At 37.6% G+C, this 64,213-nt stretch overlaps 1 protein-coding gene across 1 annotated transcript; it reads right to left on the bottom strand.

Moving 5' to 3' along the window:
• Positions 1 to 35,380: 35,380 nt before the first annotated feature.
• Positions 35,381 to 63,019, bottom strand: LOC140228275 (beta-parvin-like). The gene is made up of 13 exons (XM_072308500.1): positions 62,901 to 63,019; positions 60,464 to 60,544; positions 59,646 to 59,716; positions 58,597 to 58,699; positions 57,148 to 57,291; positions 55,641 to 55,756; positions 54,366 to 54,424; positions 49,274 to 49,293; positions 48,709 to 48,770; positions 46,800 to 46,868; positions 44,737 to 44,838; positions 42,745 to 42,817; positions 35,381 to 36,344 (listed from the first exon to the last, which is right to left on the bottom strand). Exons 1-13 carry the CDS (start codon positions 63,004 to 63,006, stop codon positions 36,268 to 36,270), a joined length of 1,083 nt encoding a protein of 360 aa, XP_072164601.1. The 5' UTR covers positions 63,007 to 63,019; the 3' UTR covers positions 35,381 to 36,267.
• Positions 63,020 to 64,213: the final 1,194 nt, after the last annotated feature.

The raw sequence follows: 64,213 nt of genomic DNA, 5'->3' as shown, positions 1-64,213 counted from the left end.
TGCGTATAGGTAGGCCTGTAATTATCTTTTTGTGTTAATATGCAGCAGAAAACCGATAGTAAAGCAGTGATCCCCTAAAATCGTAAATTTTATCCTGAAAAAAAAAAAACAACAACAACAGACAAAACACGCGATCCTGCCACTGTCCAAAGAGATAAAGAGAGGGAGGGAGAGAGAGGGAGAGAGAGAGAATAAGAAAGACAGACACACAGACACACACAGACAAAACAGACAGACAGCTAGTCGAGACAACCAGAGAAAACAGAGAGGGGAGAGCGGGTTAGGGTCAGAGGGCATGTTGACAGGTCAACTAGTCTGTTCGCCGTATTCCACTGTGTTGACTTTTGGTTCTCATACATGTCTCACTTATTTCTACTATCAAATTTTGATACATAGTAATCCATTAATAAGGAATTAGATATTCTGGAAACTGTAGCAACTATAGTCAACAAGTGACAGCATGCTATAAGGTGTCAACAAAATTCTCGACCAAACCGTAATCTTTATCAATGAATTTTAATTCCGCTCATCGGTGCTCTTGTACAGAAAATGTCTGTTGTTGAAATATAATGTCAAAATATTGCTCATCCCTGTTGACGATTTGATCAACATAAATCACGTGTTGGGATTAAGACGATTCCATTTGTGTAAATCACTTACCACCACTCAATTTGCTGTGACAAAACAGCATGAAGCTGTCGTCGACCATGGATGTAATCTCATAATCCATGAAGACATTAAACGGTAAGTACACTTTCAGTAGGTTGCAAAAATCAAAATTTACTCTAAGATAAATGTATACCAGTGACTCTTGAATCGTGCATACGAGTGTTCAATTTTTTTTTTCGAAACCAAAATGCTGCATACAAAAATGAAACATCAAGACATTTTTTCTCTATCAAAACAATCCATTCCTTAAACACTATTCTTCTTCATGTTCTTCTACAGAAGAAGAATGCAATTTCTAATGAAAGAAAAAGAATACTATATTATAATAACAAATACATTTTTCCATATCTTAACAAAATTACAGCAGAGTTACATATAATAATGTACAAAATGCACATCTTGAGGTAAAGGCAGCACGGAACAGAAAGTATACACTGGGTTGCTACAAGAGGCTATCGGTTTCTCGAGCGTTTCAAGGGGGGGGGGATGGGGAGGATGGGGGTTAACTATATAGAGGGCGCTATCACGATATGGAGAAAATCAACTGAATGCGTCATCATTTCCATATTAGTTTTGGCTGAGATGAGTGTTAGCCTTCGTGCTATAATGTAACAACGCTACATTTTGTTGCCGAGAGCTTGGGAAGGGGGAATCTAGGGAACCTCGTTGTGCATGGGATCGTACACCTACAGCAATTAATTTCTTACGCTTTCTTTAATGTAGCTTCGCAGATTTTTATTGACTCTATCGACCCCCTCTCAGTGTATTATATCGGTACAAACATGAGGTACAAAGATAACGATATAACAAACTTGTGAATACAACATGCATGAATATCGAATAGCGACAGTATTAAAAAGTATAACACGTTAAATTTCAATATAGTATATTTGCCCATCAATACGAGATGGTTGTTGCACTATCCTTATTACAAGTGTAGATCTAGCCGTAGCAATTATAACCTACAGATGATATTTCTTCTTCCAGTGCCTCAGTGGGTATATGGCATCATAGGGAGCAGTTTGGCGCGCCTCTCAGCAACTAGAAACTGCAGTTTAGGCTAATGAGTGTGTTACACCGATCTATAGCAAAACTTTCTTATCTGTAGGTTGTTCACTAACCCCTTGAGCTGTGTAGCAAATATTTGATTGCTACCCGAAATTATGCATGTTGGCATAATCATGGGGTACTAGTATATTGGTAATGATGAAAATCAGCATTTAAAGTCACGCACTATGGTTACAGGTTTTTAAATCCAAATAAGTAGCGGCGCTAGCAAACTACAGTGATGAATTTGACTATTCAAGGACGAAACTTAGGCGTAACCAGGAATAAAATCTCGATAACCTTGATTTCGTTACACTGCTAATCTGATTAATGTTCTACTCTAAAAATGAACACTTTAATCTGTTTGATTAACTTCGTGCCTGTCAACACAGGAGGGACACACGAGGGATATGCCGTTGATGCGCCAGATTGAAAATCACTCGACTTTGGCACACGGAGCAAGACGTACATAATGCAGTATATGGCTGCAGAGACAAACGAGGGTGAAGATAACTTCTTAGCTGTCTGTCGCTTCTCTTTGTATTGGACTGGCGTCTCCACTTAATACACGATTGACTATTGACTCACTAGGTATAAGACATAGTGCTCCTGTAGCTTTTTATAAATTATTTGTCAGCATGTCCAGTCGAAAGACGCAAAATTTAAGTCCACCCCAAACCCCTGACACCACTAAGGAACGAAGTAGATTCTAAGACAATACAATGCTCCTCGTGGAAAGTGAAGACGTCGTCATAACCAGGTTTTCCGGTGAAAATTCGTTGAGTTTGAAAGTCGAGTTTAAAAGTGCCAAGCAGTCCTAGCTATAAAGAAGCGCAGCTTTCATGTCTCACTACAGGGGTCTAGCTGCGGCAACTGTGCGCAGTCAGAGGGAGGGACGTGCCAAGATGCTCCCGCCCTTTAAACTAGCAAGACAGAAAAAGAGATCACTTGACTTCATGGCTAACTCTTGTACTCCTGTCCTGACTCACCCAGAGTTAGTTTAGTCCTCTTCTCAAAGTCCCAGACAAAATTGGTATTATTTCTCTCTCATAATCGTTGGCCCTACACTAATTTTTATGTTATTGTCAGCACCGGTTATAGACAAGTGACTAAAAACGATGTGAGGAGAATGAAATATCTAAATGATATGAATGAAACAACATTGTCAGTTATCAAAATCAACAAGTAAACTGACTCTGCCCACAAATTAATGATGCTAGGAAAGGATATTAATTGACATTAACATCATTTTCTCTTTATTTAGACTTAAGATGCGCCATTCAGTGTCTAAAAAGAAGATGGTATCATATCTTGCTATAAGTTGATTATGTTGTCCTATTTTTTTTTTCCCCGATGATTTTATTTTTCAGCTGTAATGTGTAGTATTTTAGTATCATAGCTCTTTGCATACAGGTCGCAGCAGATTATTACAAAGTCACAACATGCCTATTAAAACGATGGTGGCTTTTTTTAATGGTTTCGATTATACGTGACAACACGCAGTGCTATACTAATTCTTTTTTTTTTAAATTCTGTAGATTGTGATAACTCCCTTTGATATTAGTGGCTGGAGATCTTAGTCATTTAACAGTAGACAAAACACTTTGCATGTCCTAAAGATCAGTAGAGAAGACTGCAAAACAACAACACTCTGAAGAAGCCTCAGTGAGGAGAGAAGTGTTCTGCCAGCAGAGCGGCGCTGAATGACTCGCTTGCGGGTCAGCTGCCGCCGAACTCCCGCCATCCTCGTTGTCGAACGAACTCGCTAGGCGCCCGTGCGCACAGTTGGAAGGACTGTACTGATGCATAATAACAAATACGAGAATCAAAGTTTCCCTCGTTAAAAACACTCATGCAAATTTACAGTTTAATATTTTTTGTCTTTTTTAATAGGTGTGACGCACATAACCATCTAACGACGCTTTACTCCAGCAAACGGACACTTCTTTCTTTTGTTAGGTGTGTGTGCATCAAAGACATATTCGTGGAGGTTTACTGAATAATGAAGATATAATGTTATAAAACTCATAGCTTTTGACAAATTAATTCAGATGCCCCCTAAATGACAAGCAGGATTTTTTTCTCGTGATCTCAATGAGTTTGCCAATATTCTGATATCCAGATGTTCTATTCTGTTCGGCAAATAAGTTTGAGCTGCCATTGTAAGCTCCGTTAGTGGTGGATTTGTCTTCTAACTCTTGTGATATTATAGGTGCGAAATTGTGATGGAAAATTGTTAAACCAAACAGCGTCCTAGTTTCTCAATGTCACCTTTAACAGAAAACAAAAAACCACCCAACATCGCCATGTAAGCAGATAGGTTTAGTCATCGATGCTCATTGATGTTCATAAAAAACATGGAAAATAAACCAAAGATATCATTGTTACTTTTTCTTGATTATATCAGTGACTTTGTATCGCGGAAGAGTCTGTTGCATACGTGGATTGGGTTTTCATTTTGTAAAGTGCGCCGACCTCTTTTGTGGCAGATACGTTCTAACATTCAAACTAGTCTATAAGAAAGAATGATAATGTGTAATAAGCTATTGTCTTTACATACAGTCAGATCGGATCACCAAATAAATAACCATTGTACTGAGTTGTCGTGTTTTGTTTTGTTTGTTTTTTTTAATCCTGAAAGTAACAAGAAATAACCACTTATTGTGTAGGCCCACACCACTTTTAAGATCGTTTTGATGAATACCCCGAACATATACAGGTTGACGATCATTATCAGTTAGGGTGTGTGCATAACCAATAATTTTCCTATGTTCTTGCACATTCTTATAGTTCTCGTCTCTTTATCAAACACAATTTATAAGTCGCACAGTGCATCTCGTTTGTGTCTTAAGCTGTTCAAAATACAGCAAAGTTATTATCGGCATACACAACAGTCATGTCTACTCCGGAATCACCCCGGTAGTGTCCCCCAGATGTATGATAATATCTTGGTATACGGCGATATTATAATACTTAAAAACATAAAGTATAAATGATACTGACAAACGGCAGTAACTGTTCTGACTTTAAAAGAACTATATGGTACAAAATCAATCATGATATTAACAATAACAATGATGCAAATATGTGAAGAGATTACAATAGCAACATGGGTAATAATGTTGACGCTTTGATTCTTAAGAATAAAACAGTAATCATAACAATAATATATTGTTATAGTGGGATACACATATCTACTACTATAACGCCGATATAACACTACGCTGTACTATCTGCTGCTGCGAACTGTTGATTATGATAATGATACTGGTGATAGGGAAGATAATTATTTAGATAAATTATACATTTGCAAGAATAACGAGTTACAGGGCTCTATATCACTTACTATCAATAGTATGAATTTTCTGACATCTGCAGCTATCATTTAGATATCATTCGAGAGGGGACTGAATCTACATTTTTTCATTTTTTTTTTCATGACAATGATATTGTCATTACACATTCCCGACACTCCGAAAAAATATCAGCAAATTAACAAGAACAAGAATAATAATAATAACAACAACAACAACAACAACAACAACAACAACAACGACGACGACGACGACGACGACGACGGCGACGACGACAAAGTAAACCCACAGGACGCCAATACCGTCTTTAACTTGTATCAAAATAATATGGTCCTGAGTGTTAGATTATCAGTGTAAATAAATGAGGGTCAAGGGCTCTCTGTTAAGCGGTATAATGAAGAAAGGCCTGTAATAGAACAGGATGTCAAGTTAAAACTGTCATTCACACGCGGTGGAAGCTTATACAAATCGTTGGCATTTTCTGTATTTTGTATACTGCGTTTGTGTCACCATTTTTGAAATACAACGTTGAGGGATTTTATCACTTGTAAATTACACGTTTGCCTTCAGCATTTGCACATTATCGAGTCGGACATGCAGAGAGGGAGGGATAGAGAGATGGAGAGAGAGAGAGGGAGAGAGAGAGTACGAGGAAGAAGAAGAGGAGGAGGAAGGAGAGAGGGAGAGAGAGAGGCAAAACTTAGCCACGCGTTGACAGTGAGAACACTCCCGTCGGTGTAAACGTAGCAAGATCCCCTGAATCACGGCTTGTTCAGGAAGTCGCGGAATGTGAATTAATTAAGATGACACCATCCACCATCCAGGGCCCATCCTGCTGCCCAGGTGCACTAGCCTAGCTTCCAGGCCATTCTGCAACGAACTGTTTGCTATATCAGAGGTATAGTTGGAACAACTCACACCCACAGTTCCTCTATGTTTTGTCGTTGCGTCCACCCACCAACTTAACATATCATTCAGTGCTTCAAACTGCAGTTGTGTTTTAAAGGGAGAAGCCTCTTCCCAAGCTGAAACATTAATTTGCTGGACTTTGACTACTCAAAACCCAAAGAGAAATGTGGATTGAGTGAAAGCAGCAACGTTAGTAGAGCACATCAGTGAAAGTTTGAGAAAACCACTGGATTAGGGGACTATTTGAGTTTCTGACATCATGTGTAGAAAACAATGTAAAGAAAATATAAAGAACATTCAACATGCTTTCACTTTTGCAGCGTATACATGAAAGAGCATTTCACCAACGATTTTCAGAAAGCAGGCGGAATGATTACTACTCTTAACATAATGTCACTATCAAGTTGATGGAAAGTGTAATTTTCATGAAAAATATACATTTTTGTGGAATTTTCTTTATGTTCTCTTTATATTGTTGTCCACACATGACGTCATGAACTCCAGTAGTCTCCTTATCCAGTCATTACAGCACCAAAACTTAAAAGAATAATAACTTTTGCATATAGATTGTCCGATTTTCCTCAAACTTTCACTGATGTGTTATACACTTATGTTGCTGCTTTCACTCAATCCACATTGCTCTTTGGGTTTTGGTTTCTTTTATGGCACGAATAATATGACAGCTACACAGGCCTGAAGGCAGGCTACACACACACAGCACTGTATTCCAGGGGAAACGGATAGTGGAAACAAACGGATACTTATCAGCACCAACAACAAGAGCGAACGAAGGGCAGCATTGACTAGAACTGGCACGTTACAGGCACTTAGCGCAGATCACTTCCCGTTACTGTCCGCTGTATGGAGAACGTCAGCCGGGTGCGTCAGATGACGTTTGGTTTCTGCTGCCAGTGCACAACGAAACACCATTTGTTCAATCTCTCTCTTGCGGGCAATATTATACTAGTAGTTTTGTCACCAATAAATGAATGATTCTGCATGCAACCAAGAAGTTAATAAAGAAGCTGAAATCTTAAGTACGACTGCTGTCCCGCGGCGAGCACATAATCATGCGAAATATGCTCACGTTGGAACGATTTCCCTTAAAGCAGATAAAGAGATTTCATATCAGAAAAGATCAAGGAGGTTGTCTGCATGAATATTATACTTCCTCTTTACAACGGACAAACAAAATAAACACAAAATTTGAAGAGAAACTCTTTAACGCACCCCAAACACACACAAACATAAATAAACAAACAAGCATATGAGATCATTTGGACTTAGCGGGATGAACAGCAAAACTAAATGCTTGGAGATTTCCTAATGAAGCAGCCCATCACCGAGCGAGCTAAGATAGGATAATAAAGATTGCTGTATCTAACCAAATTACCATTAACCCCTCCCCCGCTCCCCACCACCCCCCCCCCCTCAAAAAAAAAAAAAAAAAAAAACAGAAGGCAAAGTTGTGGAATTAAGATTCGAACCCAGCACCGTTTTATTATCAATCAAAGCGTGCAAACCTTTTACCGCGACTCGTCCTCCCAGCGTGGGCCCAAAGTCTATTGATCCCAGCATTGAGATTGTCATGTCTTCAAAAATGAATCATCAACCAGAATGTTGAGAGGTGTGCTTTAAGAGGCAAAGATTTTTATGAGGATAGTATTATAATCATACTTAAAAATATGTCCAACAAAATAGGTATAGCCCCCACCCCAATCAAAATGACATTGTTTCTTTTTTTCTAACGAAAACTTTAATTAGTATAGAAAGTAACATTTGGCGTGGGTGTTTTTTTACTCTTATTGACTACCTTAAGTGTGAAAATGAGAATGATTTGTTGTGTCATGCATGAGTGAGCACACATTGAACACAAGATGATCACTTTTCAAATGTCACAAAAGCCATTAAATTGGAGTCTGTGAAGCGAGTTACACGTTTAGTGCTAAAATCAACAAGTCGACAGTATATAAGGCAAATGATTTCATGCAATCTTGACAATAGGTCTACGGTTAGCATTTCTTGCTTCACATTTAAAAGAAACCAAAACTCAATTATAAATATTGGCATAGTGAAAGTAGCAGCATTAGTAGAACATAATCATTGAAAGATATAGGAAAATCGTACAAGCAATTCAAAAGTTTGTGGTTGCTGTTTTTTTTTTCGATGCCGTCATCGCTGGAAAAGGAGACGACTATACAGTTTATGACGTCATTATGGACAATAACACAAAGAAAACATAAGGAGAATTCCACAAAATTTAATTTTCACGAAAAGTACACATTTTATTGACTTGTTACTGACGTATGTTCAGGGTAATATTATTCCCCCTGCTTTCTGAAAGAGGGAAGTCAAGTGCTCTTTCATCATGCTAGAAAAGGGAAAATAATGTTGTTAATCTTTTTTACATTTTCCATAAATATTGTTGTCCACCCCCTTGACTTTTGAAAAATTATCGTTTTGTCTGTAATGTGTGTTCACTTATACATGTCTAAACATATCGTCCTCATTTCTACGAAGAAGTTTGTCAATAGCCACTGGCAAAACGCCGCGAATTTTACTTCGAGAACTCATCAAGAAGTTTCTAGGAGTTTCAGTCCTCCTTTAGTTCTCAAAGGTTGGGTCACTTGTGCGCATGCACAACAAAGAAGAAAGCCGCACGCGCGCCGTCCGAAAGCTAAGGATTGTGACGTAACAATGCGCACTCTTACATCCCAATTACTAGTAGCGCGCGCTTCGGAGGCGCCGCCCTCTAACAGGTGGTAGACTGGTCATGTGACAAACTTCGAGAAGATCGATTGTCGGGGGTTCGGGAAATTTTCCTTGTTTGAGTGGGGAATTTCGCGAAAAATTTTGCTAAAACTTTTTCGTGTTAAAAAGTTAGGCCTTTTAAATGAAGGTGGGGGTACTGTTTGTAACTATATATGATTATATATACGTATTCAGCGTATTTGTTCATTTTTTTTTTTTTGCATGAATACACTGTATATCAGAAAAACTGATATTTCACACAAAAGAGCTCCTAAATCGTGAGAAGTGTTAGTTTGCATTTCGTATGAAACATAGATTAAAACATAAGTCTGTGTGAATATACGTGTGTATGTTTTGTGTATATCCACGTTTATGGGACAGAAACCCATTTTCTGTCGGTTACAGTTCGTTACTTAGAAGGTTCGTTATTCCGAAATTTCGTTAGTTCCTAAATAGGGTTCGTTACTCCGAAGATTCGTTAATCCCAAAATGAAAAAAAAAAAAATGTAATTCTGAATGTTTCTCAGCAAGCACTTTTTTTTTTTCATTTTCGGATCAGCGAATCTTATTTCATTTTCGGATTTAAGATCTAGGTGTAGGGAATTTGTGTGTTTCGGAATAACGAACCTTCGGAATATAGAACCTTTGCCGTAATTAATTTCCTTTTTTGATCAACAAGTCTTCGATATAACGAACATCACCCATTGTCCGAGTGCTAAGGACGAATGTATCTTATTTTATTTTCGGATTAACGAAACATATTGCATTTTCGGATTAAGGAACACCTATAGGTATAGGGAATTCGTGTGTTTCGGAACATCGAACCTTTGCCGATATCAATTTCGTTTTCGTAGCAACGAGCCTTCGGAATAACAAACATCACCTATAGTTGACGTGCAAAGGAGGAGTAGCTTCAGAAGGGCCTATAGGTCTAGGCCTAAACACTATTCTGCCTCCACTCACCCTCGCCCCCACCTCCACCCCACCCCCCAAAAAAGCTTAAAAAACACAAAACACACACACACACACACACACACAAACAAAGCTCAGGATCGACGCTCCTGATTTGCACAAAATGTCTGTTACTTGCATCACAATTACTATAGCAAATTTTGTTTATGTCTTGTCCGATTAAAATGAAACATTAAAGTTTCGCTTGCTAAATTTTATTCCATTATGTTTACTTGAAAGTGAAGTGCTTAAGCATTGCGTTGACATTCCCTCCCCCCCCAAAAAAAAAAAAAAAATTTGAAAAAAAAAAGGTTATGAAGAGAAATTCATAGAGAGAAAGACAGGGGAGAGAGAGAGAGAGTGTGTGTGTGTGTGTGTGTGTGTGGGCTGGTGTTGGTCGATAAATAATGTGGTTCCATTATTTATTATTTTACAATTTTGCTGTATAATTCATTTGAATGATTATTAAGATTAATGTTAGAAGAGTTGAATCATCATTGTTAAATTTAAGAAATTTTTGAGAGCATAGGGGAAATAACTGTTTGTAAATTGATAATTGTCAATGACAATGTAATTTTTGTTATTTCATTATATACAGCAATAGCAAATTTGCTATTATGATCACAAATGTATATTTCAGTTATTTCATTTGTAGCAAATGAAATTGTCATTTTTTGTACTACTTTGAATGGAACAGAATAAATATTGTTGAAAAAAAGTGTGTGTGTGTGTGTGTGTGTGTGTGTGTGTAGGAGGGGGTGGGTGATCCTGACTTTTGATCTCTGACCTTTGATCTCATTATCAAGAATAATTTACGCGTTTTAGATTTAAAGGGCTTATACTGCGACATGAATATCTAATTGGGGGTATAGTTCGCGCCATTAAAGGGAAATGTTTACGCATGGGAGTATCGATGAATGAATATTTCGACGAAGGGAACGACAAACCTACTTATGACATGACTTCATGTGGCGGACCAATTAAAATCCACTCAAGCTGCCCTGCTAAGCAGATGTCAGTGAATCTCTATATAGGATGTAACTTGAGCTGGAGATACGTGGCGCCAGTATTGAGGCGCCAAGTGTTACATCGCTATCCCAACTGTTATGCAAACATGGCTGCCTACTTTCTCGCTATTACCTGGTGAGTATTTACTATATTGTCTTCATCAGTCAAGTCAGTCACGCAACGAGGGTGATAATATTAGCAACACGAGAGACCCAGTCGAGCGCTGGTCCGTTACTCTGTATAATAGTGCTGGAGAGTATGACGTTAGTCAAAACAGATTTTGTTTTTCTTGTTGTTGTTGTTTTTTCTGATGTAAAGATGCAACGTTTGTTTTTAAAATGTCGAACTTAACATTTTTCATGCGCAATCTCTGAGAATGTGCGTTAGTTATTCTTTGACAAGATGTGAATGCCGTCTATATCATCAACTCAAAATGATAAGATTTGTTCTGAAAGTCTGCATGTTTGCTTCTCTGGTTAATGCCATGTTATTATCCATTTCGTTTATTTAAATTAATACCATTGTAACGGACAGAAGTGGTAAGACTCTTGGGATCGCCATGGTCATAAACTTTGAGGATACGTATCTATTCCAAACGTTTATATACACTGATGTAATTTGCTTGTAATATTTATGTCGTGTCTACTTGAGAATGACCAAAAAAAAAAAAAGCTACAAAAAGCAAAGTTATTGAAGTGAGTATAGATCTAAAACCAGTATGTACGGATAGTTGCATAAACTCGTCAGAAAATGTACTGTTCAAGCTGTATAGTGAAATAAGAGAGTGTAGCAAAAACAGACGAACAGTCGGGAAGATTTATTAAAATAAACGATATCAACAAAATAATGACATTTTCCATGTTATCTCAGAGCAGTGAAAATGATATGATATTGTAAGATAAGATTAAGTAGAGTAAATATAAATCCAAAGATTCAGACAAGGCAAATGGATCTATAAACTCAGAAACATATAAACGATTAACATTACCAATACTGACTTTTATATACTATGATTTCCTCATCGCTGGTTAAACCTAACTTACTCAAAAATACTTGCCAAAGTTGTTGTCATTGTTTTTTGCGGCTTTCCTGACTAATACCGACTTTCCTGACTAAATACCGGAACAATCTACTTACATCTGATTCAAAATGCAGAAGTCAAAGAAGTCAAAGAAGTCAAACAAGTTCACAATGCAGTATGCAAGATGCTATAAATATAAAGCAAATAAGCTCATCATCAAAGCCATTCTTGAGTCTTGCTGTCAATCGAATTAGTTTCCATCTCTAACCCTGACCTTAACCCGGACTCTACTGGTTCACTCTGATATTCAATTTGGTTCAAGGTTAATCGCCCTCGATGCAAAAAAAGAATACGCCACCAATCGGCGTTTAGTTCCTAAAGCATTCGGATTTGGAGGGCGGCACGAGAAACCATGGCTGGCTGGTTGCGAGTGGATGAATAATTCAACAAGGTTTCGAGATGGGCAGGGCATTCCGTGGAACAAAACCAGTAATAAAACCAAATGCACGAGTCTACATGATTGAGCCTGTCATTGACATTCGTGATCCTGTTTATGATATTGTCACAGCCATAATGTAAGCTCCCGTATAGAGAAGAAGTTCCCTGTCCGTGAGTCTGTGAATATTGTGCCTTATAATAAACTCATGATCTTCTCGCTGAATCCTACCGGATTTAGGGAGGGATCATCAAGAAGCGAATATGGGGCATCTGTCCCCCTTTCAAGGTGGGTTTGTGATACCCCACTTAACAATGGTCTAATTATGGACGACTGATGTGACGCAAGTCGCTCACGTTCTCTTCCCCTTAGCATCGTGTTTATAAAATCAAAGATGAAAACAGAAAATAAAGAAGATGGAGGCTATAAATGTTGAAGGCATGATGCCAGAGATGTCTTCATCAGTTCGTCTGAGATCAGTGCAACTATTTCGACCTTTCTGACCTCTGTTTCTCTCAACCTCTCATTATACTTCTCTCTAATTTCCCTTTCTTATCCCTTCGCTGCTGATCTTCGCGTTACTAATTGTCCAGTAAAATGTGATTTTGCAACTCGGTCCATTAACACTTGAATTCCAAGCCTTTTCAAAACACTGTTGTGGGATATTACTGTTGTTGAAGTATCAGGCTGAAACTCATTTGTAGATTTGATAATGTCCAACATTATTTTAGTATACAGTACATGTATTTCCAGCACTATGGTGATGCAGTGAATAAGGCTGTATACTTTCAAACAGCAGGTCATCAGTAAGAATCCCGTTTGGTGCTTACATCCTTTGACCCGGTGTTTTACACGGGCGTTGTGATGCTCCTCTCCAACCAGGTGTATACCAAAGGGTAGCTACAACAACGCGGTTATAGGTCGTTATTCCAAAGGTTTGTTAATCCAAAATGAAATACTGTTTATTGCGAAGGGTTCGTTGAGGCGAAATGAGAAAAAAAGGGCTTGTTTTTTCCGGAGGTCTGTTCATCCCAAAAACGAAATTAAGTTTGTAATTCCGCATTTTTTTTTTTTCAGATAAACGAACATTATTTAAAGGTCCTGTGTACCTTTGGGAGCAGTGATTTAAAAAAAAAATGTTCAAGATATCACTTTTAATGCATTGTGTAGGTCAGTTGTATCACAAAACATCCTACCATATAAAATGTTTGCAATAAAGCCTAAAATAAAAGGAGAAATCGCAATTTTTCTCATTAAACCGTAAGTGTAGACGGTTTAGTCTGGAAACATGTTTATCATAACTATTGTTCACATTTTGTATATTTAACAATACTTAACATTGATTATACTGGTTCAATTTTTTACATTGGTTGTTTCTATCCCAACTCACTATTTTGAAGTACTAATCCTAGGTTTTTTTTTTTTCATGTGCAAATGGTAAACTATGATTTTAATTTTCAGGATACCGCTTTATTTCAGTTGGCAATATAGCACTGTCATTCACGAGAACATACCGTGGTATATTTCTGGTCCGACAGTACACTTTCCGAGGTAAGCACTACGCATGCGCATACTTATTATCTCGTATTATCCAAGGAGAAGAAATGAAGTGTGTAAGGTCATGTGCAAAATACACAGCAGTGCGATGGGTGTATTTTCGTGACACAAAACACACTCAAAGCTCGCATGCGTATTTCGCGCGAAGTTTGAATTACCACCGAAAATACCACGGCGGCGTTTCGCGAGGTGTATTTGCGTTCACACTACGAAATACCACGGTATTTATGCGTTCGTGTTAATTGGGCTTTGTATATGATAGCGAACTCAGTGCAATCAGTGATACCTTTTTCTCAGCGCCTATACGGTGGAGAGAAGACAATACAAACTTTTCACTTTTCATTTTTTGTTTTCACTGAGAATTCAATTCAATACTTACCTCCAATAATGACATTTTGGAAGGTATATTGAACGGTGGGTGGGGCCCCGGGGGGGGGGGGGGGAGAGCGGGTTTACTTCTTCAAGGCCCTCAAAATAACATCATGTATAAAAATAATGTAGAAATTGAACTTGGCCCCGAACTTGATCGCTGTGACTGGTACGTGACCCTGCGGAGTGCTGCTGGTGACTCATTGTACCGCCATGTGGTGATAGATTAGAAGAGAGAGAGAGAGAGAGAGGGGGGGGGGGGGGGGGGCAAGCGTTTTATACATATAGCCAATGCCGCAAATCTTGTTTGTAATATCAACGCTGGCTCAGCAATGAACCAATCAAAGGCGAAATGTAAAGAATCACTCTCATAATCACCTTATGATATCTTCATATCTATCTATCTATCTATCTATCTATCTATCAATCTATCCATATACACTATATTGGACATTCATCAAATCAATTATACGTTAGTACTTATAACATACACTCAAATACGTGTATATCCCTTCATATCATATATATATATATATATATATATACGTAACATATAACACAATATGTATCATATACGCACTTCTGACAATGACTACATTTTTTGTAATACATGTATTCTCCCCCTCGCTTCCTGTCTCATATAATAATCTGTCGACGATGTACCTATTCTCATAATTCTAATCATTTATAGGGCCATGTCAAACTTGTGTTTTCACTGACATCCGGGTCTTCTTGTCTTTGTCTCAGTGTCTCTGTCTGATTTTCCCCTCCCCCTCCCGTCTCCTCTATCCTCACTCCCCCCCCCCCCCTATCTCTATTACTTCGTTCAAACTTTCGCGTGCTTGCGGTTTTCGATCCGTCAGAGATCAGTCACTATTTATCATCTCTGTCATTCGACATTATCTCAGAGTCCAAATACTTATTTCGTCATCTGGATCTGTCACCCCCATGTCATGTCAGAACTGAAACAAGCTCCGTAGATTGGACTACTTATACCGTGCCTGTCATCCCTTTCTTTTTGTTTTTCTTTGTCATGTTTCCTCCTTTTTCTCACCTCCAGGCTCAATTCCTTTCCAATCACAGAGCTGGTGCTGCTGCTGCTGACATTAATGATTTATCTATGTTTCGTCCTTGCTTTTAGAATTAGCTTCGTTCCCATCCTTCTTTTTACAACGTTGCTACTGCTTCTCATTTTCTTTCTCCTCCATAAACCACTTTATCATTTCTTAATCATTTCTGTTTATGCTCTCTTTATTGTAACTTCTTCGTCTTCTTCACTCTTCGTCAAACCCAGCTATTTTTCTTACCCCATCTTTCTCTTCTTCTTGGCTGTTCACGCTATCGAGCTCTACTTCAGTATTTTTTAATTCCTGGTCCTCTTCTGTCTTTTGTTTATCATTATGCAAAATATGCGATAGCTTGGAACTTGATTGGCACTTGCATGCACGTTGTACACGTTTCTCTCCCCCCCCCCCCCCGGCATTTCTTTCTCTTAAACTCACACACGCTCGCACACACACACACAGACACACACACATTCACACACTCTCTCTCCCTTTTTCTCTCTGCATCAGGAGGTCGAAACAACAACAGTGACATCGCTTCATCAGCTTTGACATGTCGTTACTTCTGTTGACTTTTCTTTTTTGTAATAATTAGTTGTTTTTTTTTTTTTGTTTTTTTTTCAGGGCGTTGGCGTTCGAGTCACGTCTTCACTGTTTGGTACGTCACACTCATTGCAATCATGTTTGTGACATTACACACTGATACATTGCATTTCGCCTGTTCTCTCAATAGCCAATGCGGTGAGAAGCGACTAGAAGCACGCTCGCGTGTGGGTTGCGGATTATGAATTTAAGGACGGGCGCTGGAAAAGGGTTCCATTTAAAGGTAGTTGCTATTAATATTCCAACGGCGTTCCGGACGGGAAGGGGATACCGTAAACAGCCTGGTTATGCATTAGATGTAATCTTAGATGGTTAAGTTGGAACATTTATCATTATACAATTCATGCTCATCTTGTATATCTAAAAACTGCGATTGGCTTGGGAGGTTTTTCCTTTAGCTTTAATATACTGTTGCATATTCATGGCAAATGCTGCCTGTCGATGAAATGAAAAACAAAAATGACTTACTGTGAATGTTGATGAGTATTTAGCTGCCTTTTTACCTACTTAGAGTGACCTGTCACTCAAACTAACAAGGATGGTCACTATGCTATTATGCATACAAAGCCAGTGGCGGCACTACTGCATGCTCGTCCTATAGTATACGATTTTAAGAGGCGTGGAATTTCGCTTTAATTACCGGACATTCCGGGACTTCCTGAATGAGTGTTCTGATTCATAGCACCTGTGCAGAGTGTGTGCTACCTTGCGGGGAAAGACGGGGCAGGTGCGATAATACAAGCATGGCCCTACGCCGAGAAAATTTCCGAATGGCCTCCCCGGTTTTATGCATTAAAGGAGATTTTGCCCTCCACAAAAAAAAAAAAAGACTTTGAAAGGAAGCTAGGAAGCAGAAACAATAGAAAAGAAAACGGCATTAGGATGGATAACTTGTTAATGTGAGTAAACTGATCCGGTACCCCAAGAGAATCTCCAAATTGACGCCACTGTTAAACCACCATGACGCCGCTTACCTGTTTCCCCAATGAACTGACTCCTATAGCGACATTTTTTTTGTCTTTTTTTTGTGTAAAAAAGAAAAAAAAAACGCCTTCAAAAACGTACTGAAAAATATTGATATTAGCATTGCTAACCAAAATTATGACATGAAAATTATCAGAATCACGCTGAATGATAAGAACGCTATGTATGCTAGAAATAGGCCTACTACCAATTTCATCGCGAACATGGTCTGATATCAAGGATTTAAATAGTTTCACACATCTCTGTGAGAGGGTCACTACTATTGTTCACACATCGCTCTTATAACAACTTGCTAGATTGAACTACTCGATCTCTATCCTTCACTAGGACTGCGGAGAATTAGTCAAATTTCGTAATTTTGTAAATAAATGAAATGAATATGACGAAATATACGTCATATATACTGTGATGTTTGATGATGTAATAACACTCAACGATGTGTTTCTTCCAAACGATGAAAAGTTGACAAGTTTAGCAATAGGGATCGCATGGCTTATCATAGTATATATTCCATTCTTTGGTCTGTACAAATTTTGTGGGAATACCATACACGATGAGAATAATTCAATATCATGTTTTGGTGAATATAGGGCCTACATAATATGGACATTAATTAGATAACACAGACACAGACACAGACACACACACGCACACACACACACACACACACACACACACACACACACACACACATATATATATATATATATATATATATATATATATATATATATACATACATGTATATAATATGCATTTACATATACGTATATTTTACTATCATAACAAAAAGCAGATTACTTGTATAATACGCGTAAACATGTCATACAAATGATAATTGCGCAATTGCCCGTATCATTTTACTTCTGTTTTCTGTTACTACTGTTTTTGTCCTCTTAAGAGTTTTTTTTTATCTATTATATCGCACACTGTTACCAACATTTCTTAACATATTAGATGAGTGGCATTTGCATGCATATTTGCACGTATCGTGATATATTAATCTCGAAAATTTGCCTCATATAAAAAGAAGTATGATTTATATGAAAATCATGTGGAAATGTGGTGTTGTTTTACACATGTGCTATGAGTAAACATAAAAATAAATTGGTGGATTCAACAATAAATGAATAAATAAATATATATATAATATATATATATATATATATATATATATATATATATATATGTATAAATTGAAATTTATAGAACGAATGGAAAAATATTGTGATTAATCAACAAGGTAGCTTTGATTAATCAACCTAGCTTGTGCGTAGGATGAATAAGTAAAAATTTGACTTTGGATAAGTATCACGCGATTCAACAAACAAAATAATCGTTAAGCCAGTAGTCTATATAGCTAGCAAATCTTTCCATGACTGCGAATTATTCTTTTTATCAGCCTATCCGTGGAATAAAGAACAGCTAGCCAATATTTAGCGACGGATTCTTCATTCTCAATAACTCAATAACTATCAATAACTATATTGCTAAGACTTTAAAAGAATGTGGTTTTCAGTCCTAATTTGCTAATAATTGTTATGTTTCCTTAATGTACGCTTTCTAGACATTCTGAAAGCGCTGGTATTTTCCCTCGGTGTTGTTGTTGTTGCCGTTGTTGTCATTGTTTGCAGCTTATGTTAAGGGTTAGAATATGGCTAGATGTCAGGACTGTTGAGCACATCGCATCACTGACCAATTGACTGACAGAGTAAATTATATGCATTTTTCCTATTCTCTCCCTTTCCAGGAAGAGAAATGCCTCTTGCAGAATCAAGAACTTTTCAATTAAAGATAAGATTAAAGAAAAAAATCCAGAAAAATAGTGTAACCATGTGAAAACAACATTAAAATTCTTGGGCAAACAACATTCGCTTGAGTTATAGAATGATGTGGAAAGGGAAAAACGTTTACAGTTTAGTACAGTTAAAATAGTTTGATAAAGTAAATCACAGCACCGCCGCTTTGATTATGTTAGGCCCTTAGGAATGGGCAAAGAATCAGAAGAAAACGGGGGAAAAGGACACAACTGAAGCAAGGTTATAGAACAGTTATGCAAAGGAAAAAAAAAAACAGACAGAGCTCGATTCACTGTGATATCAGCGGTGACTCACTATACAATTCTTTGTCTTCAGGTTGGCTCCGGACTCCACAAACCTGGTAGCCAGTTTCAGTTAGATGCTCGAGTAGTTGTAATGGTCCTCAAACCTTATAGCATTCTTTTCTTCTTCTTTTTTAGCCTTTTGCTGTATAAAGAAACAAAACAGAAACCGTCCTCTTGTAAATAAGAGAATACGACAACCATTTATTGTGTTGAGAATGTGTATAAAAGAAAAAAAAGTGTTCTCGTGAGGCTATACTGATGGGTATTGGCATTTACGATTCCTCTGGAGTGAACGTTTTCTCTGAAACAACAACAGCGACAACAACACGACGACGACGACGACGACAACAACAACAACAACAACAACAACAACAACAACAACAACAACAAAAACACACACCCACAAACGAAGAAAAACTCTATACAACCCCTCATGTGGGTGGAATGAGCTTTGCTGCAATACAAGATGAGGGAAAGTTGGAATATTCAGTTAAGATAAAAAAAAAAAACTGGCAATGAACGATAGAATATGAGATGACACTTGATGCAAAATGAAAAAAAAAAAAAATCTCTACATCTGCCTTTTGAACTTTGACACGAGCTTTTAGGCGATGTTCGTCCTTCCTATACGATTCTTTAATCCGCAAATGAAGTAGAGTTCCTTAGTTCCAAGGTGCGTTATTCCGAAATACACAAAATCCAAAATAGGGTTCATTAAATCAATCCGAACATTTTGTGGCGTTATTCAGGAAGTTTGTCATTCCGAAAGGTTAAAAGGACATTCCAGACGATTTTCATAATTTCACATCATGTAGTACATAAATCGACAACTCCATGTATAGATTTATGGAATCTATTGTGGTTCTTGCGCAGAGAAACAATAGTTTGAAAAACCTTAAACAAATTACACTGAACAAGGATGATGACATAGGAGGTTCACATATTTCAGAAATGTAGCAGTGTAATTCCATGACAATACCGCTTGCTTGTGAATACTGTGTATAATCTTTCATGCCTTCTTCTTTTGTTCTGCTTCCTCGAGCCTCAACTCATGCATTCTTATGGTGAGGCTGCCATGTCATCATCCTTGTTCATTGCAATTTGTTCTAAATTTTGAAAATATTCTTATTCTTCATCCCAGTTATCACAAATTCTGAAACTCTGTCCTCAGTATAACTATATTAATACAGTTGTTCAAATGTAAAAATCTGAAAATCATCTGGAGGTCTCCTTTAAGGTTCGTTATTGCGAAGGTTCGTTAATCCGAAAATGAAAAAAAAAGAAGAAAACAAGTGAGTACTGACATGGACCTTCGGAATAACAAACCTCATGAGCTATTTATCATTTATAGCCCCCCAAAACAAAACAAAACAAAAGATATACATGGAATGAGGGGAGGGGTAGCGACAGTCATGTTATGACTAGGGATGTTGCTTACGCTTTATTTCTAAATTGTTTTACAATCAAAGTGATCAATTGTAATTTAGTATTTTAAACGGCATAAAGAGGCCAATGTCTTCTTTCTCATATGACAATCAATGTTATCGACGCAATTATGACAATATCATGGCATGATGACTCGCAGAGATATTGGGTTTTTGTTATTGTTTTTTTTTATTTGTCAGTGGCGTTGTGACCACAAGAAGACGGTTATTTTCAAAGCACTCATTGAAGATTATATTTAAGCGCTTCTTGCAACCATAACATTGTGCCATGACATCCCCTGTTGATTTTATCACACTGTTTGATATGCACCAATCGTTGTCTCTTTCATGATAGTGGGAAAGGAATTAAGTGAAACTATAAACAACAATGAATTATTTAAAAAAAAAATCGTTTTCAATCGTATAAGAAGTTGCCTATACGAACAAATGTGAATTAGATCAAGACAACAATAAGAAACATGAACAGAAAAAATGGGATAATCGTCCGATGATATACATGTATTTCATTGACAAGATGGAATGAAACAGTATTAGTGAAAAGGGAAATGAAGAATAATATCACGGAATGCAGGTACAAGCGGTAATGATCTGTAAATTGTAAAATACATACTTGGAAATTTTTGATGAAATTCCAGGTTCTTGTTGCTGTCTTGTCGTCAATCGTTAGATGACACTCATCAGACTGAAGAGGGTCTTATCTTCTCGTGGTGAAAGCAAAGCGCTTTGTCCAGTTTACAGTCTTGAAACAAAAGTTATTGATACAATAAATCGTGTCAATGGCGCCGAGTATGCAATATCCATGGTCTTCCGTCAGATCGCGTGTGAAACAAGAGAGACCCTTTCTTGGTACCTGCTCTGTTACACTCAAAATACCTTTACTGATATTATTTTCGGTGTATTTCGTGGTATGTGTACGCGACTACCCCTTAACCTGGAGTACAATCGCCGCATTTTATTATGTCTAACATTTTCTGGACTTCATATTATAATTAACGTAAACCGGAAGCACGATTTGGCAGGTGTGAATACAAGGTCACGGTGCGTTTTTAGTGCTACTTTTAAAGGATCTATACGTACTAATATGATTAACCAAAAGACATTGATGGAATGCACCTTTCCCTATATACTGAACATAACTTGTTTCCATTTTTACTAATTTCATTAACAAAAGTGCATGGAAACATGCAAGTATGCAAACTTCTAGGGGAAGGCGCATTTAAGTGTCCATTGTTAACCATAATAGCACTTTCGCAGTGATTGACTGATGATGTCATCGACAGAATCTTGGTTTGAAAGTTTGATTTTTTTTTTTTTTAAATGGACGAATCGAAGTAATCTGAAGAAAAAAAAGTAGAAAAATTATCGTGAAATATACGTGGCACCATTCAGATATTCTTGTGACGACATAAATAGCGATCGGGGTATCATAACTCGGCACAAGTCAACATTCATTTGCATTGCATATGTCCTTTAAGGGACTATTGATTGTCACGCTGCTGCCTAACGGCATCACAACTCCCAAAGCAATCAACAATGTTCCTCTTTTCTCTTTTGTTTAGCTTTGCAAAGAAAATTTCAGTGAATTTTGGGGTGGGGGATGGCAAGATGTATGAGATGGCAGATGTAGGGCTGGAAGGGGTAGCAAGTTTATCTCTCCTAAACTAGCATGAGGACACATTATATAGGGTTCACAGCAGGTGAACTTCAGGACATACTATTGTACAGACGGGAAAATGGTCAAGCAACAGGTAGAGGATGTCTCTGCATCACATGACAAAATACTTCAGAAATAAAACGATAGACTGTCTCGAAGATATTGAAATAAGCATATAATATAGAACTTTCGCACTGAGCACATCATCGCGCTGCCGGATGATCACCAAACCTGGGATTACAGTGGGCTCCCGTTATAACGAAGTCCTCGAGACCGGCAGTTTTCTTACGTAACATCAAGGAGGTTTAAGAGATGGAGTTCCAACTGGCTGTAATTATTCAAACAGTTGTCACTTTTCTATTGATGTACAAAAGAATTCCACAGGTGCATCTGTGCCTTTGGTGACGGGGTTTGATGCCGCAGTCTTGCTGAGCAATCTGAAGATTCATTTTGAACGTTTACTTAATGTTGGCTATATTTTGCTTGTTTCTCTATTAAATGAAACGAAATCTCACTTAATGATAAAGCTCATTAAACAAAGGCCAATCCCTTCAAGAAATATGTGCAAAAGTGTAAATCAGAGCTGTATCATGTGAAAGTGTTTAAAACTGTACCCTCCCGGAAAGCCGGTTTTATCACTTTTCCACTTAATTCCTCCGAATAAAACTGATATGGAATAATCTTCGAGTATAATTCTATATTAATAGATATATCAGATTAGTGGCCGGGCACGGCCAGTCGAGTAATTTTCATTTTCATTTCATCATTTTTTGCGCAATTTCTATTCGCGCATCCCCGTGTCTTTACCATTATATACCACCTATCTTTTATAAGTAGGGATGGCGAAAAGTAATTACCATCACAAAGACATATTTTCGTTAGAAAGTGGCTGATGATTATGCAATGAGACATGAATCAATTGTCTTCCTATCTGCGCAGCAGATCCAATTTGCCACATGCTTCAAATACTTTCGAGTGGCGGCATCAAACGTGACTTCAAAGGAAATACGACAGTTGTGACTCCACTCTCTTGAACCTCCTTGGTAACATCGAATTTTCGTTATAACCGAATATATAAACAATAAAGATACATAGAGTGGATAACGTTGCGGCCTGAATTTTTACTTCGTTGTAACCGGTATTTCGTTATAACCGTGTTCGTTATATAGCAGGAGTGCAAAGGACTGTATATCAACGGCAAACATGAGAGTTCATCAACCGTAACATATACCCTCATTTGACTTTCGGGTTTTGGTTTTTGTTTGTTTGTTTTTTGAATACACGTACTTTGAAATAAAGTGCTTAGAATCAAAGAACTTGGGCCACACAAAAAACACCCACCCAAACCAACCAATGAACCAACCAACCAACCAACAAACAAACAAACAAACAAAACAAAATAATTGAATGTATGTGTACATTATTTGTTTCTGTGTATATTGTTTTGTTTTGTTTGTGTGTTTTTTCGTCTATTATTTACTTATCTATCCACTTATTTTCATCCAGGGAAGGGTAGAGTAACTTGTGGGTCGGTGCTTGATAACTGCATGCATTTCAGATAAGCTGCTCCCCAGGGTAATTGCCAGGGTCGTCGTTTGTCTTCCCGGCCTAACTCGGTCACACACTAAAAAAAAAAAAAAATAAATAAATAAAATAAAATAAAATGAAAATAAAATAAAAAATAAAAAATATAAAAGTTACTGTGGAGCCTGGATATAAATGAATGACAATATGACAACTTAAACTGGTTTTCCATTCCCTTTATTCTACCCTAGTTCACTCTGTTGGGCTGTATCAATATAATCCTACAGTGTTGTAACCATTTTCTTTTAACATAAACTCCCATGAAAGCATGCTACGTGACAACCCCGGGCAATGTCAGCAAAGAGGCCATGTCGGCCATACACCGCGGGCAATGTTACCCCGAATATGGGTGGAGTTGGCCTCACCATCTTAGGTTTATTTCAGGTGCAATGTGTCATATGTATCGACTGATGTACGGGCCTACACAGCGTGAACGAAGACATGCAGGAACACCCCAGCGCTGTCTTGTCAGTTCCTTGTACAAAAGTAAGAGAATAAGCCAAGAGTTCTGGAAACTTGTACCTCCCCATCGATATAATCATAATAATGTAAATATTTCTTTTGTATTTTTGTTTTTATTGTCAAACCATATCGTCTTAGAATAAACCAACTTTTTACTGGTGTCTGCACAATCTGCATATAATATGCCAGGTGCTGGAATAAACTTTTCTCAAGTACAGTATCTTTTTTTTTTTTTTTTTAATTTTGCACTTTTTTTTTTCATTTCATTTATTTATCTAAGCACGGCAACAAGATTCAGCCAATGGCTGTTTTTCAACATGTCCGTGCACGGACAAAAACACATAGAAATATACAATACAATACAATACAAAACAAGGAAAAGTAGAAATTACGCGGTGCGTAAAATATGTCCCCGCCGGAAGTAGCATTTAGTAGCAAAATGTACAATATCGGTAAAAAATCAAGGTCAAAGGTCAAAGAAGTCAAAGGTCAAAATTCTGTGTAGAAGTTTTGAAGCCCTCACCTAGTGCCATCACATAAAGAAAACGGAATCGAAATCGGGTTAGAAATGGCAAAGGAGTAGCATTTTGTAGCCAATGTACAATATAGGTAAAAAATCAAGGTCAAAGGTCAAAGAAGTCAAGGGTCAAAATTCTGTGTAGAAGTTTTGAAGCCCTCACCTAGTGCCATCACATAAAGCAAACGGAAGGGAAACTGGGTTAGAAATGGCAAAGGAGTAGCATTTTGTAGCAAAATGTTCAATGCAGGTCAAAAATCAAGGTCAAAGGTCAACGAAGTCAAAGGTCAAAATTCTGTGTAGAAGTTTTGAAGCCCTCACCTAGTGCCATCACATAAAGCAAGCGGAATCGAAATCGGGTTAGAAATGGCGAAGGAGTAGCATTTTGTAGCAAAATGTACAATATAGGTCAAAAATCAAGGTCAAAGGTCAAAGAAGTCAAAGGTCAAAATTCTGTGTAGAAGTTTTGAAGCCCTCACCTAGTGCCATCACATAAAGCAAGCGGAATCGAAATCGGGTTAGAAATGGCGAAGGAGTAGCATTTTGAAGCAAAATGTACAATATAGGTCAAAGGTCAAGGTCAAAGGTCACAACTGAAATTCTGTGTAGAAGTTTCAAAGCTCCCATGTAGTGCTATCATATAAAGCAAACAGAATCAAAATTGGCTCATAAATGACAGAGAAGTAGCAAATTGAACATTTCGATCACACACGGACGCACAGACGGACGGACAGACGGACAGACGGACACACGGACACACACACGTACGGAGCCCGTTTCATAGTCCCCTGCTCGAACTCGTTCGGCGGGGACAAAAAGTGAAAATGAATGAAAGAATCAGATACTACAGACAAATACACAACATGGTGAGCATGGTAAGTACCAATATACAATGCAATGATTCAAAAAGAAAATAAAGAGGAAAAAAAAAAGATCATAAAGCCATACAATGAGGAAGAAGATGTACACATTTGTTATCAAGTATCGATAACAAAATAACGGTTTACATTCTGTTTAAAGCTGTCATATAAGTGGGTTTCAGCTTAAGGTCAGTTCGTAAATCATTCAATAATTTTGCCCATAATAGCTCAAACTTGAAAAGAAACTTATTCTTTCGTGCTTTGAAGAATGAATACATTTCATATCTTTCTGACTATTACTGTAAAATTTGATTCCATTGGCAAAAGTAATTGCGTGTCATCATTGAAACTCTTAATAATATCTGATCGTGTGATTTTTCCTTTACAAGTGTGACTTCCATTTCTAATAATCCACAGTGTGACTTTGGTGTAAAATTGTTTGAATATCCGCGTGTAAACAGGGCTTCAAACTTCATGGAGACAGATAGAGAAATGAAGAAAAATAAATAGAGAGGAATATAAGAATCTTTGCCGGATATGGGAAGGAAGAGCATAACAAATCAGGGGTCCGTTTCATAAAATTTGTCATCAGTGACAAGTTGTCATAGATGTGACAAGCTACTGAAATCCTTGCATCTGATTGGCTGAGAGCAAATTTGTCATAGAAATGTGGCAGTTGTCACTGATGACAAGTTTTATGAAACGGGCACCTGATTTGCATATTATAGGGCAGTTTTAATTACTCGTGTTCAAGCTCTTCATGCATGTGTGTGGCGGGACAATACACTCAGCAAAAACGAGAAAGTGAACATTTTTTCAAGTTTATTTATCTCATAGAATTTTTGGCTAAACGTAAATGTATTGTATACCATATGAAAGGTAATTTAATTGGCTATCAACTTGGTAAGTCAATAAAAAGGGATACTTTACGCATGAGTGAACACCTTTGTTTTTCTCTTCCAAGGCACAAAAGTAAAAATCGCAAAAATGAACAAATTGTCATTCATGCCTAAACGCTCTTCCGTGAAACAATAAGAACAAAAACAAATTTAACACAATAAAAAACATGAATCCAGTTGCAAAAATGTACCTATGATCTCTACATTTATGAAGCCCAAAATATAAATAAAGACTACAAATAATGGAGGAAAATGAAGAATTGTCTGTCAAATCCAAATTAAAATGAAATGAGAGAAGAAGCAATGCTGACAAAAATGGCAGGATTTTGAATTGATTTCTCAAATGAGGAAAATTGTAAATTATATTTGGTTCTTGAATTTGTCTCGTGAATTCTTAAATAACTAAACTGAATGAATGAAATAAAGATATTCTGTTCATTTAATCATCTTTGTGCCCTTACTTCCTATGTCATTTGAAGTTTGAGTTGTCAGAAAATTCTTCTTTTCCCCCTTAAGTTTCCCACTTTGATTTTGTTTGAGGTTAAAGAGATAAAGAGAACGAAAACTTATTTTTGCTATTTCATTCATGTCTCTCATTGTGTTAAACTGGTCTTTTGTTATCATGGTTATCTTAAAGGGCATTTGCAAATGAAAGACAATCTGTCATTTTTTGCCATTTTTACTTTTGTGCCTTGGAGGACAAAAACTACGAATGCGTTCACTCATGCATAAAGTTTCGCTTTATATTTTTGACATACTAGGTTGATAGCTAATTAAATTACCCTTAATATAGTATATAATACATTGATTTTCATCAAAACCTTCTATGAAAATTATGAACTCTAAAAAGTGTTTACTTTTGTTTTTGCTGAGTGTATATATTTAGTAGTCAGAGTGCAAAGTCCATAAGAGAAAGAACAGTAATCCTGCAAGTCGAATATTGCACTTTTTCATACATTGTTTATTATGTTTTTGAAATACTTTGAAAGACTATAGAATAGTCTTCATGACATTATGCATTATTCATATAACAATTCGAGACTATGTGATGAAAGCTCTGTTTGGTTTTAGATTTTCACGAGAACACGGAAATGTACTGCACAGTGTAGGGAAAGCCGGACATAATTATAAACATTCACACACTTCAACAATTTCATAAATTCAAAATCATGACTGTTCGAGGTTGTTAAGATTCATACGAATAAAAATAAAACTGCCACATACGAAATAAAATTATTACTATTACCATCAGCAGTACTCTAGCAACTAAAGGTACCCTAAAAACTGTCGTCATTGAATCACCTCCAGCGAAGAAAATGATTTTGCAATTTCAACAACGAAACTGGTGATAATAATGTGCGTACGTCAGTGGAAAACTGTGATGAGACTTCATCCTCACCTACTTGTCGAATGTGGTGAAGACAATGATATTATCATCAATATTTTGAGAAAACATGGAAAACTCAGATTCGAAATATTTAGTTGTAGTTGACTTTATTAAAAGTCGGCCATACATAAAAATTCCCGACTCTACAGTCGATTTGAACATGGACGGACCTATGCCAATGAATATTTGTATCGTCGAAATACGCGCAAAAGCGACAAAGAGTAAATACTGGTACATGTACTTTGATGTAAAATAATAGTTGTTCATTTGCAAAGCTGTCAGCTGATGGCAACCACTATAATCAAATTTCACCAAAGGACCTATACAGCAAGAAACTGTCAAGTTCAAAATAGGCGTCCGGAGGGTACATCTATACATGTATACAAAATAGAGTCAATAGAGAGATAGAGATAAATAATGGACTGCGGGTCGCTCGCTTGAAGACATGATCGGTCCCCATAATGTTCGAAGTGGGAAGATACATACTGGAAAAAAAAATGGTTCTTTAGCAGTGTTTTCCTTATTGAAAGGGGACTTATTCTTGAGATCATAATTATTTTCGGCAATTAATATGCAGAGGGGTCATCAAGTCGCACATTAGAAATTAATTACTCAGGGTACGCGATGCTTGTAGTGTGTGTGTGTGTGTGTGTGTGTGTGTGTGTGTGTGTGTGTGTGTTTGTCTACACTGCAATTATCATTACTCGATGTCAGCAACGGCGATATTTGAGAGGGGGTTTCTTTTATTTTTTTTCAGGTGTGGTTTGTGTTTAGGTAGTAAAATACTATAATAGGTACAGTGGGAAGAAAAGGATAATAATTATGTACGGGCGGAGTGGGGTTTCCCTTCATTTTTTTCTGGGGGGGGGGGTAGTATATAGTAAAGCAGTATATTATATGGTTAGGAAGGGTGATGAGGTTATTAGGGGGATGGATTTTATTTAGATATAACATACTTCCATTTCTTTTTCTTTGGTCATTGCTGTACTATTGCCATTTTATTTGTTGAAAAATGAAAATGTATAATTATTTCAGTTATCTTTAAAAGAACCATTCCTTTATGTTTGTATAGTAACACCAAAGAGAATTGAAGTACATTTGTATTATTTGATTGGAGGTGAATAAATATTATTTGCAGAAAAAAAATATGTCAAATCACCGTTTTACAAAATTGCACATTTTTTCGTTTCCCATTTACACTACGAACTACAGCAGCCGACAAAACTATGATATCCCGATGAAGTCTGCGAGAGATGTTGACATTTTTCCTCTATCCTTGAAGTCTTTCCCGTATTTTCTGCAAATTTGAATGGGAGTATAGCAGAAGTTTCTATTGTGAACAGAAGAAAAACCGTTTCCTGGGCCCCCAATAGGTATACTCCACGCGACATGATACTTAGCACACATTCAGACAAAACCTCTGCGCTATATCTGCACCACACGAAATGTATAAAAACTGCGCACGAACATAACAAGGACCCTGGCGAAACATTCGCACATAACGTCATGAACTAGCGGTGTTCCAACTTTCTGGCCCGTTTGGAAGCGCCGCATACGGACAGACAGTTAAGTACTTTCCGTTTTTGTAGCTTTTGCTAAGATTATCATTACTGTCATTTTAATTACCTTCATCATCATCATCATCTCGGCATGATCTGGGTAAGACGAGATTGCACATTTTGAATTCATATTTGGTTGCGATTACAAAGACATCCTTATTCATTCTTCGCATAATCTGCAGATATCCAGTACAATCCGATCTTGTTCAGACCATTTTGGCTCAAGTCGTATCGTGCCTTTCTTTTAAAACCATCAGAAAGAAGTAGCACAATATTTGATGGCTTTGTTGACATGCGGGGGCACTGTGACTATGTTTATAAGCCTCCTGACTCTCAGGAGGTCCCGAGTTCGAATCCCGTCAAGCGCCTACGTCCTTGGACAAGCTCTGCATTTTTACCCGTCATGTCCTTCTCTCAACCCAGGCGTGTAAATGGGGTACCTGGGAATGCTAGGGTAACGATAATGACAGGGTCTTCTCGTGGAACAATGGCAACACTGAAGAGGCTACCCTGGATAAGAAGACCATATCGTCATTATTGTTATTATTATTATTATTATTACTATCATTTTATTTATTATTGTTATTATCATTATCATATTATTTATCATTATTAATAATATTATTATTGTTATCATTATTATTATCATCATTTCATTATTGTTGTTATCATTATTAAGTGAATCAGTTGTTCTGGAATTGTATATAATAATAGACCTACACCGATACAAAGAAACTTTTAATAAGGTGCAGCCATCACTTGATCATGTCGTTTCAAGGCCGATGGAAAACACAGATCTCGTATGTTCCCATAGGACCTCAACGTGAACATTGATGCATGCTTCCCGCTATGCCACGCGTTCTGCGTTAGTGAAAATTGTTATAAACCTCGCGCAAATTTATTATTGCATGTTCAAGAAGAGCTTTCAGTTGTTAGTTTACCTGTGCATGATACTCAAGTTGTTGGTTGATGTCGCCAGTGCTTTTGTCCTTTTTCATTGTTTTGGGTTACGCAAAATGTAGTTGGTCATGTGACTGCTATGACGACTGACCTTTAACCCTCTCTGTACAATGGAAATTATTTCCAAGTTGATTTCCAGCTAGTATCACAAAAACACATTTATTTTTACTCTTGGACTTTTCTCTTGTGTATGGATACTACAGCCGGAAGTGGCATTTGTAGCTATATTTCAATGACCTCTGACATCTTTGACCTTTCACCCTTACCATTCAGTCATGCATTTTGCATTCAGTTCTATTCATTGAACCTATCAATAACACTGCAATGTACTGAACATTCCTAACTGAAGCTATGGTTGGAAAATGACATTTTCAACATAAGTGCATTGACCTTTGACCTTACATATACAACTTCTCACATCTGTCATGTTCATGCTCATATAATAACTGTTAACAAACTTTGATTTACCTCTGGACAGTCCTATAAGTAAGTGCTGGAAATGACTTTGATTTTTTCCAAAAAAAAAAAAAGTTTGTGACCTTTGACCTTCACCTGTCAGTATCTTTTCAGGTACAGTGTATGTAATTGTTTATTCATATTTACTTCTCTAAATTGCATTACCACTAAATATTCCTAGCTAAAAAAAGCCAAAATTCAGTGACCATCTAATCAGCATGGAGATACCTCACACAGCACACCAAGGCCAGGTACAAACATAAGTACAAACGAACAATCACCTGCACAAACTTTACACGTTGTGATAACCACGTCATTCTGCGAGGGACAACGGAAAGGCATAATGCTTCTGGCCACCTCCATGGAGGTGGCAATAACTGGGCTTCTACCTTCCAGTTGCAGTGGATTTTGTATGATGCCTAGCTACTACATGGCCAGTCAATTTTCACTGCCATGTTTTATTGCTTTCCCTTCATATATGTATGCCCAAGTGTTGATGGGACTACCAAGTCTGGTCCTCTCTTTCACTATCCACACAGTCACCTGCATGACATCAAATAAGAACATCAACTGCACTTGTTCATTGAGTTTCTATAAAATCTATAATATATGATTCCTCTTCTTCGGCAAAAAAGAAGAAATCACCATCAGCAGGTCTATAGGGCACTGTACATGCATCATACAAAAAGAAGGGCTATGAAATAAATAAATCAAAAGTTCAAACAATGTGAGAAATTTACCCATGCTTAATAAATTGACATAATTCTAGCGTATACAGAATTTCATATTGAGATCTTTCCTATCCTTCAAGGTTATACATGTCACATTTACTTGTCAAATTATGACAAAGATGAAAAACACAAATGAGGCATTACAAAAGTGAGTATAAAATCTCTCTACACATGCATAACTGTTAAACTGATGGAGGAAGTAGTTCCAGAGAAACGTTTCAAAACAAAGGTAATAACATATATTCTAGAATCATTGTTCTGTTCCTAGCACTATTTGCTCATTTGGCATTACAAGACAGTCCACAGAACCTCCGTTGTGAACCAGTTACAATACAAGAAGCTACTGTACTTTTGCATACAAATTCAATATACTAAGTCGTGAGAGATTGCTATTGCAAAGCAGCAAAATTTTACATGAATATATGAACATAGATACGAAGCTCCAAATTTCCTGCTGTGTTTGGGATTCATAATATTCCACAATGAGCACAGGGTTGAAATTTTAAACAATTTGTGCCACACAGGGATAGTGCAGGTTCAAAACTCTTCATATCTTCTCCATGAACATTAACACTCATTCAGCTTTAAGTTACTATGAATAATGGCTTAAACTCCTAAAATGTGATTGCATCAAGTTGTTGAATCCATTTGTGACCTGATGGAGGAAGAAGCGTTTCTACTGTCACAACAATTTCAGTGAAGTTACAACACTAAGCTAATTTGTAATAATTACTCTATAAGTGTAACATGTTCATTAGTTTCTACAGGGATAATTTTATGGTGTTCAAACAAGTTTCAGTAGTACAGCAAATTACAAGTGTTCAAAAAAAAAAATGTAGTTTAGGAGAAAACTATCCAGGTAGGATACATATTTTTGTCAACCAGTGTGACAGAGAAATCTAGAGTGGGTTGTTGTTTTTTTCTTGCAAATGTAGATACCACACCCATGAATTTACCACAGCTCACAGTTCCTTCTCTTCATCTGGTATAATATACAATACTTGCTTTGAACCATAAAACTTGGCGAGGTTTAAATTAAGTATCAATTGAACAGAACTTTGGCCACTACTACTCAAGAACATCATTACACTGAAGAATACAATGTCCCCTTGGATGCACCTGTACGTGCCTCTAATCTGGGAGAGAAATGCACCACCGAGGATGGGTGTGCTCAAGTGTGCTGCTAGTCATGATATCTTGGGCTGTCTCCAGCTGAGCTGATCTAACACGAAACATAAGATGGCTCCCACGACACATTCCAGCAAATCCATGTTAGCATATGCTATACACTTAGTCATACATAAAAAACCAGAAAATTTGCATTATGCAAGTATGGTGGTGGTGGGGGGGGGGGGGGGGAATCAGCCTGATCAAGGAGGTGAAGTGACGTGGGTGTACCACGTAATGTTTGTCATCCGCATTTCAAGGTACAGGAGGGGGAGGTCGGGAGAAAGGAGATTAAACGGAATCCCTGGTTGCCATTACATTAGATGAAACCATGGGATTCTCAACAACGAATGTCAACACACACATAAACAACATAACAGCATACTATCTTTCTGTCCCTGCCCACAACTAAGCATGTGAATGACTACAAACTTAATCATTTTCAGGTCATTCTAAGCGTACTCCAGTGAACTAAAAAAAAATCACATTGTAATTGGAAGCACTTACATGTATGTGTACATGTTTTGAAGTGAGCTTGAAAAGACTGCACTGTGTATGCAAGGTCAACCTGATATGCTAAACTGCCCTGTTGCAAACATGGAAAGCGGTTTGCACATAATTATGTGACACTTTTGTGGGCTTTCATTCAAAAAACTTCATTGAACATAGGTGACACATATGAACATGTGTAACCACTCCTCTCAATCTTTGACATTTGCCATTAAAAAAAAGTATACCTGTTGAGTAATTATTCTTTTCCTTATCCTACATCATTAAAAAGAAATAAATAAATAATGGTTTAACTGAGGGAAAAGTGGCATACTAAGCATCCTAACATTGGGAGAAAACAGCAAACAGATTAAAAAAAAAGTCACACAATGCAAAATTATTAATCAATACTAAACTTTCACCCCATCCAGACCCATTCTGTGGAATGAGGAAAGAAACTGCATTTTCCTACAATTCTGAACACATACATGTGAACACATTGTCTCATTCTCTCATTTTGTATCCTACAGCATTGTATATAGATCCTCCTTTTTCTAAAAATGATTTTACTCAACATCGTATCAGCACTTAGTGTAATATTGTTACTCTAAATCTTCCCTTTTTTTAAACCAATGTTAAGATAGGAAAGTTTATTTCATATACATCAATCTCTTGTCTGTATTTCTTTATTTCAATCATGCAGACTTGAACAAAACCTCAACACAATCATCTAGGCTTTAGTGATCTTTCCAGCACACTTGCTGTTAATCAATGAATTCTGCATACCATTTAATAAAACATATTAACAGAAGACTGGTACTTTGACAATCTCATGTCAAAGTTATTTACATTTCAGAGTCAACTAGAAAGTTTCTTGACATGTGATGTTGCCACGGCTCTCTAGCAGTGAAAACAAACCAAATAAAAATGAAATCACAAAACAAAATATGAAATAAACTAAAGTGATGATCTGAGACATTAAAACCATTGAGAAGTCAATAGTAGCACCACACTGAAAACAACAAAGAAAGGATGTTAACAATGTAAACCCATCCATAGTAGAACCTATTTACTGTCTACCATTTGATAGATCTACCACCTTAATTCAACTAGAAAACACAGAATATGATTCTTATGCAATCAATCAATCAATTTCAAAGCTAGGTAGGTAGTGACTTCCTATAATTATTGACTAAAAATAATATGGGGAAACCAAGTCTAATACAACATTTAATATACTCAGTCATATCTGGGACCTCATGGATAGGTGTTTGTGTTTGCAGTGGAGAAATGGAGCACCTGTACAGGCTGCAGGCTAAAAGTTGAAAGTGAGAGACAGTGCTGGGTATCTGCCCAAATTTCGTAACAACAAACTGTAACAATGATCTCTGCAGTACCTCTTGACGAACAGACATCAATATACCTGTTACAGACAGTCTAGTCATGCAACTTCCATTTTGCAATTCCTGATGTTTGCCTGCTGTTGCTTTTGTGAGATCACTATTCTGGGACCAGGACCTCAGTATAGTGAGGAACAAAGCAAAACACATCAAATCTTATCACTGGCATATAAATAGCTTTGTACTTGAATTCAAAGGAAGCACAAGTTTATTAAAGCTGGCGGCTGTCATGGGTACACATGACTAAACAAAAAGCATACAATATTTCTCCACTCCAAACACATGAATACATCAAAGTTTTGCTACATTTCAATCATGATGTATATTTTTTCAGTTATTGTGTTAAAAAAAAGAATAATAATCATGAAAATATGTTAACCAGAAAATAAATATACCAAAATACAGAAGGACAAAGTAGAGACTGGGAAAGAGAAAAAGGGGAAGAGGAGGTAAAATACATCCATCTAGAAAGTACAATGAGTGCAAAGATCTCGCAGCTTCATAGTAACCTGTTTTGGGTTCAGTGACTGATTGGCAAATGTTGATTTGTAAAAAGAGAGTTAATGGCAAGAATAAATCAATACTCCTCATCTCAGATGGGTTAGCCCCCAGAGCAGCAGTCTGGAAGCTGAGCCCCATCTTGATAGATGCATCATGGAAAGTCATCTCTCTTTCAAAGTTTGAGAAGTTCTGTGCAATTATGAGATAAATCCTCTAAAAAAATCCAATGGCACACAGTGCCATGGATTCTATAATGTACCCCAGAACAAATAAGGTAATGGTGCCCACAGAAGAAGCTTGCTCTGTTCATAGGGCAAATAAATTAATTAAACTAATATAAATTGATGTATAGAATCAAAGAATAGAATAAAATCAAAAGAATTTCAAACATAAGAGTAAACACATCACACGGAAATTGAGCATAAACTTAATAGCATTGCAGCCAGTTGAGTGTTTCGCCTTCTTCCTTCACATCCTGGACCTTCTTGGGTCAAGACTTTTAGAGTACCTGCACTCTGGTCTCGTATCTCATATGATGACCCAACATTTCAAGGCATGAACTACTTCTTGAGTGTGAAACAACAGTAAACCAGAAATGGTAACATTTGCTACCTTGTGCTGGCATGGTTTGATGGTACAGTGGAGTCCTGTTATAACAAAGTGCGCAGGATTGGCATTTGTCTTTAGTTATATCGAAACTTTGTTATAAATGAACAAATTAGTAACAAAAAAACATAGAGCTGATAATATTGGAGCCTAAATTTGAACTTCGTTGTAACCAGAATTTTGTTATAACCGTGCTCGTTATAACGGGAGAGCACTGAAGTTGGGCCATCCGACCAGTCCCCACTCGGTGGTAATGATATTTTCTAGCCTGGCAGAATGAGATACGACATGCAGCTTGAAATTGAAAGCACTGCAGAAAGACAAGGGCAAGTTTTGTTGTTTTCTCATCGGGAAGAACCTATGAAATAAGGTGTCTAGAATGTGTCATTGATCTATCATCTCCCGCTCAAAACATATTGGGAGCTCAATGAAACTTTCATGTTATTGTGGAATAACTCACAAAATCAAGTGATCTGGAAACTACAGTATACACGCTGGCATCCTGGAAACTTTGTTTTTAATGGACAAAAAAATTGGTAATGTTACATAATGAAATGCATTTACCGACCAATATTTTTTTCTATACCACGAAAAAAGAGACACACCAGCATGAGGTGTATCTCTAGTGAGGATGAGTGCATGGCTTCTTACGATGATGGGAAGACAGCAATGTCACCGACTTTCACAGGTTTTTGTGTTGGGCTTTCCGTGAACTTCACGGCCAATTATCCCTTCGGGCTTGTCACTAAGATTATTAAGTGTCCAAAGTCACAAATGGCAGGCCACTGATGTCATCGATGACTCTATGTCACATTCTTGTACTTGGTGAAGATGTTGTACAAAACTCGCAGTGTCGATTTCAGATCCAAGTTGACCACATCTGGAAGGGGGAGGACACACACACCAAAATATATAGTCAATATTTGTAATCATGATATCACTATCTCTAGCAATCTATGTTACGATGTCTCTCTTATGGAAGCAAAAAGAGCATCAAATTCTTTCATTTACATCCAAAAGAAGCTATGATTTGTTCTCATTTTTCACTGCATGCCTTACATCAAGAACTTTTGAATTTCTTCAGATATTCTCATCTCTGTAAAATGTCATGCAATCATTTCAAAATTTGGAAATCATGCATGTACAAAAACTTGCTTAATAATCATGTGTGATATTTTGAAGTGCAATACAGTTTTTTTTTTTTAGAACCACGTCATTACAGAATTTACTTTTACAACATATGTGCAACATGCGCAGAAACATAGACATTAGGAATCAGTCAAAACAACACCAGCTCCCAAAGTGCCTGAAAATGTAATTCTCACTGCAGTCTCAATAATCAATTATTCATCTAAAACTAATGTTTTCACATAAGTGCACAATGGACAACTGTGGATGCAAGCATTCCGTTTGATGCTGGGAGCAGGTTGGATCGTCAGTCACAAAGTAGCTTGGAAACATGAACAATTGCTCTGACAAAAATCATTTCTGTTGGAAGTTGTTGAACAATGGCAGCTAAAGGTTCTTAAGAGTTAGAACCATGTGAGATAAGTACAGAGGAATAATTAGTGATCATTCTTTCTAGCTATCTCGCCCGCAACTGACCTTCTGGACTAGCAATCGTAAACTTGACAAAGTGCATTGTATGTGGATGAGTAGGCAATATTACAGTAATTGTGGGAAGTTCATGGAGAAGGGTACAGTCATCATAGTTGTTAAGAGATGATGTCACATTGGGTAACTAGATCACCATATTACTATCAGGGCCAAGGTCGGACATTAACTGGAAAAGCAAATGGTTTTCACTTGTTCCAAAATGAAATCGAGGGCATGGGAGACAATTCGAGCAATTTGAAGTGTATGCCTCTGAGGAAAAAATGAACAAAAGTACCTCTTGCTGTAATGACATGCTAATACAATATTATATAGGATGTGAAGAAATAATGTTCAAGATGTGTATGTAGTCCTTGAAGGGACTGTTGTTTGACCAAAAAAAAAAAAAAAAAGACCCTAGAAAGAGCAAACAACACATAGTAATAATGTTATGTTGCTAAAGCCTTCACAGAAGAAAAATAACAAATTTCAGAAACCCTGAAATACAATATTTTTGTAATTCCTCCTTTTACTTTACAAATCATCTTGAAGATATAATATATAGACAGTATGAAAAACTTTGATTCAAGACTACAATTTACTGCTTTAGTACTTGTTATTACACATTTTGAACTATAATATGAAATGTATTTAAACTATCTTGTCTTGTCACTGAGATCACAGTAATTGGCAAAAACTAGTAGTTTTGTGTTAGCAGTTTGCTCACTTTCAGTTGGCCCAGCATTTCTTTCAAAAGTGTGATTTCACTCAGACAATCAGAATGGTATAAGTTTTGTCAAAATCAACTACGAAATAAGAACTTAATGGAAATTCTAATTTTCAAATGTATTCATGAAACAGTGAAACTGGCAGCAATGCCCATATAAAATACAGACAAAGTGATGATGACCTTGCCTTCCACAGTCATAATAATCTTCAAATTCTTTCCATTTATTGAAATACAGATGTAGTATCATAAGTAAAAACAGTTGCATCTTTTAGATTAGATTACATACAATTTACATCATAATAACATTGGAATTGATTTCAGGGGTAAAGGTATTTTAGTTGGTAGATAACTAACCAAGGACATGGTATATTGTTGTGTACAAACAAACAGGGGAGTTGTGAGATGACGGCTTCAGCTCATCTAATTTGCATATGTGCCCATGAACAGTATGACAGTTTGGTACAAACATGTGGGATTTTTTTTAACTTCATTGCTTCTCATTTATGGCCACTTTGACAAAATATCCACCTCTGTGATTGTTTGATTTGATTCTATGCAAGCCAACTTGACCATTGGATGGAAATGCACTTGAACACACAGGGGTTTTTACTACCTGTATATTCATTCATTCATCTAAGAGGAAACTAGACATATTTTCTAAGATTATGATTGCTGAAAAATAAAAAAAGAGTTCATTGGTGCCTCAACAACACAACATGCATGGTGCAAATTAAGTTCCGATTTCTACAACTTTTCAGGAACTTTACATCAGTCAATAGCACACCCACACACACACATGAACACACACATTACATATCTCCAACACTTCTCTTTGGCTGCCATATTGCTCCACAAGAAGCCTTGCACTGCTAACACAACATGCAGGGGGGGGGGGGAGTAAAAAGAGTTTAGACTTTCTTGGACACAACAACTGAGGCTCTGTTTGCAAACGACGACACACAAATGACATCGGACTCAAAACGATGGACGAGACCAGAGTACATGCTTCATCTCCTTGGCAGAATCCTACGGTGCTGGTGAATTTAGCAATCACAATACAGCACATATCCAGGGCTCGACAATAGCACTGGCCCAGGGGCCCAGGGCCACTAAAAACTGGTGTCGTGCCATCAACTTTATCTTTTGGTGGCAAGCTTGATGGGGCAACTTAAATTCTAATTGGATTGTTACTTTAGCTTTTATTTCTCTGTCAGGCTAACAAAATTTCAAATTTAAAGATTTTAGTGCCCCGAACAGGCCACCAGACAAAAAAGTTAGTGTCGAGCCCTGAAATAGCATTCTGATAATGACACAAAAATTTCAAGGGAAAGTTTACAGTATCACAGGGTCATTCTGTATCATGTTAGTACAGACCTACATTTAACGGCACAGAAATATATCGCGTGCAATGCCTTTCCAACATTAATCATGTAGCAGTACAGGAGTTATGCTATTGTCACTTATTGGCACTTATCTGTTTTAAGAACGACTTTCGGTCTACAGACTGAAGGAAAACATCACAGGTCCAAAAGGCCTGTTTTAGGTAGTACACAGCTACTGGTAATGAATTCCTATCAAATGAAATAACATATCATCCAAGTAGGGACAAACAATGATACCCGCAAAAGTTTCATCCCTTGGTGAAAGAAACTAAGCTCTCCGGCTAGAGGATCAGGTAGGACAAGCAATATGAGTGGGCCATGCAGATCTTCCATCTTGACAAGATCCTCTTGGTTTTGTCCTAATTGTAGGAAGGAAAGTGAGCATAACATATTCCTGTTTGCTCCCAAAGATGACAGTGTATGCAATGTTAGTAGATGATTATGAAAGTAGTTTACTACGGTCGGTATGGAGAGCATTTCGCCAACATCTATCAATTACAAACATGCTTCATTATAATAGCTAAACCCAGTACTACACAGGGCTGTGCACTCTCTTTATTCCACGTGAGGCATTCTCTAACAACAGACACTTTCAACAGATTGCTGGAATTCTGCAATATCTTGACTTCTGCCACATCACAATCTGCCCCAGTAATATTGTCATCAGATGAGCTGAACACTTGGCTCATCCTGGTGAGCAGTGGGATTTTAGACCAGACATCTGGCCTCCTATGCCTGTACAGCCTGAGGGTATTATGAGGCAGCCCATATGATATGCAAATATGCCTATAGATATTATTGCCAGAATATCATTCATGTAGGCTGTAGATGCGGAGACATAACAGTATTTGAAGGTGGAAAAGACAGGACTAGGTTGGTATGCTTCACAGAATGAAGTGAAAGCCCAGACTAATTTTTGAAGTCAAGGTTTACAAATGGTGATGTTGAGACGTCGTCTGGCTCACTCCACAAAGAGGTAATCGGCATGCATGACTGAACACCTGTGGTGGCAAATGTCAAAGAACGCACTCTTTTGAAAACACAAAAACACAAATGAGGGTTAGTTACAGGATAGAAATTTCTGAAATGTATCGGTAGGTTAGAGATGCTGGGTCTGGTATAGTGTTATGAGGCTTAAAAGGCTGAGGCACCTAGAACAGAGAAGTTTTAGTGGTGTTAGAATAGTCAACAGATGAAGACAACACATCTAAATGATTGAAAGCTTTGTGAGCCAGTACCCAATGAAGATGACAGAAACAAAGAGATAGTTGTGGGAGTGAGCGACGAGGTAATTATATGTGGAGATCGTTCTGCTTATATTTCAGAAAGAGATTGTAGATGAGGCGCAGGACAGACTTAAGATGAAGCTGTGCCACGTCTGTGAAGAAAAATCAGAAAGATTTAGTGATGGACTGATAAAAGGTTGGACATACCATACCAGCAAAACTCACTTTCCACTTGAATACAAGTAAATACGGTACAAAAAAGCTTAATAAAACCCCTATATTCCATGAAAAGGAAAATGTTGTCTGTAATATGTTTGAGATGCATGCATCCAAATTTTCTTCTAAAGTCTAAAATTCTGCATGAAATCAAGACACTGCATTTTCTGAAGATAAACTGAAAGTGGCAAGTGGAGAACTGGGGGGAAAACAATGCAGTCCTTCATGGTGGAGGCATTCAGAAATTTCAAAACTACTACTCCTACCTGTAAATGCTTTCTCTTCAAGCTTACATGCTACACATAAAATGAAATATCGTGGCTATCACGCACCACCTGATGAGATTGAGAAAGTGATTTTCACTGCAGAACCCTCCACATTTGCTAGTCATTCTGCTTTTGTTTTAAAGGGTGGGCGGTTCTGCAGCTACCGCACCATGGAGTGTAACATCGTTTTCCCATGAGGGCACAGGGCCAAACCAAACACTGAAATTTTCACACTGCATGTGAAGGCTGTTGCAATAACTCTAAGCCTTGTAAACTGGCAGATGCAAACATGATTCACGGGAATGTATAACAAATGTTGGGACTTGATCATCATTCATACAGTGTTTTCTAATCCCCAACCCCCCTCCTCCATCCTCTTGTTTTTCAGAACTGTACAGAGACCTGCAAAAAGTGCAAGTTGGCAGAACAGCAGCGAAGATTCATCAGAACATTATTCAATTCATACTACTAGAACATTTCTTTTCAGTTTGGGACTTAAATGCAAGAATATTCCTTGCTTTGCTTGTGGATCATTATCAAATGTGGTAGACATATGTCTATCCCATCTGTACTGCAGTGTAGTTCCAAGCAACCTCACATCTGTGACCACTTATCTATGTGACAAAAAAAGGGGATGTGAATTATGAAAATATATCACATATTAAGATGATGTTGGAAAGGAAATACATTTTACTGTGTACCTTTACAGTCCCTTTTTAAGACAGGAAAAGCATTCAAAAACTTGTCTTAAAGATATCCAATGTGAGTGAGTCTGCATGATACTCTAGAGGCCTCCGACACATCTCCACATAATATATTCCTTGAGATGATCTCAAATTTCAATATCCAGTTGGTCTACTCGTGCTCGTTTTTAACCCATGCTATAATTGTAAAAATGTGTTTATTGTCTTTAAATGCAAGAAATATGTTTGCATTGTACCGTAGTTTAATCCTCTTCACATTTCATATGAATTTCTGCATGGTACATTTTACAAGTTGGTGAGCCTCGCAAAGAAAACAAAATTTCACAGTTAGTCATTCAGAAATGCTCATCCGCTTAGTAATCTCATCTTTCTTTCTCCTGGAGATGGACTGTTTTTGTTTTTGTTTTTTTCTCCTTGCCTCTTTTTGTGCTCCTGCAGATGTGTATATATCAAATGGTTATAATTCACAAACATTCTGATCAATAAGTTGAATCATGATAGGGTAGTTGGAAAGCTAGAAATCATCACATCACCTTTGTGAGAGAAGTACTTATCACTGTTTCAAAAAGAAAATATTCATCTTTGGAAATATTAATCTCTCTGGAAAAAATGGGCATGTATTCTGATTTGTTGGCAATTGAAAACAAAAGTTCATGTCTCACTTTCGTTAATATCTTTCAGGAGTCAAAGGGGCAGGTCTTGGTTTCTGCTATTGCTGTCACTCGTTTACATGTCTACTGTTTCTTATTTTGTGCTAAATCACCTCATGTAGACCAGCACAAGGTCAAATGTCATCTTCTTGTTACCTGGTTTATAACGAGATTATCTAAAATAACACAAGTTTTGCTCTGCTGTTTTTGCTGAATTTTGACCCACTATTCCATGCCCTTAAACAGCATTTAAAGCAATGAGCAATCATCTTCAGATGCCCTATTTTAAAGGAAGAAACTTCCTCATCGAAGCACAAGGTGAGTCTTCAGTGTTCCCTTTAAAAAGGTCTCGGTGGGAGATGTAATCGACGGACACGCGTGTAATCGGCGTCTTTAAGCTTCTACCCTGGGAGCTGCCAAACAGATGCCTGCAACAAGTGTATATTTATGTCGTTGGCTCCTGCAAAGTGTGAAACAGCGATAAATTCAGGGTAAAAGAATGAACACACTCACCCTCAGCCCTGGCCTTGGCCTTGGGCAGCCCCGCATCATCCATCAGATCCAGGGCTAAGTTGACATTGTGGACCTGGTACCAAACAAAGACAAACAGACCATTGGCCAAGTGCAAAACCGCTCGCATCACGCTATCTATTCTTGTAGATGATATTATCCTACACAAGACCGCAACCTTCAACCTATTTTTACTTTTTCTTTCTCAACCAAACTTCTTTCATAACTGTGACTTGTAAAGATAGAAGCCCTCTCCTAAAATTCCTCCAACTTATTTATGAAATTTCATCGGAAAATGACATTAGTACTCCATTAACATGACCTAACTTTCATGTTAAATTCTCTCATGGTTACCCAAAAAAATAAAATGACTGTTCCTTGAACTACTATTTATATTTGCTGTATAAACACAGCATCTTCCGGCGAAGCTCCAACATTCTCTGTAATGCAAATATGTGGCACATTGCCATATTCCTGTGCAAAACTTCATACATATTTTGCTAGCGTGTGCTACTAACTAAATATGTTCACAGGAACCTCACGATCAGCAGCACATGAACCACAAACCACTGCTTCTCACCACTCTGGTGTCTCCTCATTGATTTTGCTTTGCTTCCTCACAATCTAACAATTCATGAGGGCATCATACCCCATTACTGTAAAACACCACAAAATTATGTCACTCACAAAGAAAAACATCACATCATTGATCATTATGACAACACTAGAAACAGGTATCACTGATTCATTACTATTATTTGTTGCAAATTTCAGATTTCCCACCTACTCTCAAAATGCTACACTCAGCTGTACAGTCTCATGATTAATAATCTACAGAGATCTCCATATTAAATGCAAAGTCACCATGCAGTTCCACTGCTAACTTCTCAGACCACATGCCACCTGCTTATCACCCTCTATCTTACTCAAATCATTTCCTTTACAAGTTGGCATTTGTTTGTTTAACCTATCAACTATGGACTCTCTTAACGAATGCATGATCCTCTTAATCATGTTATTTGCAATTTTTTAATCTATCATATCACATTTTGTGTGATGTAATAATTCATAAGCTTCAATGGTCTGTCCCCTGATGAATTAGTTTCCTTTTTAACTCTTTATGTGCCACATTGTAACCCCCCTGTGTGCCACATTATTCTGGGCAACTTAGGCATGCTTTGTGACAGCATTCTGTTTTTGAAATCACAAGTAACTTTTTATACATTTTTGTTATGCTGGACAAGTAATGAGCAAAGTTGTAGAGGAAATGCCAGGCGTTGCTTTGATGTAAATCTTATGACAAAGCTAGGATTATTTTTCTTTTAAATGACCAGTAGCTACATTATTGTCTAGGCATGACTTTTGCACACAACCAGTGACAGAAACTTATAATTTACTCGCAAATCTAACAGGCAACACCCCTTGATATTCAATCACCGCACAATGCGAGCTACATGCGACAGGAATGGAATCATGAACAGCACATTTATTGCACTGTGGCATTTGGCGATTTATCAATCAGTTTGGGCAGGTTTGTGCGTTTGAGCAACCTATGCAAACCTGGCAGGACGTCGACAGAGTCGGGCATATGAATGTGGCACATAAAGAGTTAACAATGGAAAAATTGACCACCTGACCTACAAATATGCTTCCCAACAAATTATATACACAACAGCAGATATCTATTTTTTTCAATGACTTCTTGGGACTTACAGCTCATTATTTTCTCAGTTTTGTTTCCAACATGAGAAGTGATTTTCAGTTTGGGTTTCCTGTCAATGTTTCCCTTCACAGTTGTGAGTGCTATGGCAGCATGAATTCTTGCTAATAACTCTGCTTGTGAACGACTGACTACACCTGAAATGAACGAAACAACATTGCACGTACGTTGCAGGATAGAATCAACATTTTATCTAGGCAGTGTGCCAACAGCCAGACAAGAAATCCGCACATCCCGAGCTCTTGACTGTGTTTTTCTGGCACTCCTCAACTCACCTTTTCGTCGAAGGTGGTTGGTGTCATGTGATAGCAGTGGAGCGGCACGTAGTACCCTTCAAGGAGGCCCATCAGGAGAATAAAGAAGACGCCATCATGGAACTGGGAACAATGTGGCAGAAATAGAAGAAAAGATGCAAAATGGAAAAACATCAGTGTCACACATAACACCTTTTAACAAAGCAAGTTGGACTAGACCTAAACCACCTGGACTGATTTCCTCAAAAGAATGTGGTATCATTACAGGAGAATTTGCTTTAACAAAATACTGGCTGAATACAAACACAAGTCGGATCATCATGTCGAGAGAAAAAAAAAAAAAGTGAAACACATCTCTTAATCGATAGAGAAGTGATAAATATACAATTATGCATGTCAGTTGGTCATCTCCCGGGGAACTCTACTGGTAATTCACTCTTGTGTTTCCCCAGATTTGTCCAATATCTATCTGATCCTAACTGCTCCGTTTCTTTGATTTAACCAGTTTCATAAAAAGAGCACTATTGTTTGTGGTGAATTCTTACCTGAGGGCTCAAGCACAATCTTCTAAACAATCCATATATTTTGTGTTCAAATTAATACCTAGACCTTTTTCAAAATTAGTAATAATGCATTACACTTGGGTTTCAACATAGTAGGGGATTCATTTGACCAGTTATAAGTATGAGAAAGACAAAAATGAATACAAATTACCAAAGATTATGATCATGAAAGCATTAGACATGATTACAAGTATGAGGTCAACATGTTGTGAAAGAGGTTTACACAATAACTATATTTTGTATCTTGAATAATGGTCATAGCATACACACTGCTATGAAACAACTGGGAAATGGTGTACCTCCTGGTACTATTTTATTTGGTGACTACCCAAAACCACACTAGAGCTTTCAGCTACAGCACTCTTTCGATAACAGTTGCACGGTCCCATCTCGAAAGCGATGGACCACACAAGGTTGAGGTCACGGATACCACATTCCTTGTGACATGCAGGTCACAGAGCTACCTTGTGAGCAATGCTTGACATTTGACATCTTCGCTGCCTCAAAGTGATATCCAAGAACAAACATTACCTTGAGAAATGACAGACCTAAAGGCCTGGTTGTAAAGAGGTTTTGGTGCTGAAGAAACCGGTTTTGACAGGATGAGCAAGAAATCACATAAAACCAGGAAAAAACTTTGGCATCGCACATAAATGATGGATGCGTCCACCTGTCTTTCTCTATTTCAAGCTATTCATGACTTGGACATGTGTTGTAACTTGTTGCTTGCCAGCTATCAAGAGCACATTGATTTCCTGCTACTTTTAAAGCTGCTAAACGGATGTTTAATCCACCAACAAGTACACACTCTTGGCACCAAAGTCATATACTGACTAAATAAACAAAATGCAGATCAGACTATCTTTCAGATGACTGCACCACAAATGAATAGCTTTCTTTTTATTATTTTTTAATGGTAAAGAATAAGTCTCATGATTTCAAGGAATGAAACGTGACAAAAAAAGGATTGCACAGCCTTTTTTTTTTTTATTCAGTTGGCCTTTGATAGTGACGCTGAATCATAGGAAAGAAATATGTTCTTGCATATTCAGCATAGTTCCATGCATATATTCAGTGAAAAGAGGAAAAGTTCAAGTTTGAGGCATATTGTGACATTTTTGACACAAAAATGTGCCTCAAAGCTAACAAAGACTGAAAGAAAGTCATTGCAGAGCACTAAAACTGGGACCTATGCCTACGTTTGCACCACGTTTCTGGCGGTCACAGCATTCACGTTTCAGGCCACTGTGGATGAAAATGGAAGGACACGAGACAACCAGAGGGGATGGAATGGGCAAACCCGACAGGCTTGACTGCCATGGATGCCGTTTCAGATTTTTAAAAACTGTCAACAATTTGCCATGGCAGTCATGGTGCCGATGAGAAACCTAGTAGGCCACAGTAAATCGGGATGAACAGAACAAAACCTGAAAGCATGTAACAGGAATCTACTCTTTTAGCATGTGCCCTGATGGCCAAATTGCTTGATGCTCTTTCTTCTGGCTTGCCATAAACGCATACCTGAGTGTCCAAGTCCATGACTTCAAGGTTCAGTTTGTTGAGATGTTTGTTGGCAAAGGATATCAGTGACTGAAAAAAAGAAAATGACAACCAGAAATGAAAAAAAGAAGAAGCATGTACATTTCTTATTGCTGTATTTGAACTTCCATCTAGCAGTGATGGAAATACACGTACGGGCAACTCCCAATATAATGAAGTCCTCACAACTGGCAATTTTCTTTCATTATATAAAAATTTTGTCATCACTGAACAAATATATGTGACCTGCTACAACAAAAGGATCCGAAAGTTGGGGGAGGACAATTTTCTGAAAATGGCATGACATTATTCCCTTACTCTTCTACTTTAATTTCATATATAGCACAACTCATAAAAGTACTAGGTTGCGGAGATAGCGATGATTTTATTAGCGCATGTCAAGTGGTTGAGAAAATCAGAGTTTCGAGAAAAACACCTTCCAAAGTTTTCCTTCCGACGCTATCATGATCAAGGGCAGGCAAGACAGTTTTCACCACTTGACAATAGAAGGCATGCTAGCGACCTCTGCGATGTTCATTCAAGCTTAGCGCCAGCGGTCTACACACGACTAATCAGTAATCAGGATGCCACGCACTGACCAATAAGATCACTCCCTCGTTGCTAGGGGCGGAGTCTAGCTGTGGCGCTAAATCCAAATCTTCGGACATGTTTCTGTTACGTTGAAAGTCAGAAAATCATGGCCCAGAAAAACAGGGATTTCTTGCCATTCCCTTTGATCATTTAGCTTCGAAATTTCGGCAGATGATAGACAAGACATTAGTCTACAATATTATGCCAAAAACAGAAATGTTTTGACCAGTTTTGATGATGTGACTTCAAATTTGATTTTCTCGGCTCAGCCGTCACAACTTTAGGATCCTTTTGTTGTAGCGGGTCACATATTATATAAAGATGTATGGAAAATAACATTGGGAGACGAATGTCTACTTTGCTGGAACAAAATTACATCATAAATTCATTTATCAAAACAGGAGTGCACTGCAGCATGCTTGTACAAGTAAAATGTCAAGTGAATGAACATGTAACAACACCCCCCCCCCCATCTGCTTATTCCAAAGACCCATGATGTATTGATATTTTAAGCCTTAATGGATCAAAAATGTGACATGTTCTTGTCACTGCAATTCTGTTACAAGCATATGTCTGAATCACCTGAGTGGATACACTTGACATGTGGAAAGGGCAAGATTCTATGTAATCTGTTAACATGCATAGAATAACCTTTTGTCCACAGACACTGCTGTTTACTGGACAAGTCTTTACAGGGTTTAGCATTACAAAGGCAAAACAAAATGGATGCACAATATTTCTGTAAACTCTCCATCATATTATATTCCTTCACCCCAATACTCACAATACACACAATGAGTTTACAAATTTTCGTAAGTTTTTCATTAATCTGTCAAAAAATTAAGAATCTTTTATTTCTATCAATTTGTAATATGAATATGCTTTAACACATTTAACTTTCTTTGGCAAGAAAATGAAGAACCAGGAAAAGCAAACGAGAGAGTGAAAAGGAGAAACTTGAAAAAGAAACAGAAAACTACCTAGACATCTACGACTCATTAGATCTGGAATTACTGTTTAACAAGAAACATTCACAAATTGGAGCTGACGACCGTTTTTGCGGCATGGAACTTTTGCAAATTGCCACTGGCATTCAATGCATTGTGACCCCAAAATTTTAGTGTGCATTTTATTTTCACGAATCTTGGCTCTTTAGGAAATTTGCAAAAGTTTCATGGACAAGAAAATTTCTGGTTTAACAGTAATAAATCCAAAGTCAATGTCCTTCCCTATTTTTGATACCCACTATCAAACTGGCTACAATACACCTGCGCAAAAGCTCTTCAGAGCTTCCACTCACCTTCTTGACCACATTGAGCTTGTCAGGGGCGTGGTCAAACAGGGTGTCAAAGGCATCCCTCTCTGCATGAAAAAGAGACTACTGTTATCAATCTTGTCTCTGTGTTAACAGAAATCTTTATCTTTATCTTACACATATCTGACAAAAACATCACAGATTTACACAAACATGAAAAGCCATTTCATGTTTATGTGAACAATAATAAATGGAATAAAAAAAGATAACATAAAACCAAAGTTTCACTTACTTCAGACGTGAAACTGAAAGTGATGAAATGTTCGAGTTTCACATATACTCACAAAGCAGTAATATCGGTCACTATCCATACGCAAACTAACTACGTGAAGTTACGATGTCAGAATAGACAAAAAAAAACACATGTCTTGTAAGTTTTTTTCTACAATTCTCAGATGTTTGATGGTGTGATTTGGAATAGTTTATCAAATTAAGTGTTGACCATGTGCACATCAGTGAAGCTTTCATTGGACTAGAAAAAAAAAATGAATATAAAATTCTACCTGATATCACGAAAATTTAAAAAGGAACAGTATTTTCAAGAACTTACCAAAACGTCCACCAATGGCCCTGGATGTGAAAGGTATGGATAGATATAAATGCGAGGGTAGGGAGGAAAGAGAGGGGTGGGGAATGGGGGAAAAAGGAAAACAATGAATATTTATAACGATTCCTTGATAACACGAGTCTCCTTAAATATATGTATGGATGCTAATACTATCTCTCATTCAAAAAATACTCAATTTTCTTTGGATGGTAATTCTTAAATCTGATACTTTGCAAATAAAACTGAACTCAAACAATAAAGATCTTCATGAATGTTGTATGTGAACTTAGCAGCAGTCTAAGGAAAGTTTGTGGGCACTGTCTTGTTTTGTTTTGGGAACAAACATTTGTCTGACCTTAAAATAAGAGGACCAAACCCAACAAATCAATTCCATGCTGTTAACCATTCCAAAGAGGACGTCAGAATCTGACCAAGCTCAACTGTCACATCTTCTGCGTCAACTTTCTCAATTATTTTCCATCTTTTGTATATTGTATTGTTTCATCTTAACTCATAAAAAACTTATTCAAGCAGCATACCCATAAGCACCTCTATACAAATCATCATTGGAGAACATTTGTTTATCACAGGCTTGATTACAATAACACAACATTGAGTTTCTAACTGGTGATGCTGCTTACCACTGACATCACACAAATATTAATGAAAATAAACAACTAAACAAATATTTCACTGATATTATTATCATTGTTAGAACTTTGGCTATGCATAAAGTTTTGAACGTTTCATACGTAACTCTTTATCTGGACACTTCTCAATATCTTAAACTCCCCTTCTCATCTCCTCCCCCCCCCCTAAAAAAAAAAAAAAAAGGACAAAAATCAGACAGTTGTGATATGACAGGATTGTACTATCACAATATTGTGGATGAACGTATATGCAGCTGAATGTATGCAAAAGGCTCAAAGTTATGTCAGTTCACTTGTTAGGCAGCATGCATACGTGGGAATGATGGCTATATATACAATTGTGGCGTTGTTTACAAATCAATGTGTCTGCTAGCTTCATATGGTGCGAAACTCATATAAATCCCACAAGAGCAAAGTATAAGTACGCTGGCATCCATATTAACAGTCATGTATTGCTCGACAATAGATTTCCCACCTTTGAATGCAACCTAGAAAATGAAATCATAGGGCTTGTAGTGTATAAACTCAGTGTGGCTTTTCTCGTAGAATAAGCACAGGCAATCATGACAACCTGCTAGTAATATTGCAAGAAACATTACCCCTTGAAGAAAGTGCATAACCCCTCCCCCCCCCTCCCCCCCCCCCCCACACACACACAAAACCACCACACAATTGTGCAGAAAACAGCTCTATGTGAATGATAGCAATGTCCTTAAGTGTTTCCTATAAAGATTGTTCTAATCAATGAAACAAAAATGCACTATGATTTTTTTTTTCTTTATGAGGTGTTCTGTCTAGGGTTTGGACAAACAAACTGTTTGTGCATAATGTGCATGTGTGTGTTGTTGTTGCTGTTTGCAATCAAATTCAACTTCAACATAAGTAATGCCAATTCTTAACTGCTCTCATATGCTTGACTGCTCAAGATTTCAGGTTTTCTCAAAATTCACTTATGTGTTCTTCCAAACTGCATTCACTTTATTCACATACATTTACCCTTTAACTGGTTTCATTCCCTTCAAAGTTTACATTTATTTGGATGTAACCTTGTTGATGGAGAAAAAAACAAAAACAACATAAAAATATTGCAAATAAACAGATGACAGTGTGGTAAAATCTTGGATTTTGCACGACCAGACCAATGATCTTTGATGTGTATAATTGAAACAGGAAAAGAAAAAGAAAAAAAGAATGTCTTTTGACTTATTTCCAACAACAACAACAACATAAAAAAATGATACAAGTGTAATACAGTGACTTTTACATTACTAAATAACCTACAATTTACTGAATTGGCATTTACAACATCCAAATACTGTAACTTATCCTTAACTAAGGAGACATAATGGAGATGTCGTGAAGATGTCTCAAAGACTAGCTGGAGACCAGAAAAGTCTCCAAAAGAATGATTCTCTCACAACACCCTGGAGACCATGCTAGTCTCCAGGAGGTGGCATGGAGACATCGCAGAGACGTCTCCACAACCAATGAACTCGAGTCGCCACCAGGTCGCCACTTAATACACACCAATGAGGTACCCACTTTAATATTATCAACTTAACACCCATATAGATCAATTGATGCATTCCAACACCAATCTCAAACTCTCAGAGACCATGATATCACCAGTACAAGTTGCCCCATCACAATATATGTGTCTTGAATATCACGCAGATAAAAATAATAAGCGTAAACATGCTATTCAGTTAATATGTGAAAAGAAACAATGTGAAAAATGTGTGCATTTACCCAAACAAAAAAAGTATGACATATTTTGATATGGACAAATGCCAGATTCCACCCACTGTCAATGTTTGTTCACATGATAAATTTGAATCTTATGGATATTTTTTCTCTTTGTTCTTCAAAACTAAAGAAAAGAATACAGTGTACAACATAGTTGCAAATGGAAAACAAAGAAAGAAACAAACGAACAGAAAAACCTATTTCCAGAAGAAAAAAAATAATGCATTGCCTCGCTGTTTTACATGTGCCCCATAAGAAATCATATGTGATGGTTTATTAGATGTACAATTGATGCGAGCTGGATGTTAATCTGGCTATATATGTGGCTGTGGCAAGAGACAGAAGTGAATCGCTGCTGTCATTCAGCAAAGCTTTTCGTCGGTACCTGGTCTGCTCAACATGAAACCATTCCATGGACCTGTGCACAAACAATGCAGTCTCTATTGGTTATTTAAAGAGCTTCCTCCAAGAGGCATGCCAAAAACACAAAACGACAAGAAAAAACAGAAAGAATACATACATTCACAGTCTACATGTACATGGACTAAAAAAAGGTTTTTCTATCAATGCTCTATGTCAGCACTAAATGCTATTCTGCTATGATATAATTGATAACATTTCAGTGAGAAAAAAACAAAGAAATGAATGACATGAAAACAATGTCTGGAACCTGAAAGAGAAATGAACAAAGTTGCTCGACCCTTTTCCACGGACATCACAAGAATGATGTGAAGCTACTTTCACTTCTGTTATCAAGAGTCATAATTACAAAATGCCCTATGCAGTCCAGTTTAAAAGGGATACTTCTATCAGGCTAGAGAACATTATCTACAAAAATGCCACATATGTACAAAAGTATAGCTGTACCACTGTGATTCATTCCCGTAGTAACTTTCATTAATCTGACGATGGAATGTTCTTTATATCACCATTTTTTCCTCTAAAAAGTTGCCAAAAGTAGTCTGCTACTGAAAGAAATCTATGCAGCAAATTTTCCTTTATATTTACGCGCAGAAAATTTTCAGCACACTACACTGGGTATGCCACAGTTATATGACCATTTTGGACAGTCCATGGTATATCAAGTCAGATCAAATATGGGCATTACAAGTGGATGCAACTTTGTTGTTACGAGTACTCTTCTAACTTTGCTGGAATTCAGTGTGGTATAAATGCCCCATGAAAGTGATTGCTCACAGTGGAAACAGCTTCCACACCAGAGTAAATTCTCCAGAGCATAAGTTTTCATTTCTATCTTTATTCATTTATTTTTCATTTATTTATTCTTTAATTTATTGTGATCATGCAAGCTGCTCTAATGAAGGCAAAGACTGTGTGGAAAAAAATACCTCCATGTCGATCCAAAGTACTGAAACACTTGGCAACCTGATGATAGATAATTCTGATGAGCTACACGTTGATGATGCAAATGGCACGTTTTTCATACTCTGGGTAATGAGCATCAAGGACAAACTTGGCATGATGGTATTTCAGGCGAGGATACATTGAAAATGCAGCGCAAACAGTAAACAACTATCTACTTTTCTCCCCTGACTACTTCTTTTGACATTCACATGCATATATCTGGAAGCAGATCAGGCAATGCATGTACCATATTCACCAGTGATAAGGTAACACTACTTTTAACAGATCTATAAGTACATGTAAATTAAGGGTGTAGTCTTTATGTCACCAGGACCAAATCTAGGTATTTCCAACACAGCAACCTTTTATTTTTTAAATTTCTTTTGAGTCCCTGAAATCGGGATGTGGCTTATTCGGCACTGCAGCCTTATCACCGGCAAATAGGATCATAATGCATCATAATGAAAGACCTGGTAGGTATATATATCTCTTTGAAGCAATTTGAATTGTTCTTCGCATCACACTGCAGAATGCAGTAAGAACAAATGAAATGTTTATGTGTAGTGAGGCACAACAAATTCATGAGTTTAGATATAAAAGATAGAAACCAAAGTGACTCCAACATTTGCCTCATTCAAAACATAATTTGGTGATTGGCTGCCCACTTCGTATACTATCTGTTTTCCCCTTATTACAGTAGATGTAATAAGTTAAAATTTGGCACCATTTATGGTGTGATATTTTCATGCTGCAAATCTAGATCACAACATTGGAGGCCATATTTACTCTTTACATGTGTAAATCCTAATAAAGAAAACCCCCAAAACAACAACATTTATTGAACTATTTAATAATGTGTCTCTGAAATCAAGCCCAATTATCAATATGTGTACACTGCAACTAGCGTAGCAGCAGTGCACGTAAGTTGACAGGAATTACAAACTTCACCTTGGTTCCTGGCTCACACACGAATGTCAGTCAAAATTTTGCCTTCATTTGCAATGGTGTACATACCCCCTATCAAATGACATGCTCCTCAGTATGTGGCTCATGCTTACTACTGTGACACAAGATGGCAGCAAACACAGTTTGGAATGGTGTAGCAATTGCTTGGATGGGCAGCTCAGGAGAGCACTGGTATTTCAAAATGCACCAACTCTATTGCTTCCCCCACCTTTCTCATTAAGCACACCTCTATCCTTCATATCCCCTAAAATTCAGAACAATGCAAATCTAAAACATTACTAACAGCAAAATATACATGTACACTTAACTGCTGCTGCCAACTGACAGAAAAAGGTACAAGCAATTCTCCTGAACACATCAGTACTCACTCGTTAGTGGCGGTAATTTCCTCTTCTACTCTTGTAGTCTGGAGCACACCATCTTTTTTCTGGAGGCAAAAAAACAACAACAACAAAATGGTTGAGGTGCAAGACAAGGACACACTCGTATCTACCTACCTGTATGTACTGTCAACATCTCCAACTATCTTTATTGTCTAAATGCCCCACCTAAAAACAAGCTGTATCATACCTTTTTAAATTCCCTAGTACAAGATGCTTGTTCCTTTAATCTATTTCAACATTACATTGGGAAACTTCCAGGTAATTCTAGTTGGAAGGGTAGAACTAACAAAGTGTGTCACTTTTTACATATGGAAGATGGAAATAAAGGCAGTGTTTTCATAATTTGTCCCCCTTACTTGGCTAAAAAAAACTGGCAAGTGGTACAGGTGTTACATCTAGGCTCAGAATACTTGTACACAGAAAAGCAAGAAATTCAAGTTACTCATCATCTACAACATATCATGTGTATTGATAAAAGGGGCAACTACATGAATATGTTGCTTGTCATTGCTTACACAAAAATGTAGCATATCTACTACATGGAATGTCATATCACACTACATATCCACGTCCATCTCTGAAAACCTCTCCTCCCTGACCCCCCCCCCCCTCCCAATTTTGCATAAAGTGATAGTGTCCTTTGTTTTGTTTTTTTTAACAGATCAAAGATAATTCATTAGTCTTCTGATGAATATGAATAGATATATGACTGTATACATACACCAGGATTCGACACTATCTTTTTTCTATGCTGGCCCATTTCGGGCCACTCAAATCTCTCAATCTGAAGTTTCAGTGGTCTGAAAAATAAAGTTAGTGGCCCAAAACAATAGGAAATACAAAAATTCACTTTGAATCTTAGCTGCCCCATCAGGACACCAAAAAAGAAAATTATGGTGGCCCTGGGCCATTTGGAAAACGCTAATGTCAAGCCCTGCATATACACACACACACACACACATATTTCGACATAAAGAGTCAGCACTATAAATTATCACTGGAAATTCATGTTGTTTGCCAACATACAGGAACACTTTTTTTTTTTCTGTAACCAAGCTGGAAAAGCAAGTGAACATTCTGACTTCCTCATGCAGTCCTGTCACACATAAATAAAAAAAACAACAACAACAACAACACACACACAGCTCAATTAGAACAATTAAACTGATACATGAGACTTGGAGTGACTGAATGGTAGGGGAAAAAATAAATATCTGCCTGGTGACAAAACTTTCAGCCCACTGTCTCCAGTCCACTAACCTGCACTACAACCACCTTGATCACCACATACTGGGGGATCATGATGGGCGCCTTGAAGTGGAAGGCGAGGGCAACCAGCAAGTGAAGGATGGCAACCAGGTTACGGGAGTGGATCGCTGGAGGAGAGAGTATTAGGTTAGTCAGAGAAATGAGACAAAAATTTGAGACTGAAATCATGGATTCTGCTAAGAGTTGAATGAGGCAATGCATCAATCATGTTGCTTCAAGATGGCTTAAAAAGGCTGGAGGCTGGGTACTCGTAATCATCACCTATCAATCATGCAAACAACCATTGAAATTTCAGAATGTGACCATGAATTCTTAAGCCTGATCTTCATCAGAGCTTTTCCATGGTCGTGCCATGGAATTGCTTTGTCAGACCTGAACAAGATGCTAAGTTTGACTGAAATTCACACACTCCTAATTTGCAGCATGAAAAATGAAATCAAGATATCAGTCTTCACCTTTGACCTTGGCAGCTAATTTCTAAAATCATTTTCGCAAATACATTCTTTTGGCTGACCTTGATTTCAAGCATAAGCCATCATTTAATGATACCCAGGGTTACCCTGAATTCAGACAACATTAAATGTTCTCTATAATGTCTCTGTTTTTGGATATCTCAGTCATTTCAAAATTGATTTTCATCAAATAAACTTCTAATTCCTCTTAGAATTGTATGGTCTTCAATATTTCATATGCATGGTTTCTGATTATCTCACGAAAAGTTAAAACCTAAATCCTCATCTCAATCATAACTATACCATCCCTTGAACAGCAGAGGAAAAGTGCATATTGAATGGGGATGAAAGAGGTGACAGCTCAGTGGCAGCCACAAATCATTGTGCGTGTTTATACAGGAGCCTCTCGCATCGGCGCGCATGAGCCGGTATTTTACCTCCCGCATGAGCGCTTATTTCTCGTGTTTATACAGAAGTCAAAATACCGGCTCATGCGAGCCGATGCGAGCCGATCGATGCGAGCGGACCTCAGCTGAACAGGACCTCTCGAATTTTGGGGTCAAGCATAGGTCACGTTCGCAGTGCAGTTTATTGCATGATGGGAAAAAATAAAAAAAATCAAGATGGCACCGGCAAAGTCATCAGGACCACCAAGCTTTAAGGTCATTCTTGTAACGTTCCTCTTGACAACCACCCGGCCAAATGATCAATTGAAATCCAGTTTTTCAGTAAGAAGGAGAAGACGTGGTTCGATCATGACAGATATTAAAATACACGCTTTCCGGTTACCTCTCGAATTTCGGTCGTCTGTATAAACACACAGCAAAATACGCGAGGCTCCTCTCGCATCGGCCACCTCAAAAGGTGGCGGACGGAACCTCTCGCATGAGCCTGCATTTGGCGGCGTATGCCGGCATACGCCGTGTTTATACAGAGCAAAATTCGAGAGGTCCTCTCGCATGAGCCGGCATGAGCCGACATGAGCCGGCATGAGCGCTTCTCTGTATAAACACGCTCATAGTAGAGGCTCTAATGCTCTGCCTTACCATCGACGCTCCACTTGTCCTTGTTCCATCGGGGCAGGTTCAGGAGCTTGTTGACATAGTCCAGGATGGACTTCAGCTTCTGCTTCTGGAAGATTTCTGACTGCATCACCTCGCGCACCTCAAACTTGATTCCTGCCAGTTTTTCTGTTAAATGGCATGGAAGGTATACATTACAAGCATGATGAAACCCACCTCCTCTCACTTCTCAAATTCTTTGGTATCTAATTCTGTGTATCAAACTCTCAATCAATTTCAGTGACTAATCTAAGTTGCTGAATTATGAACCAATCTGTATGTCAGCAACTGACTACGACAGAACGGTTGGGGTCAATTGAGCTGATTGAAGAGTGATCCTAGTGTTTCATACTAGACAGTAGGTTACTTGGTTTTCTTTTGTGCACAGCTATCACACAGATAACTAGAAATGCACTCTGAAAGCGCTGACCTCCGCCAAGCAGCTATTTTCCACTCATACACACTTGCTGAAAATCATCCAATTTCCCAATACAGAAGACTTTTGTTTATGTCATCAACTTCCAACTAAATAGCGCCTCATCGGAGCACAGCATGTGCTTTAGAGCGCATATGCAAACCTTAAAGGTAGGGGATACCTTTTACAGACCTCCCAAAATGCAGCAAAACATTAAATATGAACCTCAGGGGACTTGTTTAGGCCACTGATGAGAAATTTGGAAGTCAACAGTTATCTACAATTTGAATAATGCACAAAACTCAACTACTCAGTAGTTCTGTGTGTCAGCCACACTTAAGCCTTTTTGTTGCAGTCTTCTGTATCTTTTATCTATAAACACAAATCTAAAAGTATAAGAGCTGATGTAATAACATATAGAGTGTGTGGCAAGAATGTATATAGAAATGTTTGTAAGTTTTGATGAACTTTCTTCACAAAATATACATGATGGACACACATGCAGTGCATGGGTCTGCAAAGGTAGCCTAGTAATGTACTGGAATTTACGGTGAGCCCCGAAAAAAAATTCAATTCAAAATCTAACAGTCAATAAAAATGTACTAAATGTTACCTTCCACTTTCAATACTTTATGGGAGTTTCTAAAATGATACTCTCTTCAACATACCACTGTATTTACACAACTCTTCATTTAAGGCATGCAAATGGGATTCCCTACCTTTAAATACGCGCAGCTTGAACTCCTAGACTCACTGACCCTATTTTTAAAAAGATATCTAAAAATCCTTCAAAAATCCATAAAAATTCCCAGATTGCTACCAAAATTTAATGATCTGCTCCTTGTGTCATTATCAACTTTTCCTGCAAAGTTTCATCCAAATCCATCCAGAACTTTTTGAGTTATTTTGCACACAGACAAACAAAAAAGCAAACCCATGCCAATGAAAACATTACATCCTTAATTGGTGGAGGTAATCAGATTTTCATGGAAGGGACAGAGATGAAGGGCGATACTGACCGACAAGGTTGCCCAGAATCTGACCGTCATAGAGGTCCTCCTCCAGATCTCTTACAATTATTCGCTTGTCCTTCAGCTCTTCGTTGATCCATTTCTTTAGCACCTGAGATGATGAGAAGCAGGCAGAGGGTACACTGTTTTAATCAACATTATCTGATGACTGTATTTGCATAAGAAATAGAAACTCATTTGCATTGCAGTAAAGGTACTACTGTAAAAGTGGAAATTTTCACGGTGTTGAAATTTTCGCGCATTTCGCGCAACCAGAAACTAGCGCGAAAATAAAAACACGCGAATATTTTTGCTTGCCATACGTTCCTGTGCGTGATGTCTTGATTCCGCGGAATTAAAAACACGCGAAACTCTCTGACCCGGCCTAGCGCGAAAAATTAGTCGCGCGAAAATATCCACTTTTACAGTACTTGTTGACAGCAACAGTGGCTGAAGTTAACATATTGGCTAGCTCTGTGCCCTTCTTAAGGACAAAATAAACAAAATGCAAACCATACTTGATGAATTTTTAGACAGCTTACTCAAAATTGACATAGTCATTGTGCAGTTACAACTTAACATGTGCCTTGATGTCATTTCCAGAACACATACCCCATTGTTAAAAGCATGTAAAAACAGGAAGAGACTTGAAACGTAATGTTTTGCCAATACTATGTAGAAGTAGCACTGTGTGTACTGAAAGAAAGAGAAATACTATATGTGACAAAATTTTTTTGCCCTATTTACTCTTCTTTGACTTTCCTCCCAATCATAACAATGCATGACAGATCCAACCAAAGCCGACGATAGAGTGCTTTATGACACTGTCAATTGGTTCTTTGCTGTAGTCTTTTCCATGGCTAGAGTTTCAATGGAAACTATCAATACTATCTCTTCAAGTAGTATGAAATCATGCTGTTCTGTCAGAATTTAGACAAGGAGATGGACAGGGAATATCATTCCATAAACCTGACATAATGACTTTGAATAGTGCCATTCTCCATACATGTCGTATAAGACTGGTAACACTTGGAAAACATGTCGCGGTAAGAGCCTACCTCAATCAGCTCCTTTAACTTGAGACTCTCCCTGGAATCTGGTTCAATCATTGAGCGCTCCTCTCCTTCCTCTGATAGAATTCAAGAAAAGAAAGCCGTAGTCGACAAGAAATCAAAGAGGTCAAAATTTGTGTCACTATCTAAGCTTTTGTATTGAAAATTTGTGGGTGTTTCACCTTTCACTCAAAAACAGGAAATTGTTGATACCAGATACTGACTTCCTACATGTGGTAGCATGGTATACACCCAGAATCATTATTTTAAGAGCTCTGTTGCAATGTACATTACGGTCCATCCTAAGGTCAAACTATGTAGTAATTAAAGTTTCATGCTATACTTTGGTGGATGCACATTTAACTTCTATTTATTCAAATAATTCTCCCTTTTATGTCACTGTGCTGGTAACAAACTTGTTGTTATTTTTTATTGAATATCTATGATTTTAGCATAGAAGCAAATGGGTCTAGTCTGCACAAATTTTCCAGTTTCCATAGATATCTCGGTTGCGTTTGGCATTGGTCTACGACAAGTTTCCTTTCAGTAATTTACTATCCATACAAGGAATGAAAGGGTTTTTATACCTCTTCCAATAATGTACAATCAATTGCAAGAAAACAAAAAATTATGTCCAATTCAACTTCAGACTTAAGTAATTCTAATAATGACAATGCTCATGATGGAATTACAATATGCAATAAAAGCTTAAAAGCACTAAATGCACGGATACTAATCATCATTACTCTTGGGGATTACAAATTCAAAATGCATATCCATATAAGACTTGATTGTGCTGTAACTGTCTACATGATGACGCTCACCCATGATGAAGCTTTCTGGGTTGAATTCAGTAGGACTGCCTGGAGACTCCAGGGCATTCTTCCCAACATCATTGATATCATCTATGCACAAAGAGAGAGAGAGAGAGAGAGAGAGAGAGAAAGAGAGAGAGGGCGAAAACATGCACCATGCTCCTTTGAGATCTTAATCTTCAGGTAATCAAAACAAATCTCATTCATTTCAACTTTTCTGTTATTTGAGGCAAGTGCTGTTTTTAAGCATTTCCACAAATCTGTTCTACATGATAAATACAATACATCAGAGCAAACCATCACAGAATCATTCCAAGACAATAACAGGGAGAAATACGGAAAGAAAGAGATAAAAGAAGCAGTATTAGACAGACAAACAAAAACATATGCATCTCGGCCTATTTCATCACTTCAAAAGTTTTACACAGTGAAATTTCAACTCTAGAACCTATAGGTAATAGCGCAACTAAAGATCAGTCTCTGTTTTGGTGGTTTTGCTCAGATTTACTCTAAATCCATTTCCATCTAGTATTCACAATAAGCCTCTTTTACTACAAATATAGCCCATACAAGATAATCAATATTTAATACTTGCAACTTCTCTGCATTGACAAAGTGGCCATTCTTGGTAATAGTGATTTGCAACAAGTCAAACAGTTGTAAAATTGTACAATGCTCTCCATTCCCCTAAAGATGTGTCCACAACCTCTAAACAAGGACATTTCTTTCAAAAATAATTGATTACAATATATGACAATGCATCCTTCTTAAGTACAGAACAAGGATTACATTTTGGGCATTAACAAATGAGTGGAAGGTTTATTTGCATGTTCTTTTTTCAATCTAATGCTAATGTACAATGGAAAGCTTCTGTCAAAGTTGCCTTAAATGTACTTAATAAGTAAATGCAACCTCAACATTAACAAATTATGGATATCAGAATTATATGCTAATTACAAGACTATGTGTTACATACTTTATTACAGGAGAGGCGTATTTTAATATGCACAAGTAAACTTCACTTTTGAGAGTGTTATGAAAATAATACTGAAAGCAAATTCATATTGAGAGAGTACGAATCCATAACAACTTCTACATTATAGTGGTCTAATACACAGTTTAGTATTCATATTCTGCCCCAGAAAACAGAGAAAAGTCATAAATGTAAGTCAAAGTATGGAGGGGGCTACCTGAAAAAGAGAGCTCAAAACTGTACACCGGTAAGTGATTCATAGGTTGCAGTGTGTCAGTCAGAATTAAGTACCTCTGAATTAACTGTTTTAACCCACAAGGTATCACCATGCGAGTATGGATACTTAAGTGGTAGATTTTACTGTGAGTTATCTGTTTATGAAATGGGTCAAAAATTCCTTAGAATATGGCAAAACTGTGCGCTGACAGTATTTTACTGGATTCATAGAAAAAAACCATGCGTCCCGTGGGCCTACTTATCTGATGCATGGTTATGGAAAATGGTATGACTGGAAAGGAAAATATGCATGTGGTCAGTGAGAAATGATAACAACATGGTCTGTTTGGCTACCACTACTAGTTAGAAGACTGGAAATCAGTACCGGTACTAGAATATGTGACATCGAATTACACACCTCCCAACCTTTCTGACTGAGTGAAAAATAGGGATGATTTGGTTCAGCGTAGGAAAGAAAGAACAGTTCCCGTAATAGACAGAAAAATCTGACTGTCCAGAAGAGTCTTTTATCATTTATTGACTTTGTCCGCTCTCCTCCGTAGACAAGAGGGGATTCTGTGAAGCCAGATGCAGTCTCTATGGAACATAAATCCCCAACAACCAGATAGACAGACTGATCTTTCGGTCAATCCCCGTAAGAGAGTGTAGGAAAATTATCAAGTAAAATGGGATTAGAAAACTTCTATCAGGCCCTAAGTTAGAATTGAAACGAGAGCTAAGAATGGTCAAAAGTCAGATTCTTTCCTCCATTACCAACTCAATAGTTGGGAGATATGGAATGACCCAAATTCCCTGACCCATTGACATTGTCATTGAACAACACTTGTCAACAGGCTTTAGACCTCTAACGTTTCGTCGTTAGTATTATAACTTTCTATGTTCTTAGTGTTCCCCCAAACCAAAGTGTTGGTATACCGAACGACCAGAATTCTAATTTGATGATAATAAGGGTCAGTTTTTATCACTGTGTCTCGGTGTACGGGATGCCAAACATATACAACGTAGCCTTACAACTGCACCAGTGCCAATGGCTACTCATACGTATTGACACGATTAGGCTGTACGCGGTGCACTGCACTCGTCGGTGCCCGATCACTGTTGCTGAGGCATGCTAAATATATGCGAAGAATGTCTGTGGGACACACTGAGTATTAGTCAGTAAAATCTCAATACTTCCACCCATTTTACGCCACAAAATCTTAAATACACCAAAAATTTGGCTGCCAGACAACTTACCCTCTTTACCCTTCTTCTTCCTTCCTAATGTTGTTACTTTGTCGAGAAAGGACTCCTCCTTCTTATCTTTCTTCAGAGTAGCAGCAGTTTTCGCTGGGGAAGCCATTTCGCCTGCTTGTGTGACTACCCGACTGGAATTGAAGTTAGTCGACCTTTTTTTTTAGCGGCTTACGGGTCGACTGAAGCAATCGACCAGAAATCCTTTACCTATCTTCTTGGACTTTGAGTCCAGCAGGCCAACAGGAGGGCATTTCATGAAGCGTTTTGTCTGACAAATTCACTCTCAGCCAATCAGATGCAAGAATTCCAGTTCCTTAACAGTTTGTGAAGTGAAGATTATTTACCACCAAAATCCAAACTTGGTATCTGTAATTACATAAATCACGACACGAATACAAAAATACCCAAATTAGGCCTAAATAATAAATGGTGGTCTAGTAAGAAGCGCATGCATGTGAGTGGGGCCCTGTGGCTACAAAATACACTACACATAACCACATAATACAATGAAATAAGCTTGACCTCATGAAAAATGAAGACCATAAACACAAAAATAGACACACACACACACACACACACACACACACACACACACACACACATCCACACCACAAAAAGAACACCCAAGGGCTGCAGCCCCACCCCCGCCCCCAAACACGCCGGAACACTTCTGGTTTGGGGGGGGGGGGGGGGGGGAGGGTGCGGGAGGGGGGATACCCCTCCCATGCTTATAGGGACTTTAAAAAAAAGGACTACAAAAGTCGCGTTTATAGAGCATTTGAATGCAAATTTCTAGGGAATTATACAGTGTAAATAATCACTGCATGGGAAGAACTATGATTATAACATACGAGGGTACATTATTTTATGTGACGGTGTGAGATCCTCGGCGAGGGAGCGAAGCAACCGAGCGTAAGAGGGTGTGGGAGGGGGATACCCCTTCCCACGGTAGGGACTTTTTGTAAAAACAGAGTATAAAAGACGCGTTTATAAAGCATTTAAATCAAATTTATAGGGAATTAACCATAGCAAAAAAAAAAAAAAAAAAAAAAAAAACACTGCCAAGGACTATGTTCATAACTTATGCAAACAATTCATTTTACTTTAAGTACGGACAGAGCGACCGAGCCACTCTCACTTTGCCATTCGTCTGAAATGTTTTCATTAAAATCTAAAACGTAATCGCATTGTTCGAGCAATAAAAATTATTCTGATATTAATAGAAAGCATAGAAGAAAAGGAAAAATGTAGGGTTTACTAAAGGTATGTTCCACGGGGCACACTCGAGGACGCGAGGCTACCATCTATAATAT

The sequence above is a fragment of the Diadema setosum genome, chromosome 5, assembly GCF_964275005.1.
Source record: "Diadema setosum chromosome 5, eeDiaSeto1, whole genome shotgun sequence".
NCBI classification, from domain to species: domain Eukaryota; kingdom Metazoa; phylum Echinodermata; class Echinoidea; order Diadematoida; family Diadematidae; genus Diadema; species Diadema setosum.
This window is presented reverse-complemented; position numbering and strand designations above follow the sequence as displayed.

Excerpts from the sequence above, each read along its gene's own strand:
- LOC140228275 (XM_072308500.1), bottom strand. The coding sequence starts at position 63,006 with ATGGCTTCCCCAGCGAAAACTGCTGCTACTCTGAAGAAAGATAAGAAG. Across the intron at positions 55,757-57,147 it reads GGACAAGTGGAGCGTCGATG|CGATCCACTCCCGTAACCTG; the intron begins GTAAGGCAGAGC and ends TCTCTCCTCCAG. Across the intron at positions 46,869-48,708 it reads AGCTCAATGTGGTCAAGAAG|TCACTGATATCCTTTGCCAA; the intron begins GTGAGTGGAAGC and ends TCTTTTTTTCAG.